A 72089-nucleotide genomic window follows, 5' to 3' on the forward strand; every position below is an offset into this window, starting at 1 on the left:
CTTATAATGGAAAATTGGACACCAATGCTGTGTTGGATTGGATCTTTGATATGGAGAAGTTCTTTGAGTATGAAAACACTACTAATAATAGAAAGGTGAAGAGTGCAGTCACTAGGTTGAAAGGTTATACATTTCTATGGTGGGAGCACTTGCAAACTAATAGACAAAGGAGAGGAAATGAGAAGATAAGAACTTGGCCAAAGATGGTGAACAAGGTAAAAAAAAATTCCTTCCTACTGATTACCAAGTTAGCTTGTTGAGAAAGATGCAAAATTTAAAGCAAAAAGACATGATTGTGAAAGAGTATACTGAAGAATTCTATAGACTGGACATCAAATCTGGACATGTGGATGATGATGTTGAGAAAATTGCAAGGTACATTAATGGATTGAGATCTAGAATACAAGATGAAATAATTTTTGTGAAGCTAGAAAGTGTAGAAGAAGCATATCAATATGCCTTGAAAGCTGAGGAGATCTTGATAAAGAAGCATGAACAAAGATAGAGAGGTAGAGGTGGTAGATTCTAGAGAGGCAGAGATAGATCTTATGGAGAAAGTGGTAGATCTGATAGTTCTATGCAGGATAAAGGAAAATCTGAATGGAAGAATGATGAAAAAGGCAAGACTAAATGGAAAAGTGGTAATTCTTAGCAAGGAGGCACTAATTCTTACCGAGGAAGAGGTAATTCTTATTGTAGAGGTGGATTTCATGGTAATTGTTTTAGATGTGGCAAAGAAGGGCATATATCCTTTGAATGTAGATCTTCTGAAGGTGGGAAGAATAATAGAAACACTATGATTCAAGAAGATGATGAGGGTTCACCAAGTGAACCTGAGGCTAGAGAAAATTTGATGGTGAGAAGAACCTTATGTAATAACGGAGGTGATGAAGAACCTATTTTAAGGAGAAGTCTTTTCAAGACAAGATGTAAGATGGCTAAAAAATGCTGTAAAGTGATCATTAATAGTGGAAGTTCTACAAATCTAGCATCAGAAGAGTTGGTTACAAAGTTGTAGTTGCAGAGGCTAAAACATCCCAAACCTTATCATGTTTCATGGATCAAAGATGAGCATAAGATATTGGTAAGTGAGCAATGCCTTGTGCAATTCAAAATTGGACATTACTTTGATGAAGTTTTGTGTGATATTATGCCCATGGATTGTTGTCATATTTTGTTGGGTAGACCTTGGCAATATGATAGATATGTTGTACATGATGGAAGATTGAATCAATATACTCTTTGGGTAAATGGGAAGAAACAAACATTGTTGCCTTCGATTGAAAGTCCAGATGAGGTTAATTGCACAGCTATAAAATTTTGCATGGTTAATGGGAAAAAATTTGAAAAGGAAGTGAAGAAGAATCAAGTTTTTTTTGCTATAATCCCAAGAAAATTGAGTTTTGTCAATGAAGACCGAGTGCTAGAAAACAATGTTAACTGAGTGCCAGTCAGTAGTGACTGAGTGACAAATGATAGTATTGACCAAGTGCTAGGAGAAATTGCAAAGTTGCTAAATGAGTATAAAGGCATTATTGTTGAAGATATTCCTGATGGTCTACCTCCTATAAGAAGTAAAAGTCATTGTATGGATCTAATCCCTGGAGCTAGTTTTCCAAACAAAGCACCATATAGATTCACACCTGCAAAGAATGAAGAACTTAACAGACAAGTGCATGAATTGTTGTAGAAAGGTTTGATCAAAGAAATCTTGCATCCATGGGTTGTACCTACTATATTAGCACCTAAAAAAATGAAGAATGGAGAATGTGTACTGATTCTAGAGCCATTAACAAGATAGCAGTGAAATATAGGTTTCCTATGCCAAGGATGGATGACATAATGGATTGTTTGAGTGGAGCAAAGTATTTTATCAAGATTGATTTGAAGAGTGGCTATCATTAGATTAGAATTAGAGAAGGTGATGAATGGAAGACTTCTTGCAAGACAAAAGATGGTTTTTATGAATGGTTGGTTATGCCTTTTGGTTTGACTAATGCACCTAGTACTTTCATGAGGTTGATGTATGAAGTTCTGAAAAGATTCTTGGGTAAATTTGTGGTTGTTTATTTGGATGATATTTTGATATTCAGCAAGACTATGGAAGAACATCTTGAGCATATTAGACAAGTATTGTAGAGGTTGAAAGAGGAAAAATTGTTGATTAATCTAAAAAAATGTTCTTTTATGCAAGAGGAGATTGTGTATCTAGGATTTGTGATTTCAGCTGATGGATTGAGGATGGATCCTGAGAAGGTTAAAGCAATTTTGGAATGGCCTACACCTAAGAATTTGAGTGTGGTAAGATCATTTCATGGTTTGGCTAGTTTTTACAAAAAGTTTATAAAGAATTTCAGTGCTATTTTTAATGCTATGATTGAAACAATGAGGGGAGATAAAAAGGAATTCAAGTGGACACATGGAGCTGATAAGAGTTTTGAGACTTTGAAACAAAAGGTTGTTGAATTACCTGTATTGGCTTTACCTAATTTCAACAAGGTAAGCCAATTTCTTTCTTTATTGAAAATTTGAATGATGCTAAAAGGAAATATTCTATGTATGATCAAGAATTTTATGCCATTGTTCAAGCATTGAAGAAGTGGAGACATTATTTGATGCCTAAGGAGCTTGTGTTGTATACTAATCATAAAGCTTTACAATACTTGGGAAGTTAACATAAATTGAATCAAAGACATATGAAGTGGGTTGAGTACTTGCAAAGTTTTACATTTGTGATCAAGAATAAGAATGGAGTTACTAACAAAGTTGCTGATGTATTGAGTAGAAGATGTTCTTTGTTGACTGAAATGAAGGTTGAAGTTTTTGGTTTTGATGAAATGAAAGAATTGTGTGATGTTGATCCTAATTTTTCTGAGGCATGGAGAGAGTGTAGAGCACCAAATTTGACAGATCACATAAGCAAGTATGATGAGTATTTCATTCAAGAAGGTATGTTTTTCAAAGGTATTCAATCATGTATTCCTAGAAGTCCTATGAGGTTGAATTTTATTAAGAAAAAGCATAGTGGTGGATTAGCTAGACATTTTGGAATTGATAAGACATTGAGTTTGCTGAAAGAGAAATATTAGTGGCTACAAATGTATAAGGATTTTCAGAAATTTGTAAAGAGTTTTGGAGTTTGTCAAATTGAAAAAGGAGTGAGTCAAAATACTGGTTTGTATACACCTATTACTATTCCTGAGAAATATTGGACTGACATTAGTATGGATTTTGTTCTTGAATTTCCTAAAACAGTGAAAGGGTATGATTCTGTATTTGTTGTAGTGGATAGATTTTCTAAGATGGCTCATTTCATACCATATAAGAAGACATTAGATGCTGAGCATGTTGCTGAACTTTTATTTAAAGAGGTTGTGAGATTGCATGGATTACCAAGAAGCATTATTTCAGATAGAGACAGTAAGTTTGTTGGTTATTTTTGAAAGACTTTGTGGAAGAAGATGGGTACTGAATTGAAGTTTAGTTCTACATTCCATCCACAAACAGATGGATAGATAGAGGTTGTGAATAGAAGCTTGGGTAATTTGTTGAGATGTTTAGTTGAGAATAAGCCGAGTAATTGGGAGATGGTATTGGCACAAGCTGAATTTGCATATAACAATTCTGTGAATAGGAGTACAGGGGAGACACCTTTTGAGATTATTATTGGAATGCATCCTAGAGGTATGTCAGATTTGAGAGATGTTGCTAGTGAAGAAAAGAGAAGTGCTACAGGAGAAGAATTTGCTGATTTTATGGAGTCTTTGCATAAAGAAGTGAAGTTGAGGTTGGAACAAAGCAATCAGAAGTATAAGGAGAATGCTGATCAGTCTAGAAGACACCATGATTTTCAAGTTGGTGATGAGGTGATGGTTCATCTAAAGAAAGGAAGATTCTCAGTTGGAACATATAGCAAGCTGAAGATGAAGAAATTTGGACCTTGTAAGATCCTAAAGAAGTTTGATAGTGGTAATCCTTCTGAAGTTGAGTTGCTTGATGACATGGATATATCTCCTATATTCACTATTGCTGATTTGTATAAGTATCACGAGTCAGATGATGAAGTTGTTGTACCTGATGATTATCCTAAGAAATAGATTGAGGAAGTTGAACAGATATTGGATCAGAGAGTTGGCAAGAGTACAAGAGGAAAATATTACTATGAATATTTAGTGAAGTAGAAGAACATACCTATTGAAGATGCTTCATGGATTTCTAAATTTGAGTTAGATTCAGCTCAGGTTGGGACATCTCAATGATTCTTATGAATCATTTCTTTCTACCCCAGTTGTTTGATGTAGGAGCATCCTGGGTTTCCTTGGAAGCCTGCACTTTTGTTCATTCTGCCAATTGTTGCCGAGTAACTAGTTTCCAGTTGATACCGAGTGACTAGTTTCTAGTTGATGCCGAGTGACCAGTTTCTAGTTGATGCTGAGTGACCAGTTTCCAATTGATGCCGAGTGACCAATTTCTAGTTGATTTTGAGTGACCAATTTTTAGTTGATGCCGAGTGCTAGTTTCCAGTGGATGTCAAGTGATGCTGAGTGCCAGTTTCTAGTTGATGTTGAGTCATCTAGTGGGTGCCGAGTTGTCTGTGTTTTGTTCTTGTTTGGGCTGACTTTGCTCGCATTTAATTTTCTTATAGGTAGTTATATTTTCTTAGAGCTGACGTGTGGCTTCTCTAAGTTCTAGAAAGTTATGTAAGCCATTTTGGAAAGTATAAATAGAGTTCTTAGGCTTTGATTAAAGGGAGATTGGTAGGAGAGTTTTAAAAAAGAGTAGGATATAAGTCTGGAAATGTGAATTTAAAGCTAGATCGTGGATCTAGAAGTTGTATTCTATATCTATCCATAACCTAGAAGGCCTTATAGCTGGGCATGTATGCTGTTTACTTGATGAATTAAATAAAGATAACATGTTCTCTCTCCTTGGTGTTGTGTTTTTTGCTATGTTAACTCTTTTAGGGTGGTTTTGATAGTTGGGTGAGCCTTTGGCCCTAGTTATTCATCCTCTTGCTTACATCAGATAGATCTAATGATCTCCCTATGACCATCCACATTTGTAATGGACAGAAGACCCCATGGTGCAACTATAAGCCTTGGCCATCAATTGGTCCAGTAAAGTGGATTTTTGGTAAATTCCATATTTTTAAGGTAAGTCTAGATGTTTAGAACATTATTAGGGTTGTTAGGAGTTTTTAGAGTCCATTTGGAATCAAATTTTCAATAAAACTTGTCTTAGCGCAAAAATTGCAAAAATTGCAAAAAGTTGCTTAGCAACTTTTGCAATTTTCTTGACAACTTTTCAAAATCTAACTCCTAATGGCTAGAACTATTCAAATAATTAGTGCCATTAGCTCTAGGTGGTGGGTGAACCCTTGTGACACCCTTGTTCTGGCCACAGAGACCATCCATCATCCGCGGCCACCCTGTACCGAGGAGTCCCCAAGGTTCTCTAAGTGCGTTTCGAGGTTGATCTTCTGAGGGTCATAACTCAGAGCTTGTGAGGGCTATTGATGAACTATTGAATGCTACAAGATGGTGATGCTAAGGCCTAAAATAACCTATCTCATTTTTGAGAGATCGCATTTTGTTTAGATTCGGCACAGCGATCTCGCTCGATGCCAAAACTTAGTGTGCCTCAGTTCATAGGTGGACCACAACGTAGATTTGAAACCGCTGATCTTGGCATCGAATCATCAGTTCCATTAGCTTTGGGTGGGTGGGTGAACCCTAGTCTCACCATTTCTCCAACCGTGGAGACCATCCATCATTCGCGGCCACCTCATATCGAGGAGTCTCCAAGGTGCTCTAAGTGCATTTTGAGGTCGATCTTCTGAGGGTCATAACTTGGAGCTTGTGAGGACTATTGATGAACTGTTGAATGCTACAGGATAGTGATGCTAAGATCTAAAATAACCTATCTCATTTTTGATATATCACATTCTATTTGGATTCTGTACAATGATCTCGCTCGATGCCAAAACTCATAGTGTGCCTCAATTCATAGGTGCACCACAGCGCAACTTTGAAACTGTTGATCTTGGCATCAAATCATCAATTCCATTAGCTCTAGGTGGCTAGGTGAAACCTAGTGACACCCTTGTTCTGACCACAAAGACTATCCATTGTCCATAGCCACCTCGTACCAAGAAGTCCCCAAGGTTCTCTAATTGTGTTTTGAGTTCGATCTTTCAAGGGTCATAAATCGTAGCTCGTGAGGGCTATCGATGAACTATTGAATGTTATAGGATGGTGATGTTGAGGCCTAAAATAACCTATCTCATTTTTGAGAGATCACATTTTTTTGGATTTGACACAGTGATCTTGCTCGATGCCAAAACTCGTAGTGTGCCTTAGTTCATAGGTGCACCACAACGTGACTTTGAAATTGCTAATCTTGGCATCGAATCATTAGTACTATTAGCTCCAAGTGGGTGGTTGAACCATAGTGACACCCTTGTTTTAGCCACAGAGACCATCCATCATCTGCAGCCACCCCGTACTGAGGAGACCCCAAGGTTCTCTAAGTGCGTTTCAAGGTCAATCTTCTGACGGTCATAACTCGGAGCTTGTGAGGGCTATCGATGAACTATCAAATGCTACAAGATGGTAATGTCGAGGCCTAAAATAAACTATCTCATTTTTGAGAGATCACATTCCATTTGGATTTGACACAATGATCTTGCTTGATGCCAAAACTTGCAGTATGCCTCAGTTCATAGGTGCACCATAGTGTAACTTTGAAACCGTTGATCTTGGCATCAAATCGTCAATACCATTAGCTCCAAGTGGGTGGGTGAACCCTAGTAACACCCTTTTTCTAGTGATAAAGACCATCCATCATCCACGGCCACCCTGTACTGAGGAGTCTCCAAGGTGCTCTAAGTGTATTTCGAGGTTGATCTTTCGAGGGTCATAACTTGGAGCTTGTGAGGACTATTGATGAACTATTGAATGCTACAGGATAGTGATGCTAAGATCTAAAATAACCTATCTCATATTTGAGAGATCACATTCCATTTGGATTCGGCACAATGATCTCGCTTGATGCCAAAACTCATAGTGTGCCTCAGTTCATAGATGCACCACAGTGCAACTTTGAAACCGTTGATCTTGGCATCAAATTATTAGTTCCATTAGCTTTAGGTGAGCAGGCGAACCCTAGTGACACCCTTGTTCCATCCACAGATACCATCCATCATCCCCAGCCAGCCTATATTGAGGAGTCCCCAAGGTTCTCTAAATCTGTTTCAAGGTCGATCTTCCAAGGGTCATAACTCAGAGCTTGTGAGGGCTGTCGATGAACTATCAAATGATATAGGATGGTGATGTTGAGGCCTAAAATAACCTATCTCATTTTTGAGAGATCACATTCCATTTGGATTCAGCACAGTGATCTAGAACATTGAAGGAGGAGGCATACTCAATTGACAAATATGAGCTATTTGTTTTGCCAGACGTAAAGAAATCTTCTCGATTCCATATGAATAATAGCAGTTGATACCATCTGTATAGATGTAACTATTAGGAATAAGGGAAACTTCATGATCTCAAACATTTAATGTTTACCTTGAAGAGTTAAATGGTTGCCCCATTTTTGTGGCATGTATGGCTGAATCATTTGTACAGTGGAAATCTCCCATCCATTTTTTGATGGACTCAATAGTAACTTTGTCATTTGAAGCAAACATCCAAAGTGAATTTTCCCTCAATTGACTGGCCAAGAATCCAAGGAGTTCAATATTTTTTTGCCTGTTGCAATGCCTTCCTTTAAAATTGACAATATTATATCATATACTTGTGATCTTTGTGGTCTTGCATGAAAACCAGATTTAGTTTTTGCAATCAAAGCAATTGAATGAAGCTTATTAAAGTCCTCCTCCACAAAAGAGACTTTGAGGAAATCATCAACATACTTTGAAAAATGCACTCGACTTGAAATATTCAAGTTGGGGCCCAAAAAGTAGACCCTAGTCAAAGTAACTAAGGCCTAATGGAATTTCAATGTGTCATTATGTCCAGAAATTATCAAAGACTTCAACTGATTTTGACTAGTTTACAACTTCTTTACGTTATTTTGAAGCCATTTTTTTGGGTCGAAACATGTTGACTTCAATTTATGCAATTCTACTAAGGCAAGACATATGTACAAAACTAATTTCTTCTCATTATTTAGAAAATCAAAAAAATGACAAATTAGTGTTGGGCCACTGAGTATCCCATGATGAATAAGAGAGTTTATTTGAAACAGTATCTCATAAGGTAGATTAACACCCTTTGGAACATTAACAGTTGGAACCATGCATGGAAAGGGAGAAAATGAGTTACCATTTTCTAGAATAAGTTGCTCTGTCATTGCTCTATGCAAAGGCAAGCTTTTAATGATTTTAGTAAGCTTGATACCATCATGAAGTTTTAGACAAAATGCATTTGACTATCCAATGCTACAGAATGCTGAGAAATTGATTGTCCTACCCTAGATAATCTCACTGTCCTCTTTGCAAAATTTGTAAGGATCTTGGTCAACTATCAAACATGATCTTTGCACTGCAACCTTCTTAAAAATTCTTGGACCAAACTACCACTGTGAAAAAAAAAAAACATCACATGTTAACTTTATTAGCATTCTACTCAAAGTCTACAAGCACCATAATATTTGTAATAAAAAGACAATTGCGTGTGAAATAACAGGTGAATTCAAAACCTTGCTTGAGCAAAAAAATTTAATATCCCTAAGAAATTGTATACCTTTTTAACAATTTTTGATAACAACTACCTTTTCCTCATTTAAAAAATGCTTAGTAATCAAAGGTGGGTGTGATAGAAAGTCAGCATGTAAGTGTGCTTAGAAAAGGGTTAAGAAACAAATAATAAGTAAGAAGGCTGAGGTGCTTCTTTGAGAATCTAGCATCATGTGTTAGTATTTAATGTTACAAAAATTACTTTTATGTCTTTTGTTCCTATTATTATCTGTATAAGTCACACATCTTTTTTATGTTATTACAATTTATGTTTAAAAGACAAAATATATGTTAAAAGCATTTGGTTAGTTTAACCACTCAGAATAAGACTTTTCCAGTGCCAGGGACATTGAGAATAAATATTGAATCCATATGATATTAATTTTTAAATTTGCCAGTGAATTGACTGATTTTGATCTTGAAAATTTTATGGTTAAATAGGTTTTGAGTTAGACTAGTGCAAGGATGGAGATTTTAAAGAAGTTTTGTCATCTATATCAGCATTGCTAGAATGCAATAAGTGCTAAATAGACCATACATTCTTATAAGTCATAAATCTGTACAAAACACTACTCATATAACATGAATCAATAATAAAAATTTGAACTGTAATATACCATTTATTAATAATGAACATGTTAAAAGCAGAATTTAAAATTGATGATTAAAAAACTAAATGGATGTCTGCTTTTCTGTATTTTGCATTCATTCATCAATTAGACCAACGTATCCATGGAAAAAGTACTCAAATACATATCAAAATACATTGATCCATATACAAAATGTGGTTGATCATGCCATTAGAATGTGTATAATATCAATGTTTCTATATACAATGTGGCATATGCCATCTCAAAATGTCTCATGATGCATCCTACGACAACTGTACTATCCTAGGGTGTTGGTGGATGATCAAAATGTAGCCTCTTCGCCACACTAGGTGGATTGGATGCCTCCTACATAAACAAAAATGAAAAATCCAAAGTTAGACTACTAAATTTATATGATTCTTTGTATCTAACATTGAATTACTCAAATCCATAATGATATTCTTTGTAATGAAGATTTATACTATCAAAATTTAATAATAAATACCTCTCTCATCGACCTCCTATGCTGGTCAGGAGTCCTCTCATATGCCCTTGGCAATGCTTCTACCTCTCTGATTGTGGGTTGTATATGTTCAAATAAGTTTGTTAGATGAATCTACAATTTAAACTATAAAATTATAATTCATAGCATGCTAAATTTATAACATATTTAATCATGAATTCAAACTACAACTTACTATTGTAGGCTCCTCCTCCTCCTCGAGAGTGGCTGCATCATCAAATCTACGTAACTCTCTAGTCAGACCTCATGTGCACTAGGAGTCTCCTATGAGATACAAATAGTAGTTGTTAATATCATGGAAATTAGTTTTGAATTTATTTATGAAGATAAGGATAATAAAAAATAAATGATACTTATACATACAATGGGGCTCTTAGTACAAATGGAAATCCTTGATGGTCTACGATGCAAAATCTATACATGCTCATCACTAGTAGCTAGGCCCTATATACAATAAAGAATGTAATTAAATGGGATTACCACAAACATGTTACAAGAATGCATTGATAATTAATCAAATAGAAAGCACCTCATTACCTTTCCTTTGTCAATGTGTGATGGCTCACCCCTCGCACTTTGTCCCCTCGGGACAGATGGTACCTGCAAGATAAAAAAAAGTTTAGCAACCATATATGCTACAATATCAAATAGAAAAAAAAATGTGAACACAACATAATGTACCGTAGATGTCTCAAGGCTAAATGAAATGGCTAAGAGCATGGCATCATCAATTTTTCTGAGCTCCTCCTCGGTCATCAACTAAACATGAATAAAGATCACATACATATAAAAGTCAATATGGATTAAAAATTAAAATTACTTTATTATAAAAATTAACTTTAAATCACATATGTCATAAAAAAAAAAAGTATACACGCACTGACACCGAAGGAGTCCATGCCTTTGCATTCCCCTCCTCTCTCGCATTAGGGTCTGTAGCCTTTGTGCATGTGTCCGGTGTATCCTTGTCTAATACAAAATGATGCTCAAGAAGATCACCTCTGAGACCCAAGAAAATATTCTTGCATGTAATGCAAGTGTGAGGCACACAAATGTGTGATGAGCTAGTCGATGATGAATTGGAACCAGCATCATCAACACGAGGAGGCAGGATTGACCTAGCTTGAGATATCATTATGCTACTCAGCCTATGAATGCCTCTGATGGTCTAAGAGCTAGCCTCTGTCATAATATCTAAATGTTGCACTTGAGGAGGAGGGGAGATATTAGTGGGGGGGACAAAAGTGCTAGCTTTCTTCTGCTAGGAAGAGGGTCTATCCTGAGGAGCTCCTAGTCCTAAGCCCATGTTGTGCTTCATGCTCCAATAGTTCACTTTAAGTTTCAACACAAATTCTGCATATAATTTTCTAAGGCAAAAAAATGGTATGTCTAAATTGCCATGTGGAGGGATATCAAAGACCATCCACCAATGATCCCAAAAGTTTGCACGCATGGTGTCATTTGTGCACCATTTAATGGATAGTTTGGATTTTTTTGGGTCGACTAGTAAAGCCATTTTTGGGTTCACAAAAAGGCTAGCCAAATCGTCTTTGGTTATGTTGAGGGTCACAACCTCATCATAGTCCAAACCATCATCAAACATCTCGTGCATTTCATCATGCCCATGAAGAGTGGCATTTTGTTGGTTTGTAAGGGTTTCAATGTTATCCACTATGGTGTTTAACGTGGATAACATAGGAGCCAATGTGAGTACATTATTCTATGTTCTATGCAAACCTCTCAACTCGGTGAGATTTTCATTTATCAAATCCTTGATTCAAGGAGAGTTTTGAGGGGGTAGAGGATCATTTGGTGGATGGTTTTGTGGGGGTATTGGATCATTTGGTGGGGGGTTATGAGGAATATTATTCCCTACCTCAGTGTCATCATTCTAATTAGCCATTCCTATTGAATTGCAAAACGTAATATATATTTTTTAAAAAACCTTAATTTTAACCATTTTTTTTCAAAAAAATCCTAGATTCAACTAAAACAAACAAATTCATGCTAAAATCTATTGAATTTAGGTTAAAAATGAGTTGGGAAAAAAAAAAAACATACCTTAATATCTGATATCCGATATTCAATCGTATATCTAATCGCCCTAGCAAAAAACTGGCCCCAAATAACGTAATAATGGGCTCGCGGGTCTCTGTTTTTGTTTTATGTTGTGCACAAATATTAGATATCTAATATATTATATATTAATTATAGCATATAATATCTTACATTTTTATTATTATATGATATTTTATATATAATATATTACATTACATTATATTTTATATTATATTATATTATATTATATATTTTTATATATTATATTTTATATATATTATATTACATTACTATATATTATAATATAAAATATTATATTATATTATTATAATATAATATTATTATTATATTATATTATTATAATCTATAATATATTATAATTTTTTTTTGTTATAGATTATATTATAATATAAAATAGTATATTATATTATTATAATGTATTAAATTATATTATTACAATTTATAATATATTATACTTTTTATTATATATTATATTATAATATTATATGATTATAATATAATAATAATATTATTATATCATATAATATTAAATAATATATTATACTATTATAATATAATATTTTTATATTATTATAATATAATAATAATATTATTATATTATATTATAATAATTATAATTATGGGATTGTAATTATCAGATATCCAATCACATATTGGATATTCAATATTGAATTGGATATTCAATATTGAATTGGATATCCGATGTCGAATCGAATATCCGATGTCAAATCAGATATCCGATAAGGCTCGGCCTTACATTCCACGTTTGGTACCTGGATAGGTGGAAAAAAGTCAGAGCAGATTTTGAAGCACTTTTGGACGTCTTCAAACTCTATTTTTTTCACATCACCACTTTTTGGCACACCATGATCCTGCACATACCCTATACTTTCCCAATCCAAGCAATAAATGCGTGGTTATGTATTGAAAAATGTTGAAAATTAAAGAGAAGAAGAATTTAGAACTGATACAGAGGAATTTTAACCAATTACATAAAATTAATTATTGCTTTTACAGAAGAAAACTAACGTAATTGAAAATGCAGTAAAGAAAAATGCAAAGCAAGCTAATAGAAAGTAAAATGAGAGATAAGAGGCACAACACAATTTGATCTCAGAGTTTACACTATTAGGACTACATCTTTAGGTCCTACTCCAACTAGTGGACTGATCTGATTAACATCCAAAAAAAAATTCAATTATAATGTGTTACAATGTCTATCCCTTCTAGAACATCAGCATTACACTGCTCCGATGTTTAGGACTTAAAATATGTCCTCCATAATTTTCTCTTTCCTTCTCAGCAATAAGTCATTCTTTTGATTCCTTTCAATAATTTTTCACCAATTTCTATCCTTCTATTGGAGGTTGCTGGTCATGGGTTCAACCCCCATCGACTCCATTTTTTTACCAAACTTTTCCAGGCTTCCACATTACTAACGTGGAATTCTATGTGCCACATGGACACCTGCCATGTCAGTGCTCAGACGTCTTCACTACCACGTGTCTCCATGTCAGCTGCCATGTGGGCTTCCTTGCCACACACGTTATACCACATTTTTTGCCACGTAGTGCTGTGTCACTACACATGTCATTGCTATGAACTTCCACGTCACTTGCTGACATCATGCTAACATCATCTATATGGACATGCCACATCATTGATCATTTTCGTCAACCAACTTTGACCGAGCATAACTTTTGCATCTGAGCTCTGATTTTCACGAAATGAATGTTGTCAAAAAGCTCTCAATGAGACTTTCAATTTGGTGCTAACTTTGAGTAGTTTTGGAGAGTTCCAAATTTCACCTTTCTAATAACCTCTAGTCTAGGGTTTGACCCAACTTTGACTAGCCATAACTGAAGCATACATACTCCTTTTTTTCCTATTTGAGTTGCATTGGACTCAAAATTTTGAGGACTTCAACTTGGTATTTATTATTGAAGTTTTGGAGATACTTCAAATTTTAGTGAAAATATTCTCTGGATCACCCTAGGGGTCCTAGGATCCCTAGGGACACATGTCACAATGCAATGGGTCTAGTGGGTTCATGGGCTAGCCCATGACCACATTTAACCCATAACATTGATGATCGTATGTCTCTAGGGGTTCTAGAACCCCTAGGGACACATATATTATGATGTAATGGGTCCAATGGGGTTGTGAGCTAGCCCATGACCCCATTGGAGCATCATTTACCCTATGTCCCTAGGGGTCCTAGGACCCCTAGGGATACATGTTGCAATGCAATGGGTCCATTCAATCCATTGCATCAATTACATCGATTACCCTATGTCCCTAGGGATCCTATTAATTATTCTATGTCCCTAGGGGTCCTAGGACCCCTAGGGACACATGTCATGATGTAATGGGTCTAATGCCCATGACCCCATTCATCTCATTGCATTTATTATCCTATGTCCCTAGGGGTCCTAGGACCTCTAGGGACACATGTCGCATTACAATGGGTCCAATGGCGTCTTGGGCTAGCCTATAACCCCATTAAACCCATTGCATCGATAACCCTATGTCCTATGTCCCTAGGGGTCCTAGGGACATAAGGTAATCGATCATATTGTAATTTAATAAACTATATAATACTATGTGATAATTTCTAATACTATGTATTAATATATATTATAGTAATATATATTTAATATAATAATAATAGTAATAATAATAATATAGATAATATATGATAATATATAATAATATATAGTAGTAAGATACTAATATACTATCTAATCATATTTAATATCATTTATAATATTATAACAATAAAATTTATTATATAATAAAAAAAATAATAGTATTCAAATATACCATTACATTTTAAATGTGAAAACATATTTAAATATGTTTGTTAACTAAATGTGAAAACAAATTTAAATATGTTTATTTCCCACCTTCTGAATTTTTGAAAAAAAAATTGTCATCAAATTTTGGGTACCCGATTTGAAATTGGTTACCTGATCTAAGAATGGGTACCCAATCTAGGCACCGATATGGGTACCTAATCTCGGCATGGGTATAGGTACCCAATCTAGGAATGGGTACCTAATGTTGGATGGGGTATCCAAGTAGGCATGGTATTTACCAAACCTCTTTGGTCAACTTAAAAAAAATGTTTGAGACATGTTTTAGTGACATTCAAACTTTGAGTAGCCATTTGACAATATTTTTTTCATCGAAATTCAATGAAATGAAAAGGGTTTTTTGATAACACTCTCAAGATTCCATCAATATAATTTTTGTCATTTTCTAAGTTTGATAGGTATTTATTAGTTAATTTTTAATGAAGATGTCTATAAATTGTTGATTAACATATGTATTTATTAGTTAATTTTTAATGAAGATTTCTGTAAACTGTTGATTGACATACTAATTAAAAAATAGCTATAACTTTCAAATGGTATAACATTTTTTAAATCTAAAAGTTGCATCACATTCTATGCTTTCCCTAGTATAAGAGAAAAAAAAAATTTAATTTTGTAAAGTTTTCAATTAGTTAAGGTGGCTAGACATAGGAGTTTTTTATTCTAAAAAAGTTATAATAGAAAATTCATATTTAATTATTTATTTGGAATAAAAATACTAAAAAAATATGTGTCACATTCAAGCATGAGTCTAATTTTTATATCTAAAATTATATTAAAAAATATTATCATTTTATTTTGATTAAGGTGGTTAGACATACACCTACTTTTTTATTTTCGCCTTGAAATTTTTTTAGTACTGTATTAAATCCAAAATTTTGAAAAATCAAATATTTTTTCTCCAAATAAGGCCTAGTATTTTAGAAACTACATTCAATTTCTTACACATTCTTTTCTTACAACTTTTTGAAATAAAAGCCCATAACTACTTTAAAATTATGTGTCAACATAACCCTAATTTGTTGGTTTTTCATTGCCACTTGAGGCCATAGTTTGGTTGACCATGATCTTGCACATACCCATTAACTTTTGTGAAATCTTCATAAGATTTAAATTTATAAGTGCTAAACTAATTTATAACTAGGACAACATAATTTCTAGAAGTTTTTCGATTGCCATTTTTTATTTTCGAAGGAAAACCACATGGAGGTGTAAATTCAAATGAACATTATGTGGCATACTATTTTGATAGTATATTTGGTAGGTGATCTAACACTAGTATAGATATCTTAAATAAATTTATCTAAAGAATTTTAATAGATATCCAGTACAAAATGATTGAAATTTAATTTAATACACACAAGCCTATTTATATTTCTAAAAAAATTGATGATTTATTTCTCAAAATATTATAATTTTAACAAATATTTTATGTGGTGTTTATTAAATTATTTTTAAAAGTGTATTATGTTTATAGTGAAATTAAATTTTTTGACATGTAGATGGTTGTCAAATTTAACCTAGAAAGATAAATGTTAACGTTAACCCACTCACACCATCCCACTCCACCCTTTCTACCATTGTAGAATGCCTATCAATATTAATTAGGGACCTGGAAGCTTTTTACATATGGAAAGAAGATATGAACGAGACATTTTGCAGGTTATTATATATATGGCAAGAAGATAGAAATGAAGCACATGGCCAATACAATTTTATTGTAAGAAATAGTGTTCCTAGAAAATGATACCATCTTTTATAGTTTTGCATGTTTTGAACACAGTACCCAAAAATGCAAGCATGACAAAGCATGGTAACCCATAATAAGCATCTACTGAGATTGCATTGAAGAATGAAATGATGATAATTAAAAAATATATTATTACCACAATAGAGTTTTCCCTATTTAAATGATTGTCAAGAATAAGAACTATAAAGTTTACTGAAACCACGCAGTGTTGATTTTTTAAGTCAATTTTGTATGTAGCATTCTAAGGAAAAAAATTTCCAACAAGACAAGAGTAATTTTAAATCACTTAGATCACTTGCAAAGATCTTACTTGAAATTTGATAGGCATTTATTTCTAGCTTGGAGTGAAGTGTCATAATGATGCAAATGCTCTAACACTAATGATTTCAAAATAGAAACCTCTTTGAATGAGAGTCAGGTGATGATTAGTGGGTGTGTAAATAGATTGTTGAAAGAATGGCAATGATTGATTGAAACTTTAGACGTTCATAGGCATTCTTAGAAAGTTTTAATGCCATCTTTTTAAACATTGTTACAAATTGCAAATTGCATAATTTTCTTCTACGAAATTGTCTCTTAATGTCTATTTTACTCATAAATAATTTTGTCCTAAAGAATCAAATCCAAAATTAGATTTTACACCTTTATAAACTAACACCATCTAGACTTACAATGATTTATTTTAAATGTGCTCTAGCCAATGCCAAATATAATTAAATTCAGGTTATCAATATAATTGGATTGTCATTGACATAGGAGGTGTGTTTACCTGACATCATTATAAACTCTATTTTCACAAATATGAATGGAATATTCAACAATAAACATGACCCTTGGACCTACAAGGTGAAAGTGTCGGTATAATTGAACATGAATTTCTAAAAAAAAAAATAGCATAATCATTGTACACAATATAACTTTTCACGGACAACATTTATATACATACAAATTTAATCTAAATACATTAGAATTGTCTTTTTATGAGTATTTTACTCATCAATAATTGTGTCCTAAAGATTCAAATCTAAAATTAGATTTTACACCTTCATAAAGTAACACCATCTAATATTACAATGATTTACTTCAAATGTGCTCTAGCCAGTGCCATATATGATAGAATTTAGGTTTTTAATATAGTTGGATTGTCTTCGACATGTGAGGTGTTCATAAGAAACTCTATTCTTACAAATATGAAAGAAATGTTCATTGTCTTTGATGTATGAATTGTCTTTAAGTGACATCATTAGAAACTCTATTTTTACAAATATAAATGGAATTTTCAACAATCGGTATAACCCTTAGACCTACAAATTACAAGTACTAGCATAATTCAACACAAATTCCAAAAATTGAGACCCACCAAATTAAAAAATATCGACATAATCATGGTGTTGGTGCTCAAAATTTCGTTCTCATTTTGAGCGACCATTTAAAATTTTGAATCAAGTCAAGCCTATGAAAGTCCCATAAATGCAAATGTACCCAGCTGTACCCTTAAGGCCTATGAGGTGTTTATTGTTTCTAACACCTTTCATTCAGTCCACCTAAGTGTTCCATGAAGTTCAATTGTCATTTCGAGTCATTTGGAAAAGTTCTGTTTTGAGCTAGTATCAATTTTGCATTTTCACTTAAGTGTCAAACAGCGATAGGAGGCTATGTTTTCCAATGAATATCTTGCACCCAGAAATGTATCATGACTTTCCATTTTGAGATTATCTAGTGTCCACACCCGAGAACCTATGTTTTAGGTTTCAAGTCGTTTTGAGTCTGTTTGACTAGGTTTTGAATCCCTCAAAGTTGGTCAATTACTGTTTTCACACATTTGCAAAATGTTCATAATTCTGGGAAGCCCTGTTTGACGAGTTATAATTGTTGACTAGTTGATCGAAATGCTAAAATTCCTTTTGCATTGCATTTTAGACATCAAAGATTTGTCATGTTTCAAGTTCCAATTCTTGACGAATCCATTTGATCAGTTTTCAAACGCGATTCCAAATGGAATTTCTAAAGTTTTATTGATGTCAGTATTCGCAGATTTGTCAATACCCCTGTTCGTGGCGTTATAACTCCTAATCCATGATTGGTAGGACTAAATGGTCTATTTCCCTGTGTTCTATACTGAAAATACTACAAGTGTGCTAGTTTTCAAATCTTGATGAATCCGTTTGCAGATTTTTCCAAGGTCATTCCATTTGCAAAAGAATCGCTTTTCAGACATCATTTCCAGTCAGTAATTATGAGTAGCTCACTTTGAACGCTCGCCATTTGCACCCTGTTATTCATCGTGAGCCCAAATCGCAGATTCATATTCTCCTCATGACAGAGATTCAATGCCCTAGTTTTTGTCTTCCCAAGTGTTCATTTGTCCATTTTTCCAAGCCAATTCCAGAGCCAATTTGTTGTTTTCTGATGTGTTTGTTTGCAGATAAACCTGAGAAGGCGACTTTGATGGTCAATATCTTTTGACCCCAAATTTTTCATAAGACAAGATCTGACAGGGTGAAAGTATTTGGAGCAAAGAATCAGTGGGTTAGGTTTCAGAGCCTAGGCAGTTGTCCGGGTCAGTTTTTAAAACCAGGCAATAGGCCTTTGGACACAAGTTTCACAGTGTTGCGGAACTGATTTAAAATGAGTTTTAATGGTCAAACAGTGATTGAATTTGATTCCAGTTAGTTCAAGATGATCAATGGATCAGTTTAGAGAATCAGTTGTTCGAAAATGAATTTTTTTTAACCGGACCCACTGTGGGGTCCGGCTAATTTTGACTGATTGTTGCAGACTGATAAGATACTGAGATTTTAAAGTTTCCCTTGAGAAGGTTATAATGCTTGTCATCACTTATAGTTCTATAATTGATGCCTTTGGGAGGAATAGTTGGATCTGTCCTAGAAGTTGTAGCGACATTTCCAGTACACTGGTTATAGAGAATAATGTGGCCAGTAGATCATAAAAGGTTATCCTTGATCTTAAGAGAAGTTTTGAAGCAGTGGGTTTTAAAATTTGCAAGAGGTATGTGAAATCATTGGAAGTAAAAAAAAAAAAGGGAAATGAAGAGGTATTTCAAGTTGTATCGCAAATGTCAAGTTTTGAGAAGCTTCAAGATGTTGCTTATGTCATTACGAGCAATGCATAAACAATGGTCAGATGCTATAAATAGTGGATAAGCTGCAGGCATTAGAAGTAAGCAGCCAAATGAACATTTTCCTGATAAGAAATGGATGAGAAACTAATGAAAAATTGCAAGATGGGCACCCGCTCATGTGGAGGAGGCAATAAACAACAACATTTTAAAATCATGTTGCTCAAAGATCCCACGCAGCACTAGAAAGCACAATGTCAAAGGGTCTTAGAATGACACAATCATCTCTTGCCAATACACAGGAGAGGTCATCAGATCGATCTTCTCCTCTGTCTCTGTTGATCAGCCTCAATCTATAATGGTTAAATGGCTTGAAGCTATGCATTCCTCTGCTTTTCTTCCTCCTGAAAATCAATCTTACACCTTCAACCGCACTCTACTTCTCCATCATTTGACAGTGGATCGTGTGTAGCCTGGCATTGTCATTTCGACACTCAAAGTCAAGTCATCCATCGTGAATGTATATCAAATGTTGCATGGAGGAGCGGTGGCAATGATTGCAAGTATTATGGGATTGGCGGCTGAGAAGTTCAAACACTAGCAGAGATAATAAAGTTTTAAAGGTTTTAAAAAATCGTGCTCAGAGGCATGATTAAAGAAAGAAACCCCCACGCATTCCTAATACTAGAAGCTCGTGCCTTTAAAAGGAAAATAGAGCACACATTCACGCATTAAGAATCATGCCAATTAAAGGAAGAAGGCGCCTATAAAAAATGATGTGCAATTTTGCAAGCCGCAATCAGAGTTTAAGAAGCCTGCATGAGTTGATAAAGAAGCCATTTAGCAAGGCAGTGGCATCATGGTAGTAATTTAGATCTGGAGAAGGCATGGCTCATATACAGATAGAGAAGAATTCGCAGTAGATCCCATGCCAGTTAACAGGGGCATTTCAAGCCAGAGAGCTTGCGCAGAATGTTCGAGCAGCAACGGTCTTGGAAGCGACATCAAAAAAGGGAGTCATTGGCAGCAAAGAATTCAGTCAAACCTCAGCCACTACAGATAAGAAAATACCAATGAAAGAATTTATCCACACGCAAGGAGCCGAGGCATAGAAGCATAAACCCACATGCTTTGGCAGTATGTTTCATTTGGTCTTTAAATACTTTTCCTTGCAATAGGTTGAATGCCTATTAGACAATGCTTTTGAGAGCGCCAATCTTAGCGTGCGGGGCCCGTTGGTGGCCAATTGGAACATGAAGATAGTTGGCGGGATCACGTACCACAAAGTTTTAAACAAACATGCTGGCACACTGATGTGGTGCCAAAACCAGAGATCGCAACAGATGAAGACACGTGTTGAAGATCGACGAACGTTGCTTCCCCGCAAAAAAGAGTTGAGCGGACGTTAAAAAATGCAGGGATGCGCCTAGGTGCCACATGGCATGGTGGGTCTCGAGAATGATGACATGGCGAGAACGAGCAGCTCAAATGGAGGCACAAGATTTTTCCACGTGGCAAGATCCGATGGTCCTCGCATCCCCGCAATATGGAGTTGTAGGGATTTAAGTAATGCAGGGAAGCGCATTCTCGACACGTGGCACTAGGTCCCTACGGCGATGACATGGCAGATGAAGTAGAGGTGGATGAATAAGTGAGAGACACATGTCACTCGGTCAACGAGGGTTTGACCCCAAAATTCAAGGGTGCTAAAAAATAAAAGTTTTTAAAAAAAATGATTTTTAATCATTTTAAATGCACGTAGGGTTTTTGAATTTCAAAAGGGATTTTATTCTAAAGTTTTAACTTTAGATAAATTTAAAAAATTTCAACATTTTAAAATCAAAGATGTGCAGACCTGATTTTTCTAGATAGAGGATCATTTTTCAAATCGACTTTTTGGGCATTTTCGGGAGGCTAGATATGCACTCCAATATACCGCCGAAACTAGAACGAGAAAAACTTTCCTATTCTGGAGTCAGTTTTTGCACAGGTATCAATCTGTTTGAGCTACATGAGGTTTTCTATTAGATACATGAATTGCAACCTTTTTTAGATCAAGAAGTTCAGATTTGAATATTTGTCAAGGAAATGAGCTGAATATTAGTGAAAGGCAATGGAAATGCAGTTAGGGTCAAATTGGTTCAGATTTACTCAGTAAAAATTCATTTTCACTGGCATTTTCATGGGGCTTTCAGATATTTTAGTGAATCAAAAGGCTTTCATCATTCAATTGGGGATATTTTGCAAATCAGTTGCAATGTAATGATGAAAACAAAAAATCAAATCAGATGGAAGAAAGAGGTTAGAGAGAGTCTTTATAGTTGTAGGAGATGGATTTCTAAGTCGACAGATGGCAGTCACAGGTTCAATCTGAGATTTCATCTTCATCCTATATTATTCTTTCTTTCTTCCATTTGAAGGGTTCCAGTTTCTGGGAAGAAGAAGTTCATTTGCTGTGATACCGTTAGGGATTCTAGTTTTTGCACTGTGAGACCATTGGTTCTAGTATTTTGACATGTTTCCATGACTGTGACACCATTTTTCTTCAGCAGAACTCTCATGTGAATAGCATTGTAGAGATAATATAAATATTTTTGAGATATTAGGTTGTTTCATGTTTTAATTTTATGCATCTGAATGTATAGTTTCAAGGAAATGAATACATATGAGCAACAATTTCACTAGTTTTGTTCTGGTTCTTGTCTCCTGTCTCAGCAATCTGTAAGTATTAAGTGGTTTTGGAACAAAGATTTGAGACCCATTTGCATCCCTTTCAGGTTGTATGTTTGATGTATTTTGTTGTTGGACCAAAGGGCCAAGTAAATGCTCGATATGTTTAAACAAGGTTACTAGTTGTTTGAGAAGGATATTTCATGAGAATGAGACCTGAATGAACACTGATATCTAAATCACAAGGTGGTTGGATAGATCTGATGTCTGGGTATATGAGATACATCCTGATGTCACAGATGTATGTTTTGAATTCATGGAATTGTCCAATGGATTAGGCACTGCTCAGTTATAGGATCACTGGTTATACTGTTGCATATTTGAGGTTTTTTTGAATCAACATCTTTAATCAAATGAATTTCCCTTTCATGTTGAAGAGCTATAAATAGAATGCCCTCACTCAGCTTATGAATTTCATTGTTTTGCATCTAGCTACTGCAGATATATGTTATTTCATAAGTTATTAGGAGAAATAAGGGTTTCTATCTGCTTTGTATTAGATTCAGTGTATGCTTTGATAGCTAGTACCATATAAGGAATCTACAGGTTCACCCGCCTAGGTTTTGCAGAGCCTGAAGAAGAAGAAGGGTCATGCCTTATAGTTGGCCTGGTGTTTGAATGGGCATGTTGAAAATAGGAGTTATCTGCCCCTAGATATGTCTTGTTCTCATCAGGGTAATTGGAAATGGATAACGTTTTCAAACACCAACACATGGTACCCACCTTAACTTTACACTAACAACATTAATATCCACACAAATTTAATTTGAACACATTAAAATCATAGTTGGAGAATTTTTTTTTCCACAAAGTGGCCCATGATAAAAATTATTGATCCAAAGTGCCCCCATTGAATAAAATGATGTACAACACGTGATTAACAAAATGGGACAAAATAAAAGGGTGATTGAAACAATAATCATAGAGGAAAAGATAACTGCCCAATAGAAGTGTGCCACTGAATATGGACCCTGACAAAATGAATGTCCTTGTAACCTGTAAGTTCACAAGCAATGAGGTGCACATGCTTATTGCAATAGGGCCAAACAATGAAGTGGCTCTGTTTATTCCTAAATAACAGTTAGATCATTATAAATTCAAGTAGAATTTGTCGAGTTGATTATAGATTAATCATGGGTGTAGTGAGCATTTTCAAGTCCGTAGTCATAATTGTAATCATCCTCTCCATGAATTATTGCGATGGAGGGAACTACTACAGAGTAGACCTGATTTGCAGAGAGTCTGCCCATTCTCCGCTGATGAGATCCCTCAACCTGATGAAGTCTGAAAGAATGTGGCTTTCTATGGAGTGGACCAAAAGGCAGGTGGAAAGGCTACATGAGATGGCAAGAGGAGGAGTGAGCAGCTATTACAGCCCACTAATTGCAGGTGACGACAGATTCATAATGCAGTTGGGTGTAGGGAGTCCATCTCCATTGTTGCAGCACCTCATCCTAGAAATGGGCAGCGATCTCGTTTGGCTGCAATGCGGACCCAAGTGCACAATCTACTATAAATAGAGTGATCCCCTTTACAACCCTCACGCATCTCCCACCTACAAGGCTCTCTCTTGGAATACCAAATTTTGCACTACCTTGCCCCACTAGTGCAACCCTCGCCACACGTGTAGGTGTAATACTCCAAAATTGGCTCATTGCCATGATACCAATTCTAGTCTATCTAAATCAATTATAAAGTCCTATTTCACTAGGCAAATTCTTATTCCGAGTTTCACAACTTGACTTAATTGTCAAATGCTTAAAACCCTAATCTGCATTAATCATACTCTTTATTTAATTCCTATACTATTGACTCATATTAGTCATATTAAACCTATTGATTAAGATTTAATTTAATTATTAAGTATTTATACTTTAATTAAATTAAATCGTCACCTAAGGCTAATGTACTATGGAATTAAATTTATTTAATTTAATAAATATGCCTATTTTAATTAATTAAACAAAATTATTTAATTAAATAGAAAAGCTATTTCTAATTAATTAAGCAAAGTTATTTAATTAAATAGGAAGTCGTTCCTAATTAATTAAAATGAAGTTATTTAATTAAATAAGAAAAGTGTCTCTAATTAATTAAATAAAATTATTTATTTAAATGGAAAAGGTATTTATGAGAGCATATCTTATTTTATTAAATTAAATATTATTTCTAATTCTTCTCTTCAGTTCAAAAATGGAAATTCCTAGTTCACTGCTGATCAAATTAGAAGTGACCCAGATCACTTGCTTTCACACTAAAGTCTATCTGAGCTGACTGACTCTTACACTCAGATCTGAGTTAGTTAACTCCCTTTAATTTGGGAATTTTCCACCTTAACCGAACCTCATCTTCAATCTTGACTGTTGATTGAAATTGATCTCAACTGTTGATGGATTCCAGGAAAATCTATTTAAGAGACCCTCATTTCTTCATTTTGGGAGGATGAATTGAATTGCTATCAAAGTGTTGTTGAAATTCATACTCACATTTGTTCACATTTGCTCATATTTTGCATACATTTGCATCCTTAGTTTAATTTCATTTAGTATAATATGCATATGATTAATCTAGTTCCCTTTAATTGTTCTTAGATTAAATGCATATCTCATCATAGATTATTTTGCATTCTCACATAGATTAGTTGCATATCAAATCCTTCGTTCTTAGAGGGTTTGGTTTCCTACACCTTGATTCTGAGGTTATTAATAGGAAAAATCCCTTTAGATAGAAGGCAACATGTCACTTTGTAGGGAAAATCTTGAGTGAACAATCTCATGTTCATTCTAGGATGAATCCACAAATAAGGACTGTGTTGAAGTGTCTGTGTTAAACAGAGGCCACATTCCACGCATACATTTCTGCCGCCCACCATGGAGCCGAGAAAATCAATTTCTTATTCCTTTTCTACACTTTTTAAATCATTTTTCAAGCTCTTTATCCATACAGTTTCATGCAGGTTCAAGAATCTTCACGCAAGATAATCCATTTTCGTGCGAGGATTTTGAATACTTGTGCGAAGATTCTTTTTGGTCCATGCGAGAAAGTGCTCGAGCACATGAACTTTCATGTGGCACCTTGTTTCTTTGCACGGGCCATAAAAAGATTTCACACGGCTCTGCAAGAAATTTTGTGCGAGATCTTGTAACAGCAAATTTTGTTTCAAGCATTTTTATTTCTCAATTTAGTCAATCTTCTTAATGTACTTTTCTTGGAATTTGTGTTGCTCTATTTCTCTAATTTTCTACAGCTTAATTGTTTTCTACAGGACAATTTTTCAAAGATTCCTCATACAACCCACTCAAACATGGACTGACGATTTGCTTGCAGGACACTGTCAAAGATATGTTTGTCGAAGACCAATTTTCAAACCCACAAAATAGTGTGTCTTATTTTCTTGTTTTTCAAACTAGATTAATTAGGGCTTGTGAACTTCTTAGGGTGCAAGATAGAACAAAAGGGGATTATGCTCTTCACCATTTGGAGGTCATGACCAAGTGTGAATCAAAAACCTAGATGCTTCTGAAAGATGACATTCCGACGGAGGTAAGAAACTTAGTGGTTCTCCCAAATGAAGCCTTTAATGAAGGGATGATGATTTCCTTTTAGGGAATCAAAGTCTTGGAATAGGCCAAGGTGGGATTGATTAAGCTAAGTTGGTAATTCACTTGTTTTGCATGTTTGGGTGAGAAAGTAAGGGAGAGCAGTATGCTCTTTCCCCTTGAGGGAAATAAAAAACTTTGACCCTTATGATCAAGCCACTAGTTTGAGTTAATCCTTTAGAGGGCCTGTCAGAGTGATCCAACCTCCAGAAATGACCCAAGTGAGCACATTCCTTTCACCAAAGATTCCAACTCACTATAATCAAGATGCTTTGTAGAGAGAAAGACTCCAAAGTCGGATTAATTTCTTCCCTTTAATTCTTGATATTGTATATCAAGGGGAAGCCATGTCTGTGCACTGGTCAACATTAGCCCCTGGCTTGCTAAGCAAGTAGTGTGCACTTTCAGATGCTGGTGTGGGCTGTTGGCCTCAACTCCACATGCGGAGCCATCAGGAATTAATACAAATGGAAGCCAAGTAAAAACCTCTTAGTTAGAAGCCACCCGGTTCACCTTCGAAAGGAGGTATAATCTTTGTGCAAGGAGGGGGAAGAATCTCTCCTGTAGAACTCACCATAGGCATGTTATTGGATGTTTTAAGGTGGTATATGCACTTGTCTCCTACCACAAGGGTGCTCATTCAATGTATATTATTGAGTCCTTTGAATATACCGAAAACATAGGTGCCCTTTAGGGGGTGACACGGCTGTGTGAGGTACACGCATGCACATAAGATGTGGGAAAAAGGTTTTGCCTTCTCTACCCATTTTTTTTTAGGGATAAAAGCATGTTTGTTCTTGAGTCATAAAAAAGTCCAAAATTGTTTATAACAAACAAAGGTCAAGACTCCCCTATCCTGTCGAGTCGCTTTGCCCTCGGCAAGACTATTTTAGACTAATGCTTGCCTCCCACTGTCTTGTTTAAACACATTGCCTGAATTGAATCCTAAAAATTGTCCAAATGTCCTACCAAGTTAACTTCACTATCTTTCCAATCAAATTATTTTGGTAAATCTGCCCAATCTATCCAAACAATCTAAAAATCTCTTTGAAATCCAATGTTGTTGTTAATCTGGTCTAGATTTTTGCGCGAACTTGTGTTGGATACAATTGTTAATTGTGTATTGTCTTTGATGTTACACAAATGTCATATCAGTCATCAAATAGAGTCTACTGAGCTCAAATGATCTGCAAAGCAATTTACAGTGTCTATTGAACATTCCTAAACTTAACAAAGAAAAGTTAATGTTTGCCGAAGTCACTCAGGCATCAAAGGATTTTGTAGCAAAAGTTAATATCTACCGAGCTCCCAAGGTTAATGAAGGAAATTTAATGTTTACCGAGCTCCCAAGGTTAACGAAGGAAAATTAATGTCTATCGAGCTCCCAAGGTTAATGAAGGAAAGTTAATGTCTACTGAGCTCCCAAGGTTAACGAAGGAAAGTCAATGTTTACCGAGCTCCCAAGGTTAACGAAGGAAAGTCAATGTCTACCGAGCTCACATGGTCAACAAAGGAAGGTCAGTGCTAACCAAGCTCACTCGGTCTCCAAAGGATTTTTGTAGGGTTTGCAGTATTTACCAAGCTTCACTTGGTTAACACTAGAAAACCATTCTGAGCAGTGGTTATTGAGCTTGGTTTGCTAGCAAAGGATTTTACTGTTTTGGTATTAAGTTTAAATTACTTCATGTGGTTGATTGATGTAATGATTCTTTTGTTATTAGAACCTATATTTAAGCTAACTTGATAATCTGAAAGTTATATATATAGATGTTCAAGTTGTGAATTAGTGTGTGAATGAGCATATGGATAAGGATGAAATAGGTGAACTAAGTGAAATCTGATGAAGGATTAAATATCCTAAAGGAAATGCAAAGTTGTATTCGATCAGCTAGGATCTAGTAAAAATAGAATAGAGATCTATAATCAGCAAAAGATAAGTTTTATATCATTCAGGTCACCTCATTGTTGCTTTCTAATAATTGTAACATTGAATCTAGAATCTCTTAATAGAGTTGGTTTAATAGCCATTTTATAAATCCTCTAACAAGGTGAAAATTCAATTGAATTGTTCTCAAGACCTCTAACCAGGCCACTCTTAACAGGGTGATTAAATTTTCTAACAAGGTCACACCTAACAGTGTGTTTTGTAACCTTTAACAGGTTTGGCTCCTAACAAGGCTCACTTCAAAAGAGTGAAAATTGGTAGCTAGTTACTTGGTGGTTTTTCCCATATTGGGTTTCCACCTTAAGTCCGGTGTCTCTTGTGTTCATTTATTTTAATCATTGCAAGCATATTAATGACTATGAATGATAGATAAATAGTAGTTAATTAATCTACAGAGTTATAGTTTTCCTACACTGTTTAACAGTATATAAAGACATCTAAGGGATTTTGGAATTCATTTTTTTAAGTAACTGATTCACCCCTCCCCTCTCAGTTACTTCATCTATATTTCCAACAATAGGTATCAGAGCTTTTGGTGCTTGTCGGACAAGATTTCAAGGATCTAAGCCAAAGATCAAGATTTCTTATAAGAGGGAAATTCCAAGACTTAATAGGGACAACTTCTCAGCATGGCAAGGGTTGACGAGACTTCATCTAGCTTCTATTGGAGATACAAGACTAAAATACCTTGATGAAAAATATGCAGAACCATCTGGTACATTATCTGTCAATGATATTGCTAAAAGAAGACCCACAACATTATGATGATAGATATAGCATCTGCTCTGAGTTATGAAGAATTTGATGACATTAAAGACTGCAAATCTGCCTTTGAAATGTGGGAAAAGCTAAAAGAAATCTATGGAGGAGATGATAATGTAAGAAGAGCCAAAGGAGAAAGTTTGAGAGGACAATTTGATCAAATGAGGATGAGAGAGGATGAAAACATTGCAAAATATATTGAAAGAGTCAAAGCATGTGTCAGTTTAATCAAAGCATCTAGAGGAGATATCAAGGAGGAGACAGTAATAAGTAAAGTTCTTAGAACTCTACTTCCCATTTATGCAATCAGAGTTTCTTCAATTCAAGAAAGAAGATGTGAAGCAAATCACAAGATAAATCTAGAGGCCATAGTTGGAAGATTGACTGCATTTGAACTAGACAACTTTGACAACTATGTTCCAGCTTCCAAGAACATTGAATCAACATTTGAAGCCAAGCTTTCACTTAAGGAGAAAATCAAAAAGAAAAAGGAATCTCAATTAGGAAGTGAATATGAATCTGACCAAATTTTAGATAGTGATCTTGAAGTGATTGAAGCTCTACTAGCAAGGAAATATTCTAGAGGTAGAGGTAAATTTAAAGGTAAAGTTCCTCTAATCTGCTTTTCATGTGAAGAAGTTGGTCATATTGCTGCTAGGTTCCCAAACAAGTAGAACAAAGATGACAAGAAAGGTTACAAGTACAATGGCAAGAAAGACTTCAAATCATTCAAAGATAAAGGTAAGAAAACATGTTTTATGGCTAAAGATTGTAATGATTCTAATGATGAAGAAGAAGAAGAAATTTTCTACATTGCTGTGAAAGATGAATCTGACAATGATGAGAAAATGGAACTCATTTCTCATATGAGAAAAAATGATACATGGATCATAGATAGTGGTTGTTCTCATCACGTGACTAGTGATAAAACTAAGTTTGAATACTTTGAAAACTATGATGGTGCTAGTGTAAGATTTGGTAACAATGAACCTTGTTGTATAAAAGGAAGAGGAAGAATCTCTCTAACCAAAGAACTTATATGTGATAATGCCTATTGGGTAGAAGGACTAAAGCATAACTTGTTGAGTGTGGCATAGCTACTCAATAATGGATTCAAATTAGAATTCATGCATGGAAAAGCAAGACTACTGGATGGCAAAGGAAAATTGATTGGATCGGGCACTCAAACAAAAGGTAACTTATTTTATCTTGAACTTGGTGAATGCTCATGTTTTATTGCTCAATTTTAATAAATTTGGTTATGGCATAAAAGGTTGTGTCATGTCAATTTTGATAACTTGGTAAAGATAAGAAAATTTAAGAAAGTAAGAGGCATTCCTAACATAAAGAAACCTGAGGTCGATCTATGCAAGAATTGTCAAATTGGTAAAATGGGAAAGACTAGTTTTAAAAGTAAAAACTATTAGTCTAAAGATATATTAGAAATTGTGCATACTAATTTATGTGGACCAATTGGAATTGAAAGCTATACTGGAGAAAATTTCTTCATTCTTTTTGTTGATGATTACTCAAGAATGATGACCGTTATGTATCTAAGGAACAAATCAGAAGCATTTGAGAAATTCAAATGGTACTTGGCTAGAGTACAAAAAGAAACAAGAAAAAGATTGAAATTCTTGAGGTTAGACAGAGGAGGAGAATTCATTTCATATGAGTTAAATAACTTTTGCATTGAAAGAGGAATCAAAAGATAGGTATCAGCCCCTGGAACTCCTGAACAAAATGGAATAGCTGAAAGGAGGAATAGATCCATCATGGATTGTGCAAAAACCCTAATAATTGAAAAGTACATTGCTATCAAATACTAGAAGGAAGCTATCAGCACTGCATTTCATACCTTGAATCGGGTATAGCTTAATAAATACTCATTCAAAACTCCCTATGAGCTATGGTATGGCTACAAACCTAATGTAAGTTATCTAAAAGTATTTGGAAGTAAATATTACATTTTGAAAGAATCTAGAAAAAGAAAATTTGATGTAAAAGGTGATGAAGGAATATTTTTGGGATACTCTTGCAAAAGTAAAGCATATAGATGTTTGAACCTATCTACCTACAAAGTCATAGAAAGTGCACATGTGAAAATTGATGAGTTTGTAGAAAGGACTAAAGAAGAAAGAAAAAGGGAACCAAAGGACTATAGAAGGTTTTTTTTCATTGAACCTGATACAGTACTAGTCAATCAGGAATCCTCTACTCTCGAGTCATCAGCAACTAAGTTATAGGTAGTTACAACTGAGCTACAGCAACTTGAGTTACATTCAGATACTATCAAGCAAGTGTCTACTGAGTCTGAAGGACCCGAGCCGATATCTATCAAGCCAGAACCTGAAGTTGAAATGCAAGAAGATAACAATGAAATTCTTTTAAAAGGCAAGGAACTTGTATTAGCAAAATATGTCGGGAGACATCATTCAACAGATCGGATCATTAGAAACAAATATGAAGGAACCATAACAAGAAGTAAGTTGTGTTGGCACTCAAAATTGCATTCCCATTTTGAGCATCCATTTGAAATTTTGAGAAAGTCAAGGCCTATGAATGCCCATAATTGAATGTACACTTGGCTATCCTTTTGAGATCCTTAAGGTGTTCAATGTCTTTGACACTTTTCATTCAGTTTGCCTAAGCCTTCTATGATGGTAATTTATCATTTTGAGTTATATAACAAAGTCTTATTTTGAACAAATCCTAAATCTTCTTTCTACCCCATTTAATATGCAGAATCTAGTCAAGAACCTATTACTTTATACAAATCCACCACATCCTTTGAAATCCTTTAGCTCCTTCTCATTTTCTTGCTCAAGGCATGCCTCTTTAAACCTTAGGAAAACTTGAAATAATGTTTTGATTAAATCAGTTTTAAGTTTAAGGTAATCAGGGTTTACACATTTTTTAAATCCAAAAATTTGCTTTTCAAACTTACAATGCAAGTCTTGGGGATTGAAGATCTTGTTTAGATCGACGGAGGGCGCTGGCCCGCATTTTCAAAATGCGAGGAAGTTACAAAATGTGGGCAAGTGCATGAGTGACATCTGTCCCTTATGAAGACACAAGGAGATGTTCGTACAAGCGAAGAGGACAATTTATGAACATCGTCGATCTATGTGAGATCGATGAATGAGGCATACCCGCATTTTCAAGATGAGAGGCAGATAAATATTGTGGGTGTGCCACTTTGCAATGCGTGGCATAGTGGGACCAAAATGCAAGGAAGTAAAGATGTCATGGGCGCCGAAGTTTTGAATGTCGCGGTCAAGTTTGTTAGAACATGTGCAATAAAAGGTATTTTCTCATTGGTCAGGATCATTGTGATGGGCCGCCTATTATTGAAATTTTGAATCACATCCATCTAAGCCAGCATCAAGGGCTAGAGTTTGCCCACATTGTTTTATCTCCGTATGATTTTATAATGCAGATAAAAGGATTGTGGACCCGTATCGCAATTAACCAAATCATGCCATTTTGAAGTGTCATGTGTTTTGTGATAAAGGAACAGTGCAATGGTTATTCAGGATTTTCTTCATCAACCGTTGATCTTCTTTAGATCAACAGAGGGCGTTGGCCCATTATATCAACATGCTCGCAAGATAAGAAGTACAGGAATGCGCAAGCCTGACATGTGGGGCAGACTCAGATCATTGATTCAATTCAGATATGCGGTTCTGGCATGTTTGCATTTCTTAGAAGCAAGAAGCGCCCACTAAAAGATAAATTGCACACATGGCTAATTATGATTGGGTTATTCCAGACCAGCTTGCCTAGTGGATTTGAAGCCGTCATGCTCACATTTTCAACTTATAAGATCTTCAAGATCGACGGTGCATATTTTATTATTGAAGGTGGTATCATTATGCATATTAATGAGACATGAAAACCTTCATGTGTGAAAGTAAAGAACAAGGTGTAACAAGTGAGTTTTTCCCAATATCAACTTGTCCAAGTACAAATTCGTGAGACATCTTTGAACGAAAAAAATTACTGCTAGGATTGAGATAAATTTGGCATGAGTGTCAAGTAGTTGGCTCAAGGATAAAATGCAAAAGTTACAGAGATAAAACAAAAGGCTTCAGGTAAGTTTGTATACCATAGCCTCTGCATTTTTTAGTCCTGGTGATTTATTCAAAAGATGTTTCTAAAGATTTCACTAAGTCTAAGGGTATGGATAGCGGAAGGATTGTTCGTTAAGAGTAGTTGGTTCTGGGACACTGATACTTTGAAAAATGATTTATTTATTTTCAGAGGATGGTTCAGAAAAGGAAAATGGTTAGCTTTGTATGCCTGTGTATTGTTTTTTGAGAGAGGAAAGCTAGTAATCAGGTGTCTTAGTCAAGTCACCAAGGTGGTAAGAAGAACAAGGAATATACTTTGTAAGCTAACAACCTTTTTAGCAAAAATATCATCCTTTAAACAAATTTTCAAAGTATCTTAGTTTGATGCTAGGGTAGCAGAAATATTTGAGACCCTGTGCATAGTTTTGGAAGAGAGTGAGGAAGATTTTATACCCTTGGGTATAGTCTTCTTCACTTTTTGTGCATGTCCCCCCTTTTTGTGTTAGTAGATGGAAAATTTTGGCAAGAAGTTGGTTAAGGAAGCAGACATGGCTGGGGATTAGAGCATCCCTATTTTGTTATTTTTAATAACCACATTATTTTTCGGCTTCTGTACTGCATGATAAATAATGATTCTATTATTTTTGAAGCCTGGCATGATCAGTAAAGAGTGGGAAGTAAAGATGATTCTCATTCAGTAGTCATCTTGACAAAACCCACGAGCCTAGGTTGGTGCGTATTTTTCAAAGTTGATTTTGCCATTGATAGGGCGGTCTTAGCAATTGCACACACAACAAATCAATGGTGGAATTGAATCAGAAAACAATGGTAACAGAAAAGGAGCTTATAGGAGAATATTTGATCTACATGATGTTCTATTAATCATTTTTCTTCTTTCTTCTATTACAAACTTGTGATATCTTGTAAGGGACACTTGTCAGTTCTCTATGCCTGAAGCTTGCTGCATCTCATAGTATTTAAGTGAGATTCCAAGGCTAAAAAAAGGGGTTGGTCAGTTTTCTATTTTTCCAGTTCCTAGAGCTCTGCTCAGGCTGTGAAAGCCACATACTCAGCATGTCTTGTATGAACAGCATATGGATTTCATAGATTGTTCTAATATAGTAGTGTAATCTTGTATCTTGTTTTATGCATTCCTAATGTACTTATTTCAAGGAGATAAATACAGTGTGCAGAAGGTTTTGAATTTCAATATAATTATGTCTCCTTTCTTGTTGAGTTTGTAATGTTATATGTTCAAGAACAAAGATCTTGAACCTATTTGCAATTGCCCGGTTGTATGTTTGAAGTTTTCTTGCTTTTAGCTCAAGGAGTCATATAATTTTGTGTGGTTTTAGACAAGGTTGTAGATTCAACTAAGAAGGATGTGAGAAAGTATGGGGTTATATTGGATATTGTTGTCTAATTCATAAGGTGAAGTGATTGAACATGAATGTATTAACGTATGCCATATGTTGATTGATGTTCAAGGATGCATAATTCTGGAGTGTAGGACTGCACTAATGGATAAGGCACTGGTCATTTGTAGGATCATTAAAGTTTTTTCTGCATATTGAACATGCTGTCTTTTCTCAATATAAATCAATCTTTTTCCCTTCATGTTGAAGTGGACATAAAAGTTTTAAACCCTCACTCAATTTATGAGTAATATCAGTTTGCACTTGGCTATTGTAGAATCTATGTTGTTTCATAAACCATTAGGAGAAATAAGGGTTTTATCTACTTCTTAATAGATTCAATGTATGCTTTGACAACTGATACCATATAAAGAATCTGTAGGTCCACCCACCTAGGTTTTGTAGAGCCTAAAGAAGAAGAAGGGTCATGCCTTATAGTTGGTCTGGTGTCTGAATGGATGTGTTGATAATGGGAGTTAGCTACCCCTAGATGTGTCATATTCTCACGAGGATAATTGGAAATGGGTAACATTTTCAAACACCAACAAAATGGCAACTCTGCTGGGGACTGTATTGAATCAAATTTAAGACAAACTTTGAAAATTTGAAAAGAAGAGATTCAATACAACAGGAGAAGTGCATTAAAAAGTTTCAGTAGTAAGTTCTCTGATGTTCTTTTCAATTTTCTTACTCCAAATCATGCACCCCAGTAAGTTTTATCCACTTACAACAGTATTTTTTCAAGGTTGAATAAAAATTGTGTTGCTAAGAGTGTTCATCTTCAATCATGTCAACCGGTTGTTATTTTCAGAATACTGTTGTAATTCAGAGTCAGAATTAGTGAAAGATGTTTTCTCTCTTTTAAATGTTTTTAAAAGTTTTGCAAAGTTTTCAAGTTGAATTTTTAGTTCAGATCTGTAGTGTTATGAATCATGTTTAAAATATTTCTCACCTATGTGGGTGGCGACTCTATCTAAAGGATCTCTGAATCATTGTAGATCAGTGATGTATAAATTGTTTTTGAGAGTTTTCAGTGGAATCAAGAAAATTTGAAAGTTAGATGAACTTGCAAGCAAGAAGAGAGATCTATTATAAGTTTTTGACAAATAAGTCTAGAAGTGTTGTTTGATCTGTTGTCGCAAGAATTTGTAATGATAAAGATGAATCACAGCTGTGATTTCATTTCTCTCTTCAATGAGATGGTGACTCTGTAAGGTTATGATTAGTGGTGTGAGGAATCCATGTTAGCACCAGGCTAATCAACAGATCAGTGGTTTCATACAGCAACACTTGAGGTATTTTATACTTTCATGCAATTTTCTTTCCCATGAAAGTTAGTTCTACATATGTATTCTCCATCAAGTGAAGTTTAAGCACTAAGAAGAGGAGAATAGTTTTATGTTTTATACATTTCGCTGGATTTGGTTTCAATTGTTATTTTAAAGTTGTGAAGTGTATTTGAAGCATTCATTTGGTAGAGGGTTGTGAAGATCTACTGCAAATGATGAATTCTGAAAGTATTTAATGATGAATGAGTCTTGAGTTAAAGAATGTTGAGTTTCATCTCATCTAGTATGCAACTTGTTAGTGAAATTCCTAGATCCATCTCTACCAGGAGGTATATGCCATTGAATTTTAATAGTATTCATAGTTTTCCAAATATTATGCCTTATGATCTCAGAAAGTATTTACCTAAGTTTAGTGGAAACCATGAAATTTCAGCAAGTCATCATGTTCAGTTGTTTAGTGACTTGGTTGGTGATTTTGAAATTGCTCATGAAGACATTCAGATGAAATTGTTTGTTCAGACTTTAGAAGATGATTCTAGGGACTAGTTTTCATTCTTACCAACATGTTCAATTTCATCTTGTGATGAATTAATGTCAGCCTTCATGATACAATTCGAGGAGAGAGTAAGCATCTCTGACTATTTTGATAAGTTTTTGAAAATTCAAATCAGGAATGGTGAGTTAGTTCCTGAATTTAATATCAGATTTGCAAAGATTTTAAATGAAATTCTTGAAATTTACAAGCCGAATGATCAAATGTGTTTAGTGGTTTATCTCGATGCATTTGATAAAAAAATGAACTATCTGTTGAGAAATAAGGAACCTAGAACTTTGTATCAGGCATTCATGATAGCAATAGAGATTGAGAATAACATAAAATATGGTTTAACTTGGAGTCACTTCTCTAGAAATGTTTGCCGGCAAGATGAGGTGCAAAGAACAAATCAATGTCATATAGAATGTTTAATTCTAGATCAGCAAATAAGCACTCCTATTGTTGTAAATAGTTTTGTTGAAGATTCAGAAATAAAAACATGTGAGCATGAAATCTCTTTGTTGCAAAGAAGAAATGATTCCATTTGTGCTGAATTGAATGCACATGTTTATGGTATTACAATAGCGAATGATAGAATTGATTCATTTGATGAGTTATCCAGGCAAGATATAAATCCAGTCATTCATTTTCCTATTGATGATTCGCATTGTGTTGAAAACATAATGAATCAGGAAGAGGAAAGGTATTTATCTCAGTATGAGGATGAAGAACTTGGAAGTGATGCATCAAGTGATAAAGATGAAATTGCTGATCCAACATATTGTGAAGAGGCATCATGTGAAGACAATGGCGACACTTTTTGCTCAACTCAAGAAGAGGATTGTGATAGTACATATGCGTCTTCATGTGAATTAGATGCTGATTGGGAAGAAGAGAGCAATGACAGAAGTGGGTGTTCTCTTGCTAGTAAGGGTATGAGTACTATTTCTAAATCTGAAAGTGAGTTTCCATTTCAAAATTGTGTAAATCAGTTTGAGATTAAAAGTTATGAAGAAAATGTGTCTACAAAATATGAAGACAAAGAGGTTATATATAAGGACATATTACCTAATTGTGTAGAAAAATGTCTTGAAGATGCATATAGTGATGATCACTATGTGATTGATCCTAAGATTAATGCATCAGCACCTATAGGTAAGATAAATGATGATTTTCTTGCAAGACATTTGAATCACCTATATGGAGACAATGAAAGTAACTTTGATTTGTATTCTACATGCTTCATTGACAGAGTGGATGTTGAGTCTTCATATGATTCTGATTTTTTTTCTTCATATGCTGAAAGTGTCCATGACAATGACATTAGAAATGGTTTTAAAGTTTTCACTAATGCGTTATATGGTGAGGAGTTTGATGTTGATTAGCACATCATTTGTCCTAATGTCTACAAAGGCGCTTTGCATGGAGTTATCAATCCTCTTTTTGAAGAACACATGGACAATTCAAATTTAGTTGAGAATGAGTTTAATGATGATATTTTATCCTACTGCTGTAAGAGATCAGAACGTTCTTCCGAGTTTGATAGTGAATATGATCATGATGTTGCATATGGATTTCATTGATTGTTTTGATATAGTAATGTGATCTTGTATCTTGTTTTATGCATTCCTAATGTACTTATTTCAAGGAGATAAATACAGTGTGTAGAAGGTTTTGAATTTCAATATAATTCGGTCTCCTTTCTTGTTGAGTTTGTAATGTTATATGTTCAAGAACAAAGATCTTGAACCTATTTGCAAATGCCCGGTTGTATGTTTGAAGTTTGCTTGCTTTTAACTCAAGGAGTCATATAATTGTGTGTGGTTTTAGACAAGGTTGCAAATTCAACTAAGAAGGATGTGAGAAAGTATGGGGTTATATTGGATATTGTTGTCTAATTCATAAGGTGAATAGATTGAACATGAATGTATTAACATATGCCATATGTTGATTGATGTTCAAGGATGCATAATTCTGGAGTGCAGGACTGCCCTAATGGATAAGGCACTGGTCGTTCGTAGGATCATTAAATTTTTTGCTGCATATTGAACATGTTGTCTTTTCTCAATATAAATCAATCTTTTTCCCTTCATGTTGAAGTGGACATAAAAGTTTTAAACCCTCACTCAGTTTATGAATAATATCGGTTTGCACCTGGCTATTGTAGAATCTATGTTGTTTCATAAACCATTAGGAGAAATAAGGGTTTTATCTGCTTCTTAATAGATTCAATGTGTGCTTTGACAACTGATACCATATAAAGAATCTATAGGTCCACCTGCCTAGGTTTTGCAGAGCCTGAAGAAGAAGAAGGGTCATGCCTTATAGTTGGCCTGGTGTCTGAATGGATGTGTTGATAATGGGAGTTAGCTACCCATAGATGTGTCATATTCTCACAGGGATAATTGGAAACGGGTAACATTTTCAAACACCAACACATTGAAAGGTACTTGTTTACTTGCTGATTTTGAACCTAGAAATATCAATGATGCATTGGAAAATGATTATATAAATTTTTGAGTGTTTTGATTAGTTATAATATGTTATAATCTCAAAGTATTATAAGTTGATATTTCAACATTTCAGAAGATGCTCCCTCAAAAAAGGAAAAAAAATAGTAAATCATATCAAAAAAAAATTAAAAATTATATTTATTTCTAGAGGAGAGAATCCTCTTCATGAATATGTAATTTTTTTTCAAAAAGGTATAGATTTGATAGGAAAGTTTTGACGGGAGGAAAAAAATGTTGGATTCTGATAAGGTTGAACTTGAGTACTTATAACAAAGAAAATATACATAAAAGATAATTATTTCTTTTTTTCTACACTAGCTATCCATGTCATCTATAAGATATTTTAGAATTAGAACAAAAAAAGATGATTTGTATATACTTGTTTGATGGGAACTACACCCTATATTTTTTATAATGAAAAAAGGGACTTCAAAATAAAATAAAATGAATAAATTCCTACTCAAAAGAATTATAAAAATTATAGGCATAAAATTTATCCAATTCTACACATTTCATTAGTTTACATCATCTTCATATTTTAAACACAAATACCAATTTTTTTGTCACTAATGTTGAACTATCACATTTTGATATCACGTTTGTTTATAAAAGGTGACACAGCTTTGTGCTCTTACCCCCTCATCTATGACTGTAGCGACAAGGAGTGGAAACATGTTTTATCCCCATAACCTTAGACGTGGTTGTGCTAGGGGTAATGATCATGGCAGAGGTCACTTACCTTTCATTACACAATTTATATCTAGTTTGGCTAGTGAGGAATCTTCACGATCTCCCTCACCTGCCAAGTCACCTCGAGTTCGGCAAACATTTTTCATAAACTTGCAAAAAATTAGGAATCCTTTGTATCAAGAGGACACTGATATAGGTAGAGGTCTTGCATCACCAAACATGATGTCTAATTCCTTTTTCAGAGGACCTTTTGAAACACAACACATTGAAACTGAACATGTTCCTACAAATCATGAACCTGAACATGGTGGTCATAGTAGACATCAAGAACCACCTCGGAATGACAAAGAGAAAGAGAAAGAATATGACACCGATGAGGAATAGGAAGAGGTGGAAATACTCCCTGAACTCAAAAAAATGTTGAAGAGACAAAAACTTTCAAAAGGGCATGGGAATCCTACTCAACGAAGAAGAAAAAAAGTACTTTCTCAAACTTGCCCAAGAGGGAGCTAAGCTACCCTCTCATTTCGATGTGGAAACCATTATCACACCTAAAGAAGAAATTGAGATTTCTAAACACCAAAAAAAATTGAAAATTATGCAAGATCAACTAGCTAAGATGATGCATGAGAAGGAGAAACCCACAAAGACATACACATTGGATGCTCTTTGTTCATTTCCATTTGACAAAAGCATAAACATGTTGCCTTTCGCATGAGGCATAGAGCTACCCAAGTATGACAAGTACTATGGTACTACAGATCCCCAAGATCACTTGTGGGAATTTGGTGCTTTGTCTATGGAGTTTATACACAACCAAACATACCTCATGCGTTTATTTCCTAGAAGCCTATGTGGTCAGGCTTTGGAGTGGTTCTCACATTTACCTCCTGGTATCAAGACGTTTGATGAAATTGCCAATCTATTTGTTCAGTAGTATTCTCATAGCGTACAAAACCTTGTCAATATTTGAGATCTATGCAACCTCAAACAAAAAGTTGGAGAACATTTTCTCACATTCCTCCAACTGTGGAGACAACTATACACTAAGTATTCCCGCAAAATTCTAGAAATAGAGAAGCTTGACATTTTCACTGATAACCTCCTACCTAATTTTAGATATAAAGTCCAACGTCAAGGTCCACATACCTTTGAAGAAATGATCATGTAGGCTATCTGTATTGAGGAACTTATGGTCAAGAAAGGTGAACTTACTCTTCAGAGGGACATAAAACAAGGTTCCACTTTCAATAGGGATAAAACCAAACATGTCAACAAGAACTGAGAAATTGTACATGATGGAGTCATTGAAAATGTCACACTCAAACTTGTTAAAGTGGCATTTAATCTTATAGATGGCCTCAAAGTGGCCAAAAATGTTGAAAAACCTACTCTTGACAATAAAACATCTGAGAACAAATCGAGAAATTCCTAGGCCACATGCCCTAAGCGAGAGTATACACCATTGGGTGAACCTCTAGATGTGGTTTACAAAACATTGCTATAACATAAGCTTATTTCACCAATGGATAATCCTCGTCCCTATGATCTGCAACCACGTCCACCATGGTGGAATGAAACCTCATTCTATGAGTATCACCAAAATAAGGGACACAAAACTAGCAATTGCATAAACTTGCACCATAAAGTCTAGGATATGATTGATGCTAGTGATCTTATGGTAGATGGACATAACAAAAACTTGAATCATAAGGTGTTCAAAGAACCTTTCCCAGCTTATGAAAAAGGAGAGACTTTGAAACCACAACCCTACAACAAGGTCAATTATACATATTCCAATGATGACAATGTCATTCACATGGTTGAACTTGTGGATTCTGAATACTACAACATTATTACCATTAAGGGAAAAAAAGATGATGACTAACCCAAGACACCATTTTTCTTAAGAGGCCCTACTCTCAATGCAATGGATAATACACCCTCGCAACACTATGCTAATGTTGTCACGCGTTCTCGCACCAAGTTGGTACTCAAAGGCCCTGTGCCTCCTACTTCTGATCCTGAACAACACAAAGACAAAGCCCTTGCTGGTCCATCTAGCAAAGGTGCAAGGCCCACAAAAAACTTGATAGCAACTAGTTATAGTATCCTCGATCAATTGAAACAAACTAATGCTCAAATTTCCATCTTTGAGCTACTTAAAATCTCACCTACTCATAGGAAAATACTGGACAAAGCCCTTGCTAAGGAAAATGTTCCTCAACATCTTGATCTTGAGTGATTTCAATCCATGGTAGGTCACTTGACCTCACCTTATCTCATAACTTTCTCCAAGGAGGATGATAACTCGCTAAGTCACCCACACAATCAACCCTTACATATCGAGGATATGTTCCATTAGACACATGTTCATCGAGTACTCATCGATAATGACACTGGTCTAAATATTGTCTCTGCTACACTGCTTAGACAATTGAATTATTCTGAGGATTCTATTGATCCTCAACATAAGATCACAATCAAAGTGTATGATGAAGTGGAATGAAAGTCTCTAGGTCTTATGGTTTTTCCCATTCGCATCCGTCTTGTAGAAAGGAATGTCACCTATCAGGTGCTTAACATTCCCTTGGCTTACAACATTATGTTAGGATGACCATGGATACATGAGATGCGCACTATGCCATCCACATTCCAGCAATGCATCAAGTTCCCATTTCATGGCTCTAAAATTACTATTCCTGCCACTACTAGCTATACCTGCAATATGCTCAAGGCTGTTGAAAATTTTGTCCTTGCTAACCATGAGTCCACTGATTATCATGACAATAAGCTGAAACAAATTGAGTAGTCATTCAAATTGAAAGAAACTAGCATGGGAGAGTATCACATTGAACCAGTGCTATCATTAACATCTCTCCTAGAGTCTCCTTGACATTATGGGAGATCCTCAAAGGAAAAGAAGCCATTCGTGCTAATGCCCCAGACCAAGTACAATAACACTTTTGTCAAGGCTACAATTCCCTTAGAAGATGAAATAAAAAATAGAGCCATTGCTGCATGGCTTTATAGAGAAGAGGCTCCAGTGGACCTAATAGAGCAAGTTCAAGAAATCACTCCTAAGAAATATGGGCCTGGTCTTAGGCTTATGAAGCATTTTGGTTACAAAGGAACTAGCCCTATTGGGTGCAATAACAATGGTCTAATTGATCCTATCAAAGCAAGAGCTCGAAGCAACTATGACACAACTGCCCTAGGGTTTAAGAAGGTTCCTTTTTATTTGGGACCAAATAAATTCATACCAACACCTGAGAGTTCATCTGAAAATGAGTCACAAGCTGAGTCAGATACTCAAGAGGAAGAATTTGATGATGAGGATTCCTATCCTCATCCTATCCCTTATGATCTTGCTAAATTCTTTACTAAGCCAGATGACTTTGTGCCATGTGTTAGCACATTGGATGATACTAGTGACTCTTTTGAGGAAAATACTGAGCAACTCAAATATCATTTAGAAAAGGGAGAATCTAGTTAGTCATGTCGTGTTGAGTATTTGTGTAAGAACCTAGAGGATGAAGGTGACTATGTCCCTATAAATATTGGAGAGTTCTATAATCTCTCGCCATGTAGCACTGATTCTAAGGAATATGAGTTTGACACTCTTTCAAAAGTTACTGGTGATAAAGACATTGACCAAGTGCATTTCTATGAAAACCAAATCGAAGTGGGTGAAATGTCTAGGGTTAGGTCACATGGGTCAGATCCAACTAGTGTCCTAGAGTCATCAATTATTGATGTTCGCACATTAGGGAATTTGAACACACTTGTGGATGAGGTCACTATGGGTCTCAAATTTTTGGTCCAAGCACTTAATGACTATACTATGAACGCAATTGAACCAGCCACTACTCTCTCACTCACACATCCCAAGCTTATAGACTGGAATCCCAATACATCTAGCGAAGTCCCCATGTTCTAGAATGACTATGCTCCTGCTTATCACCTAAACATTATCGAACCTATAACATCTTCCACCAATGAGTAGAGTATCAAGATGACTAAAGTTGACATCAAATATCTCAGTCATACAATTAAAATGAAAAATACAAAAGGTCCGATGGTGAAAACCACATTGTGGCAGTGTCGGAACCCAAAAAAGTAAAAACAAAAAACGTGTCCAAGGGTGAAAACCTCTCTGAGGTGCCCACAAATGAGATATTTGATGCACTTCCCAGTCACTTTCAGGAGAGATCATCAGTGTTGATAGAGTTGATGCAGCTAATTAACCTGGGCACAAAAGAACTTCCTCATATGATACATCTGGCATAGTCACTGTCACCTAAAGGAAACGAAGAATTCATTTCCTTTTTCAAAGAAAAGAAAAGAAATTTTTCTTGGACATACTTTGACATGCTAGGATTGGATCCTGATCTTATCATGCATCACTTGTCCATAGCATCAGGCATCAAACCAATTAAATAGAAGCTTCAGAAAATGCATCCTCATGTTGCATTGCTCGTCAAAGTAGAATTGGAGAAACTTCTAAAAGCTGGTTTCATCCGTGCAATTGATTATGTTCAATGGATATCCAATATTGTTCTAGTTTCCAAGCATGATAGGTCTATCAAGGTTTGTATAGACTTCTGTGATCTTAAATTGGCATGTCCTAAAGATGACTTTCCACTCCCTAATATTGATATGATCATGGACATGACAGTTGGCTATGAGATGTACTCACTTATGGATGGTTTTTCTGAATACAATCAGATAAAAATTGCACTAGATGACGAGGAGAAAATGGCTTTCACATGTGCATGGGGAACCTTTTGTTGGAATGTGATGCCATTTGGGTTGAAGAATGCTGGTGCTATGTATCAGTGGGCTATTACTACAATTTTCCATGACATGATGCATAGAACCATGGAGGACTACATTGATGATACCTTGGTCAAAAGTGCTAAATGCAATACTCATCTGCAAAATTTGGGGCCCATCCTAGATCATATGGAAAAATTCAATCTTCGACTCAATCCTAAGAAATGCACATTTGGTGTCACATCAAGAAAGTTGTTGGGGTACATTATTTTTGCAAAAGAAATTGAGGTAGATCTAGAGAAAGTACAAGCAATAATGGACATGCCACCACCTCAGAACATCAGTCAGGTGAGAGGACTACAAGGAAGGCTTCAATCTATTCATAGGTTTATTTCACAATTGGTAAATAGATCACAACCCTTCACAAAGACCTTACATAAGGGTGTGAAATTCAATTGGAGCTAGGATTGTGAGAAAAGCTTAACACAGATCAAACAATATCTTGTCAATCCGCCAATCCTAATGCCTCACATCCATGGGAAGCCTTTTCTTTTATACATCTCAGTAACTGAAACATCTATGGGAATCCTTTTGGCTCAGGAAGATGATGACAACAAAGAAAGAGCTATTTACTACTTGAGCCAAACACTAGTCTCTTATGAGAAGAACTACAACATTATTGAGAAAGCTTGCTTGATAGTTGTCTTTGCTTCCTAGAAGTTGAAACACTACATGCTTGCCCACACTACGAGGCTCATGGCTAAGATAGACCCACTAAATTACTTGCTTAGTAAGGCTGCTCTAACAGGAAGATTGGCTAAATGGGTTATGATACTCAGTGAGTTTGACATCCAATACATTGAACGCAAGGCTATTAAGGGACAGGTAATTGCAGATCAGCTGGCCAATGCACCCATACAAAGTATTCTACCAATGAACATTGATTTCCTAGATGAGTCGATTCTAACACTCACGTACCACACATGGGTTATATTCTTTGATGGGTCCTTCACACAACAAGGATCAAGTGCTAGATTACTCTTTATTACACCACAGAGATACTCACTGCCCAAAGTGTACAAGATTCTATTTTCTTGTAGAAACAATATTGTTGAATACGAGGCTTTGATCAATGGCATGAAAATTGCAGCTGAATGGAGAGTGGATCAATTAGATATCTTTGGTGACTCTCAGCTTGTCATCAACTAGGTTAATGATGTGTACCAAAAAAAGGATGAGAAACTAATTCCTTACAAGCACATGGTTGATGAATTAAAGAAGTATTTTGCACACATCACCTTCCAGCAAGTTCCACAAGTAGATAATAAAGTGACTGATGCCATGGCCACTCTAGCCTCCTTGCTACAAATGCCTAAAAATGATCTCCGACATGAGTTCTTGGTGGAAGCATTACACTACCCAACCTATGACACCCCTGATTCTAAGATGATATATTCTATTATAGGACAAGAATCATCTCACTACCATCACATTTATTCCTACCTTCGCAATCAAACCATTCTAGAATGTCTAACCTAGAATGAGAAATGTTACCTAATTCGTAATGCTTCACATTATGTCATTATTGTTGATGATCCATATAGGAGAGGTCTTAATGGAATGCTCCTTAGGTGTTTAGAAATTGAAGAGTCCAAATGCACACTAATTGATGTTTAGGAGGGCATTTTCTGATGTCATTCCAATGGCCTAACACTAGCTCGCAAAATCCTTCGCCCTTGTTACTACTGGCCCATAATGGAGCAAGAAGCTATCAAGTATGCTAGATCCTGCAAGCAATGTCAACTACATGGGAATCTCATCCACACTCCTGCTAGACAGTTGATTTCCTCTACTATAACATGGCCATTCCAACAATAGGACTTTGACTTGGTGGGACATATTCACCCAACCTCCTCTAATTGACATAAGTTCATTATCATGGCTATATATTATTTCACAAAGTGGGTAGAGGCAGTACCTCTCACAGTTGCTGATGGCAAAACTATAGTTCTTTTCATCACAAACTACATCATTTGTAGATATGGTGTGCCACCCTCAATCATTACTGACAATGGAGGACAATTCAAGAATAAAGACCTGAAGGAATTATACAAGAAATTAAAAATCACACAAAATTGGTCTTCCATTTATTACCCCCAAGGTAATGCCTAGGCCGAGGCATCCAATAAGGCGGTCCTCAAAATTCTTCATCACATAGTTAGCAAATTAGGGAGAGACTGGCATCTCCAGATCAATCCAGCCTTGTGGGAGTATAGGAGAAGCATCAGAACTCCAATGGACACAACTCTCTTTGCGTTGGTGTATGGCATGGATGTTGTGCTTCCAATAGAGGTCAAGATTCCTACCTTGAGAATCTCTATGAAGGGCCTTATCATTGATGATGAGTACAAGATAGCTTGGCTTCAAGAGCTTGTGTTACTGGATGGGCGTCAACAAGTGGCATGTGATCATCTATGAGCATATCAAAAATGAATGGCAAGAAGCTACAATCAGAAGGTCAAGCCACATGACTTCCAACTGGGTGACCTCGTCTTGAGAGAGAACCCTAAGAATCAAAAATAGCGAGTCCAAAAAGGAAAGTTTGAACCAAACTGGCTCGATCCTTACATCATTACTGAAGTATATGGATCTAGCACCTATCAACTTTCCACAACCAAAGGAGAAGTTCCTAAAGAACCTATCAGCACTCTCCACCTGAAGCAATTTTACAGTTGATCTTATATCAGTAAGCTCTTTTTACATATCTATATGTCTTGGAAAAATTCTAAAAATTAGAAAAAGTCTTGAAAAAAATTGTTACCCTAGTGAAAACCTAGCAATAGGCGCCTTGGTAATACAATTTTTTTTTTTTTTTTGAAAAAATCAAAAATACAGAAAAGAAAAAAAAATACAAAAAATTGAAAAACAGGAAAGTGCCATTGGTGAAAACCTGAAAATAGGCATCATGCTAGCAAAAAAAAAGGAAAATCCTATCAAGAAGGTGAAAACCTAGTAAATAGGGGCCTCTTGTTCCCAATGCTCCATCTTGCAGCACATCTTCTAGCTATTCTGTGCAGTTGCTTTCATGCTTTCACTTTCCTGATTTTTCCACTTTCCACTCGTGTATCCATGGATTGAGTCTTCTCACAGCTCGAGGGCATTCCCCTTCAGTGTCACTACTTTTGAGATTCTCCTCATAGAATCTCCTCCATGACAGTCACTAGTGGTCCTCACTGCATCTGCCTACTATTGCCAGTGTCACTTTTTCAAGATTCTCCTCATAGAATCTCTTTTGTGATAGTCACCAGTGGTCCTCACTGCATCTACCTACTATCACCACTATACCTCATTTTCAAGATTCTCCTCATAGAATCTCTTTCACAACAGTCACTGGTTGTTTTAGCTGTGTCTACCTACTATTGCTTGGGTCATGTCTCTAGATTCATTTATGGAAGATCTCTCTTGTGTCAATCACTAGTCACCCTGGCTATGTCCATCTACTGTCACTTAGTCCTCTTTAGGTTCTTCATCATGAAGTTTCCTCTTTGACCTCAGTCACTAGTCATTTTGACTACATCTACCTACTGTTGTCACCCTACTAAAGAGATTTCTTTCAAACATGTTCTGGACACTGATACTTGACATCAATCATGTAACATAGAAATGAACTCAAAATGACATACTTGTTTGGATATGATGAGCATTTTCTTTGTTTTCTTTATTTTTTCTTTATCATGTCCCTTCGAGCAACTCAATGATGTCATCTTCAACTAGGGAAGTAATGACTGGGGGCATGATATTTTCTTTGCTTTTTGTCTGTGGTTTAGTTTAAATAAGTTGATCTATGCTTATAAAAGGGGTGTCCACTATAAGAGCCTCCATCTCGTATTGGATGGCCATACGTACCTAGACTCCTTTTATTAGAATACATCAATAACATTGGTTCTTTTCCTTGTTTGTTGGAGTGAACTCTTCATACTACAGTAAATATTGATACTCGTCCTGCTAAGTGAACGTATGGATCACTGCGAGTATATCTAGCACACTTCTATCTTAGGTTACGAACACAAGGGCCATTACAGATAGAATAAATACTGATTACTTAGCATAAGATGGATCTCCCATATGTTTGGTGTTTCTATCATGCAAGTAACATTATGGTCATCCTAGCATTTATGCTTTGATGCTTATGTTAACTTGCTATATTAAAAGGGACAAATGTTCTGGTCATTCTGGCTTCTTGTGCCTCAAATGCTTATATTTAATTCCAAAAAACCTATAACGTATGTACTATTCATTTTTCCATGATTGCAATGTCAATGGGAATTGTAGAGTATATGAGCTTTGTTCTATATTCAGTGATGATAAATTGTCAAGGCTTGGTAACTAGACCTAGGGTTGCATTTAATATAGTCTTGCATTACATACTTCACATGCATAAGCACACAATTTGATTGTGATTCCATTTCTCTTCTATGTGATGAAGGATTTGGGAGCATCTTCAAACATATCAAGTTTCTCCATAGCTGCACAAGCATTTGATTCATTGATTTGCGCTCCTCAATGGACTACCTATCACTGTCAAGAAAAAACACACAACACTACATGAGATGTCAGTCCATTTCCGTATGCATTGCATCCATATACTCATAATATCTACTCTACATGCTCATAATCACATCACATCAATATACATTTTCATTCATATCAAAGTATAACATACATCTCATAATCATCATATTGACATCTCATGTACATCAAAGTGAAATAGACATAGACAATGACATGTACATACTGATACTTGGATCAAAAATCTTGTATATATATCTATAAAAGCAAATGGGTCAATACAAAAATGGGCACTACTTGAGTTCTATCAGCCAAAATGATACAAAATGGTGCTAGCACACCAATCAATGCATAGCCAGAGATCAAAATCAAGAGCCAGATGCATAGCATCTAACTCTATCCTATGCTCTCATCTCTAGGAGGTGCAGGAGTAGGAGTCATAGGTGAAGGAGGAGGTGGTTGCATGTCAGGTCTACCAAGAGGTCATGCACCTCCTGACTCTCGTGCATACTGTGAAAAGTATGAAACTTGGAGAGCCTCATCAGGTATCACTACCAAATATGTAGCAAAGTAGTAAGCTACCTGAGATTACTATAATTGCACCTTATCCTGTAGCATCCTAACCTCTGCTTAGTAATCTCAGTGCACTCTCTCCACCGATCAATCTCTTGCTGTCGCTCCACTAGCTATGAGTCTCAGATAGCTACCTATATTTGCAAATCCCCCAATTTTCAAGAGGCCTAAAAAATCCACTCTTGGTAGCATCGTACTGTGTCCTGCACCCCAGCTGTAGGCTGATCTAGAAAGTCCTCATCAAGCATCTCAGGTGCCTGCCCCTGTGGTGGTGCCTGCTATTGTGGTGGTGCCTACTACTATGGTGGCACATATTGTTGTGGAACCTCCTACTATAGGGCCTACTCCTCTATCCTCTACCTCTGCCATCGACCATGTCTTGTCCCACTACCCCTAGCACCTGTGTCTAATCCCATCTAACATGGAGGAATCTACATCTGCTATACTCGATGTCAGACCTATAGCTACACTTGTGGTTGCACCTATGGCTGTGGCTTTGCCTATTGCTTTTTAGGCACCTGTCTCTATGCTTGACCTACCATCCCTAGTGGATCTATGAATCACAAGAATGGATGGCTAATCAAATGAGCCTGATAGGTAGGCATCATCCCTGCATTTGCTACCTCCAAAAGGTAGTCCCGCTAAATCGTAGCTAGGCTGCGCATGTCTATCATGGATTAGCCTGGATCCATACATGGAGGCCATCCCTACCCTACATCTCTAGCCAGTCTGGCATAGGCACAATAATCTTGAGAAATATCCTATGGTCAGCCATACTATTGCCACACCTGTCCTCCAGATGTGTCCTCCAGTGCTCTATCTTACCTAGGAAAACCTAGGTAATGTGCCCCTGATATCTATAGATATATGGCTCCATCAGCTCTCAGACATCCTCATGAATGGGCCTACATATGGGAAGATGCTCCCATGCCTAGATCTATAACACATAAACACCAATGGCCGTAGTCTCCTTCTCATGGAAGACTATCTCATGCATCTCATGGAATAGGTGGGCTAGCATACACTGACCCCACCCAAAAATCTCTAGTGCCTCCATTATTCGGTGAAGCATAACCCCCCACCCACACTCTAGCCCATGTTGTCCTCTGTCAGGCATTAGAAAACAACTTAGAAAGATAGCTAGCACAGATGCCAGCCTGTGTGTCTATCCATATGTATGCATCAGCTCGTCCCAACTGATGGCTCGACCTCTCTGCAACTCTCTCCCAAACACAACAGAAAGTGCCTCTATAGCTGCTCGGGGAACTGTATCATAAACCACTCGAGCTCCATGGAATGGGATCTGCAATATCCTCCAAATATCCTCTAGGGTGATCGTCATCTCCCCCATTGGCAAATGAAAGGTGTTCATCTTCGAATGGAAATGCTTGACCAAAGCTATGAGTAAGTCGTGATTTACCATCATGGTTGGGATCTGGCATAGAGAGGACAAACCCAATTGAGCAATGTGTTCTTGATCAGCATCATCAAGACTGCATAACAACTCTCCATATGGTGGATAGTGTGATATGAATGTGATGTCGTCGAAGACCTCCTACACACACACAAGCAACAATGACAAGAAAACAATCAATACCAGAATGAAATGGAAAAAAAAAGCTAATAAAATGAAAATTTCACATACAAAACTAAACATTTTAACCTCTGCTGTCCTAGGCCTTCATGCGAAGATCTCCAAATCTCGCACGAAGTTTACCTCTTTCACGTGAAGAATCTCCTTGTCATACGAGAAATGAAGTTATCGAGCATGAAGAATCTTTTTCTTCGCGCGAGAGGTGGGTATCTTCCACGTGAGAAACCTCACTAACATGCATGAAGAAACAACACACCCTATTTCTTCGCGCGAGGAAAGAACATCTTCATGTTAGAAAGGATAGTCTTACGTGAAGACCATTTGGACAACCCTAAAATAGTCTAAAACATGCAATAAATAACTTTGAACTACATAAATGTGAAAGTACAAAGGAGGGAAATCGATGACTCACTGGTGGTCTGAAGTCTGCTGGTCGGTTGTGTCATTTAGAGTGCTCAAAATAATGATATCTCACGTTCACTGCCATGTCTCTCTCAGAGCTCAATTCACTAAAAGATAAAAAAGCACAAATGAATTGAAAATGACCCCTTGGGACCTTATATAGCTGCTGACCTAATTTTTCAAAGTGCTCCGATTTGCATGAAAATCACCCTTGGCTAAATTGACTATTCTGAATCCATTTCCAGGATCGAATTTTAAATCTGACACACCTAAGTGCCTCAAAAATGTGTTTTAAAATTTTGGGGACCGACGCAATTGAACGCTTGTGCAGCTCAAATCTTTTTGATACTTTGTGATTCTTTGAATTCTTTCTACTCTACATTCTTCATGTTTTCAAAACTCATTTTGAAAATAGTCAACTAAAGTCCACTATGCTCAATTCTAGTCAACTCCTTGGTAAAACTAGTTCTTTTGGACCTTGAAATCACTTTGGATTAACTTCCAATTTTCTTCAAATCATTCTGATTTCTTCATATTTCTTAAGATCATTTTGATCTCTTCATATTTTCTTTTGATCATTCTGATCCTTTCTACACTCTACTACATCTCAAATTTTTTCTGTATCTTTCATCATTCTCCTTACATCATACTTTTGGTCTGTCATCTTTTGATTTCGCTCCTAAGGGGGTAGGATGATTACATCATTGAACTTACATTTCAAATCAATCTGAATCTTCATCACTTGGGACATCTTGTTCCTATCTTATTTCCTCGTCACTTGGGGCATCTCATCACTTGAGGCATCTTGCTCCCTCCTATCTGGCATCTTTGTTATGTATCTTATCTTTTCATCAAATGATTAATGTTATAACAACTCATCTCAGAGTTCAATGGATAGGTATTGGGATAGTCTAAATCCTGACTCTTGAGGATCAAGCCTCATTCTAGGGATGTTTCTATGACTCATGATTCAATCTTTATATCTTTTATCAATCTCAGGTATCTAGACATTCTATTTGGATCCTTAAAGGTTAAGCTCCATTTTGGAGACAATCTTTTAAATGCTATAAATCTTAGGTATCTATGTGTTCTATCTGGATCCTTAAAGGTTAAGCTCTATTTTGGAGATAATCTTTTAAATGCTTATCAATTTCAGGTATCTAGGTGTTCTATCTAGATCCTTAAAGGTTAAGCTCTATTCTGGAGATAATCTTTTTAATGCTATCAATCTCAGGTATCTAGGTATTCTATCTAGATCCTTAAAGGTCAAATTTCATTCTAAAGAAACCTTTTAAATGCTTATCAATTTTAGGTATCTAGGTATTCTACTTGCATTCCTTGGGATTAAGCTCTATTCTAGAGATGGTCCATAAAATCTTATCAATTGGTCTCTGTATCATCAACTTCTGAACCAATCTCATCTTCGCATCATGCTTTCTAATTTTTTTTGAATTGAACATGATGCTCGCACATTCATTCAAAGAGGGAGAAAATGTAATACCCCAAAATTGGCTCATTGCCATGATACCAATTTTGGTCTATCTAAATCAATTCTAAAGTCCTATTTCACTAGGAAAATTCTTACTCCAAGTTTCGCTACTTGACTTAATTGTCAAATGCTTAAAACCCTAATCTGCATTAATCATACTCTTTATTTAATTCCTATACTAGTGACTCATATTAGTCACATTAAACCTATTGATTAAGATTTAATTTAATTATTAAGTATTTATACTTTAATTAAATTAAATCGTCACCTAAGGCTAATGTACTATGGAATTAAATTTATTTAATTTAAGAAATATGCCTATTTTAATTAATTAAACAAAATTATTTAATTAAATAGAAAAGCTATTTCTAATTAATTAAGCAAAGTTATTTAATTAAATAGGAAGCCATTCCTAATTAATTAAATGAAGTTATTTAATTAAATAAGAAAAGTGTCTCTAATTAACTAAATAAAACTATTTATTTAAATGGAAAAGGTATTCATGAGAGCATATCTCATTTTATTAAATTGAATATTATTTCTAATTCATCTCTTTAGTTCAAAAATGGAAATTCCTAGTACACTGCTGATCAAATTAGAAGTGACCCAGATCACTTGTTTTCACACTAAAGTCTATCTGAGCTGATTGACTCTTACACTCAGATTTGAGTGAGTTAACTCCCTTTAATTTGGGAATTTTCCACCTTAACTGAACCTCATCTTCAATCCTAACCGTTGATTGAAATTGATCTCAATCATTGATAGATTCTAGGAAAATCTATTTAAGAGACCCTCATTTCTTCATTTTGGGAGGATGAATTGAATTGCTATCGAAGTACTGTTGAAATTCATACTCACGTTTGTTCACATTTTCTCATATTTTGCATACTTTTGCATTATTAGTTTAATTTCATTTAGTATAATATGCATATGATTAATCTAGTTTCCTTTACTTGTTCTTAGATTAAATGCATATCTCATCATAGATTATTTGCATTCTCTCATTGATTAGTTGCATATCAAATCCTTCATTCTTAAAGGGTTTGGTTGTCTGCACCTTGATTTTGAGATTATTAATAGGCAAAATACCTTTATATAGAAGGCAATAGGTCACTTTGCCAGGATAATCTTGGGTGAACAATCTCATGTTCATTCCAAGATGAATCCGCAAATAAAGACCATGTTGAACTGTGTGTGTTAAATAGAGGCCACATTTCATGCATATAGTGAGTACTATTACTCGTACGGGGATGGGTCAAACATGATTGGAGACACAGCCACAAAAATATTTAGTCTCAAAGGATCATCTAGTTGGAAAGCTCTTCCTCCACTCGTATTTGGGTGGGATCACCAGTAGGAAGGACCCACGGAGCTTGGCACTGTCGGTCTAGTTGGGCTGGGAAGAGGCATGTTTTCTCTCCCCTCTCAGCTAGAAAAAACCATAAACAATAAGTTCTCCTACTATTTGGGACTTGTTGATGACGATGTAGGCATTAGTGCTCTATTTCTCAAGGATGCTCATCTTCCCAGCCACTTCCAATTGACTCCTCTTGTTTGGTCGGAGGGACCCAACTACTTCTCGAGTCTCTACTACATGGAGTTGCAGGGGATTAGTGTTGGCAAGAAGATGATTAAATATCTGGCTTCCACATTTCAAAGTGGCAGGGTGATAGTTGATTCAGGAACTAGGAGAACTCAGCTAGTGGAGCCCACATACAATGCCTTTTTTGCCACTGTGAGGTCTATAGTCAAGGCTCACATTGCCTACAATGACCCTCTTTGCTACAACTCTTCTAATGTGGCACTATCGAAGCTTTGATGAATTGCCTTTCATTTTGCAAGAAACGCAAAGCTTGTTGCACCTCTACGGAACTCATTTACAAGGCTTGAGGATAAGAAAGAGGGAGTCAATATGTTTTTCTTAGAGTATGAAATTGTTGGGTGTGTAGGTGAAACATCTATACTTGGAAATATTCTACAACATAATTTCAATGCCATTTTTGATACAGCCAACAACAAACTCTCCTTTGCTCCCATCATCTGTTACAATCTCTGATGTAACTAGGTAAATGTTCTTTAAATGTAGTCCCTATCTAAGAAGTCCATGTGTAGTATTAAGATCAATATGCTATTATTATTATCATAATAAGGTGATCTGTACACATCTTATTTCAATTATTTAATGAGTGGACTTGTATGGTCTTGTAGTCTCTACTTCTTTATCTAATTAGTCAATATGTAATAATGTGATGTTGTGATACATCTTTATTTCGATGTATGATATTTATATTTTCCAAAAAGTCAATATGTAGTATTGAGGTCATCTATAATGCATTAATGTATACACATCTCTTTATATATATGTAATAAGGTGATGCAATGTGTTGGTAAATAGATTGTTCTTTTCCTTTACTCTTTTGGATGCCCAATGTTTGTGAACAACAACTGATTACAATAGTTGGAAAGTTGTTACTAAGTGACTAACTTCCCTCTGAATTCTTAGGTACAACTCCCTTTTGTGTTTTTAATTTGCAATGAATTATGTTTTACCTTTAAGTCTAAAATGGGGTATGTTCTTAACTCAAGAACAAGAAAGGTGAACCAAGTTAGGCCTAGATAAGAACTAACTTAGGCAAGGGTTTGAATTTTAAGATAGTCAAGTTTATAGATTCACACATCATTTGAACCCATAAAGATTAACAATTTAGAGATGTATACTATCTACAACTAAACTGATATCGGCAAGATCTTAGTTCTAAGAATGGAAAATACTTAACTTCTAAGAAAGCATGGAAAGGGATTTCTCTTGAACTTCCAATAACAATACTATTATCTTCAGTTCATAGTTTAGAAATAAGGGAACAAAACTTTGTTCATTCCTTGATTCAATATAGACAAAAAGAGAAAACATAAAACTAATATATAAACAAATGGAACAGAAAATGATTGACACAAAATACCCTCAAATCGTCTCTGCAACATCAAGTATTTCGCACCAAAAATTAGCCAAACTTTTTTTAATCTTTAAAATCAGTACATATAGGATTCCAAGATGACTATTACAAAATGAGACTCAAATCAGTTTATCTCCTTAAAATTGAGAAATGGCAAGGAGCCAATTTGTCAGTTACAATCATTACATCAAAATGTGAAAGGGAAAGATATGAATCACTTTGCCTTCTTTCCTTTTTTTGACTTTTCCTTATAGGCCTTGGTGGCAATAATGATTGGAATCAACTCCTTGTGCCTATAAACATAGATGTTAGTGTGTCTCAAAAGCCACTTGAAATGATCTCTAGCTAAATCTTTGATGACATTCAACCTCTCCTATATTTCCTCCATAACCATATGCACACACCTACCAAGTCTCTAGAGCTAGAACACTCTATTCTGGTAATCAGAGGATATCTCCATCAAGCCATCTAGATAATTAGAGAAGTTCTTTTGCATGACGGCCACTCCAATGATCCATTTTCCTTATCCACTAGCCTAGGAATATGTAAGCAGACCTCTTAATGGTTCATAGTCTCTATCTTGATCCTTTTTCACTTTAGCTTTCGTTTCCTTTGGTCCTTCCTCTACCACTAGGATTATTTCAGATCTAAGTTGCATGCTTTGTAGCCATTCAAATAGAGGCTCATGTCCCCTAGGTATAATCTTTACTTCCACAGCTTCCTTAGACTTCATATGGATAATCATCCTCAGCAAAGAGATACAATATTCACTCTTGACTTTCTCTATTACTTTGGTGGCTCGATTGGGTGAGATATTATCCTTCTCTATTTTGAGCCTTAGTGTTGTATTGCCTATTTTCTCTATAATTGCAAGTCCTTTTGACTTGAGTTTTCCTCTCCACTCTCTACCAATATGTCTGAAGTGCTTGTCTTCTTGTAGCAGAGAGATGAGAGCTTGAATGTTAGTAGTAATAGGATCATTGGTGATTGACATTCTTGAGATGCTTGCTAATGGGGTGAGTAACTGCCTGATGAAATCATTAAGCTCATGAATCTCCACCTTCATTTTGACTTTTTCTAGCTTAAGGCTTTTGAGTTGTCCCTCTATCACATCATTCATTGACTTCTATAGGCGCACTTTAGTATCATGTCTTGCTTCTCTAAGATCCAAAAAATGGAAGGCAAAATCATCTACCAAAATGTCTTCGATTCTCCCTTCTTTAGTGGGCTTGGAGATTTCCATAGTCAGATGCCTTGTGTCAAGATCTTGTCCAAGAATTAATAGGGTCTTCTGCTTCTTGACTTCACTCAATCTTGATCCAGAGTGGATAGCTAGAGATAAAGTATCTTTATCATGAATTCTCTCTTCTTTTCTCATCCTTTTATTATCCAAGGTGGCCTCTAGCCATGATTCTATGCCAATAACCTTGGATATAGTCTTGAGTGTGTATATACTGAACATCTTTCTTTTCACTGGGGTTAATGTCTTCATAGTTGAAGAGAAAGGATTCTTTAGGACCTATGAAATGAGCTTTGAAGATTCAAGACCTTTCTCCACTTTTGTCATCTTATGTACTACTTCATTAGACTTAGTAGAATCACTTTCACTACTTCCACCATCTCCAAGATCCACCACTTGTACTTGGGGACTACTTGGTAGGAGTAGTGCAGCATGCACAGATGACATTAGATTGTTATGGGGTGAGAGGGAAACTATGACTGCACCATCTTTTAGGTCTTACACCTTCTTCTTCTCAACTTTTGTTGCAGTCCTGATTACTAGCAGAGAATTGTCCTAACAAGTTTTGGCAAGAGGAATGCTCTTGTTGGGAGGTTGATCACCTCCACTTGATGGTTGTATTGGCCCTTGAGTAATGTCTTGTGCACCTAATGTACCACCTTGGGAAGAAGAAGTCACTGCAACTTTTGGGGAAGCTTGAGCAGATGTGCCTTTGCTTTGAATTCTCCGAGTTGTGGTCCATTTGATCCATTTTTCATTCCTCTTGTAGATTTTAGAAATCATAATATCCAACTCTTCCACAGTGTCTTCATAAGGCTCCAAGATGATTGGAGTGCCTCTGAGATTGGTCAGGTAAGTGTTTCTATACACATTCTAGCGATCGTACCCCACCCCCTTCTACATCAATGTTAACTTTATACATCTTCACTTAATCAACTATTAATCTAGTGAAGGCTCAATCATGGCTCTCGAACACATCCTTGCAATTGGCACAATAATCTTCAATGGTGGTGATATGCTTAATTACACTTCCTATTTGCAGAACATCTCTGGCATACCCATTAAGGTCTAGCATGGGCCTCAAGACTTTGTACATGTCTAGCTTGTACTTCATATTTCAACATGTTCTTGGCATGGGAGTGGGTATTGCAACTGAAAGCCCCCACCTTCATGGGGAATTCATATCCCTTCTTCTTCAAGCTCCCACTCAATATGTTCACTTGAATGGCTTGCTACACAATCTTGATGAGCACAAGCATGTCACTAGGATATCTTGGTAGCTTCAAGGGGAATCCATCAAAAGCTACAAGATGAAAATAAGAAAAGGATGTGAATTGAATGAAATAACTCCCAAAATGGCTGATGGGGGTCATCTTCTTTCTGGACATCCTTGTAGCTCCCTAAAAATCTTCATAGTGAATGCATCATTTACTTTCACATATTCTGCATAACTATTCTGTAACTATAAGCATGGATAAAACTCATAGGTTTTCACATCATTAGGGAAATTCTCTATTCTTGGGAGACCTGGCCATAATTATAATGAAGCCAACGCGTAGATGAGGAAAGAGGACATATAGAATGTATTATAAAATTTGGCTACATGGAGAGCATTGGACAAAATTTCACTTACATCATGAGCTCAATAAATCTATTGAATGTTAGAGCAAATGACTTGTACTAAAAAGAAATACTCCTCAATACAATTTAAAGCTTCTACCTCACCTTTCAAACTATGTAGGAGAACCAAAATATCAATAATCCTTGGTTTTAGGTTGGTCCCAAACAAGGTTTTAGGGACTTTACTCTTAACACTTTGTGGTTTCTAGAACCATGTCTGCATGATTTCTTTCCTCCAAATTATCTTTTTTGTGCAAAAATTAGAGACAACTCCCCCAAAGGTCAATTTTGATAATTCTTCCCATTCCATCACATAGAGGCAATTGACCATAATTTTCCTATCAATTGAAATCAACACTTTGTCATCAGGAAACACAATCTGCCTTGTCTCTGGGTTGTAATGATGTATGCACTTGTAGATTAGCTCTACGGCTTGAACTACAACTAGAAAACTAGTGGCTTTGACCAAAATCCATCCTTAGAGTTTCTTAGTGATGGGATGAATCTACTCAGACTTTACTCTCTTTTGAAAATTCTCCATGTTGTAGAAACAAAGAAAGGTGTCCTTGAAATTTTGCAATTGAGATTTGATCCCAGTCAATCTATCAAAACTCGCAAACTAGGTTGTCCTGACTTTGAGAACAAGATTTGAAATGAGAAAATGAAAGGAATGGCTAATGGAACAACTAATAGCTTTTCAAAAAGCTATGAACATTAACAAAATATTATTTCAAAGAAAGAGTGGTAGTTTGTTCAACTATTTATGTTTCTATATATTGGAGCCTCAATTCATTCATTAATTTTTAGAATTTGCTCCACATGAATGAATTTAAGGAGATGCCTATTGAATAGAAAATGTGAGATTTTAATGGAAATCTAGAGGTATTTTCAATGATCCATTAAGCTCAATGATAACTTTCTATGTCTCCATAACTTACTTTCCCATTTTCCTTTAAGTTTTAGGAAGTTACCATTAGGGTACTCCATGGGGGAATGCCAAAAAAGTTAGATCCTAATTATTATTTTATTTTTGTAATGTTATTTTTCTTTATTATCATTCTAAGACATTCTAAACATGACTTGTGAATCCAATTTGATCATTAACTTGATTTTCTCTGAAATTCGAGAAACTTCTCCATTAATGTTTCCTTTCTTAGTTGGGCTTTGAAACAATCACCCCTCTTGAAGTTGGAAATATCTAAACAATATGAGAATACCTTTTCAAGGACCACTTAATTTTCCTTTTCATTCCAAACTACCCTTTCGAAAAATTTACTTCATGGGTTGAAGACCTGTCAAGGAGAAGTCAGTTTGCAATTTTTCGTCAAGGATGATTTTGAGGGCCACAATGAATCTAAATCAGTTTTTGAAGTCATAATTGTAGATAAAACATTGGTTCACTATGGGATGCCTTATTATTTTCATGTTTTTGATGTACATGCATCATTTAGTGTTCTTCACAAGAAATCATCTTCATGGGTAGTAAACCTACCGAGCAAAAGACGATTTCCAAATCTCTGCTAGCATTAGTTTTTTAAATAATGATAAGTCATAAATGGATATAGCTTGTAGTTGATCTTTGAATGAGTAACATGAATCTCCATCAGACCAGGTACTAACCTACTCATAAGATTACTTGACAAAATGAAAACCACCTAGCTCGGAATGAGGAGAGGGAGAAAAGGGAAAGTTTGATAAAGACTCGCCTAACCTAAAAGGACTTGGACCTAGACTCAAACAAAACCAAGACTTTTCTCTTTTCATTTAAATACAAGTACTCATTTTTGCTAATCAGTTAGAGAACAAAAAGTGGGGCAACATGGTGATACATCTTTATTTCTATATATGGTAATTATATTCTCCAAAAGGTCAATATGTAAAATTGAGGTCATGTGTGATGCATTGATGTGTACACACATATTTTCATAGATATGTAATACTTGTAGGATTATTGTTAAAGATCTTATTTAAGATTAGAGTTTTGATTTGCTCATCAAGTTTGAAATCACCAAGCCCCAAATGAGAGAATATTAATAGATTTCAATATCTCCCTTAGCTTTGAGAAATTGGTATAAGTATGTTCTCAAGGAAACATTTCATGAAATGAAATGTCTCCACAATGTGGAGCCATGTCTATTCATAGCATGTCTTTACTATTAACTAATCAAATCATAAAAATGGCTTAGATCAAATTAGTTAACATTAACCAATATATTATAAGCTTGGGTCGTTGATATGCATAGAAGTGGAATGGATAATATACCCAATCCAATTCATGTATCAACATAGTTGTATATGATCCAATGTACTTGACTGATTCTATGCATGAATATCAATTCATTACTCGATTTGTTACCAAGAGAAAATGAATTTGCACATTTAGATTTCAATCACACCCATACACATAAGAAATTATCAAGGTGTTGTATCTTACTGAAGCTACTATATATCAACACTTATATTCTCTAATAAGTCAATATGTAGTATTAAGGTCTAATACAGTGATTTGTACAAAATGTAGTATTCAAGCCAATGTGTAAACACATATGTACTTTAATATGTAATAATTGAGCCTATATTCCCCATTAAGTCAATGTGCAATATTCAAGTCAATATGTAATATGGTGATGTATAGATGCATCCTTGGTCTGGTATGTAATAAGTGGGCTTGTATTGTCCATTAAGTCAATGTGTAATATTTAGGTCAATATGTAATAATGTGATGTATAGATGCATCCTTGCTTTGATATGTAACAAGTGGGCTTGTATTCTCTAATAAGTCAACATGTATTAAGTTGATGTGTAGACACATCTCTACTTCAATATGTAATATTTGAAAACCTATATTCTCCAATAAGTCAATATGTATATTTTTTAGGTCAATGTTTATTAAGTTGATGTGTAGACACATCTCTACTTCAATATGTAATAGCTTGACTTGTATTCTCTAATTCAAAAAGGAAGGTATTATGAATACAACCCCTACAATGAAACCATCTACATGTGATTTCATCGACATCCCCATCATACTAATTCCATTTTTCTATTAATTATATAAATAAGATCTGTTCTTCAAGATCCTCTCACCCTTAGTTTGTAGGCTAATTTTTTTACTACTACTCAATTAATTGTTCTTTAACTTTGCTTGACAATTGTCCAAATTAATATTATTTTATGTATAATTCTCTATAATTTTAAAGTATTGTTCAAAATTTTTAAGCATTGTGGTATTTTTATCATGATTAGATTATGTAATAATTTGAGCTAACTCATTGATCTTTATAAAATTATAATTACTGGATTCTTCTGAACCACTGTTAATTAGATATTGATCAAAGATTTTTAATCAAATTATTACACAATTGAATCCTCATACTAATATCACAACTTGACTTGTTGTCACAAATCTCTTACATTAGGCAAGAGCCTACAACACACTGGTAAATTGTGAGCCTCTTACCAGAGAGGTCTAGGGTTCGACTCTACACAAAGCTTAATAAATAATAATAAATAACATAATAAGAATGAATCTTGGCTTTGGCCTCTTAACGATAAAAAAAAAGAATCTCTTAATTATCCATGTTTAAGCATGTTCCAAATAAAGAAATTAAATATAATTTGAATTGTTTTACTTATATATTTGAAAATAATAAATGTATATTACAAGCTTTATTTAAAATATATATGAAAGTCCAATTTAATTTAAAAACTTAAAATAAATTTAAAATATAATATTATAAAATATTATTTAATATTACATATAGATAATTGAATTAAATTTTAAATCTAAGATAGATTTTAATTGAGAAAAATATGATATATTTTTTAATGTAAAATTGAAAACTCAATAAAAATATAATTGAGTATTTATATTGATATTTATAGTTCAAAATTTAACTATTTTGTTATAGGTTCAATGTTGTATAGCTATTGATTGTAATAAGCAATATATAATGTATAATATAATTAAGAGCTCAAAATATTAATAATGTTAATATATTTAGTGATGATCTTTTCTAATGTGAACTTTACAAGCTATACAAATTTTGAGAATCCTGTACAACATTTAGCTCTCACGGGGATCGACCCATAAATCATAGGAAATGCACTCACTTCTGATGAACTAGGTATGTGTTTCCCTTCATCCAATACCTAAATCTACACCCTGAAAGGAATGATTTGGAAGAAGGATGGATCCAGGTTCGCTCTTGCCAATCCAAAATAAGAGTTACTAAGAAGTCGGGTGGTCAATATCATATATCCTAGGCTAGGTTTCCTATAGGAAATGGTAGCAAGTGAAATGATAGAAAGGAAAACCCTTGCACCACCCTCTGGAATGAAAATTTTGTGAAGGACAATGCTAAGTCAAGATCGGTTTTCCCAGATCAAAGAAACATGGTATCCCTAACTCAAGGTCTTGTGTTGTTTGCAAATATTATGCAAAAAAATCATAGTTGAGATAAGTCATTCCTGAATCTATTAAGGTGCCAATGCCAAAACAATAGTCTATTTTCCTGATTGAAAGGTCTAGGTATGATGTATCTTCAATGGTGTTCTAGCTTAAAGACTACTCGGGTAAGCATGAAAACCTAACAATTATGGAAAATGATTTTATATATCTAGCTTGTGATAGTATAAAATTAAAATAAGCTTCTTTATAGGGATGCCCTAGTATTGAAAGACTACCCTTTTAAGTTTTTAGACTTGAAATGATATTTTGATCCAAACAAATCTACAATCTTTGATGTTGAAAAAGTTATTTTTCTTCCAAATCTATCAATCAAGTTCTTGGTTAAAGATACACTTAAAATCATAGGTGACAAATTAGGGTCTTTTGTGGGTATTATCGAACTGATTTTGATTGTTCTAATATGATAATCATAGTTAAAATAGATGTTATCCTCTTGAATCTCAAACCTATATATATATAAATATTAATGAAAAAATAATCTCTGTTGAGCCAAGATTTGTAGAGGGTTTCTTTAGAGAAGAACCCAACCTTGTTAGTTCTTTGTACCAAAATTTGTGTAACCAAGTCAATCCCTTGGCTAGTCCAAATTACACTTAATGATTTTGTAAGAGGATTTTTAGTTCATCTACAAGATGAGTTGGAGGAAGGAGAGATTAGATAATGTCCTTCCTATCTAAAATTAGTTTTTTTTATGCCTGATCACTTTGAGGATTATCCCTCACCTCTTTTGACATTGCAAGCTCCCCCCCTTAAGGAAACAAGTCCTTCTAAGCCAGTTTTAAAGAAGGACATTGAATTGAACAATAATTTGAGTCCCCCTAAGGAGGACCTATGCAAGTCTCTAGATAGAAAAGAAGTAGAAGTAAACATGTTGATTGAAGACTTTAATAATATGGTGGTGGAGGACCTTGTGAATCAATTTATCGATGAGATTTGTGATGAGGAGGAGGTAAAGTTATAGAAATCTATTCTAATTTCCAAAATTTACAAAGAAGAAAAGGAAGAAGAAGAAATGCTCCACTCCATCAGTAATGAAGTCTTATAATTTTAAAACTAGGATGTATTACAAAGTATAATTTAGGTCCCTTGGGCCTTAATGCTTGCCTCCCAAGTAGGGGGAACCCAGACTATGCAAAAAAATTGAAAAAGCAAGGGCATAAATCCTTACAAGAACTTAGAACTAAAGATAGGGTAGCTAAAGGTCACATTAAACTCATCGATATTCTTGATGCAGGTGAGGGGAAGATCTTAAGTTTGTTATTATATTTTCAATATTTATGGTCCTATAAGAAATCTTGATAAATTTAGTTTATGGAGGGAACTTGAGGGCATGATTAATATGGAAAGAGAAGGAATATCCATTATGGGTGAGGACTTTAATGCAATCATGTGCCCCTCTAAAAAGTGAGGGGGAAGTAGTTCCCTTTCCTTTGCATCCAAGTTTTTTGTGATTGGGTTAATAGATTGAGCATTATGGAAATAGAACATTCCCCTAATGCATTTACCTAGAACAATATATGGCAGGGTTTTAACAATATTATAGAAAAATTGGATAGGTTCCTTATACATAGGGATCTATCCACTTTATCGAGCTCTTTTCAATTTTTAGGAAGATCGCTCTCAAGTTTGGATCATTACCCCATTAGACTTCATATTCTAGAAGATAATCATCTTAGTAATTAGCATTTCAAATTTGAACAGATGTGCCTCAAAGATGATAATTATCTCAAGATGATTAAATAATGGTGGGAGGAGACATAGGCTTTAGGATCCAAAATCTTCTAGCTTTGTAGTAAGTTGAAAATCATTAAACACAAATTGAAGGAGTGGAATTTAAACTTCTTTTGGAATATCTTTGAGGATAACTTTACTTTTGAAGACAAATTGGAATCTCCCAACAATGATGTTATGGAGCATGGGATGAGAGAATTCTAGTACCTAAAACAAAGAAATCTTATGCAACAATATGAAGAAGTTCTTTCCAAGAAAGAATTTTTTTAAGGCAAAAATTGAGGGAGGTTTGGTTGGTGGTAGGGGAGAAGAATACAACATTCATTCATAAAGGTTCTAAACAAAGAAGAATGATTAATCATATTACATCAATTAAAGAGATTTAAAAGAGTATTAAGGAATCCTTGGATGTGATTAGCTTGGAAGAAATTCAATTCTTTGACAACATTTACAATAACTTGAATAGTTCAAACTTAAAAGCTTAGTAGGAAGTTCTTAAAAATATGCCCAAAATTGTTGCCAAGGAACAATCCAAGGTTTTATTGTAGAAAATCTCAAAACAAGAGATAGAAAGGGATCTTAACCATATGTATTCAGACTAATCTCTTGGTCTGAATTCTTTTTTAAGAAATGCTAGGACCTTGTTGGAGATAATATCACTTCAGCATTGGAAGGAGTTCCAAACACTGGTTTTGAGAGAAGTCAACAACACTTTCATATATCTCATGCCAAAGAAAAAAAAAAATGGAAACCTTTAATGGCTTCAGACCTATTGCTCATTGCAACACTCTTTAAAATATTTTTACCAATATCTTGGCATCTAGACTTTAGGGGATTTTATCTAACCTCATTAGTAAGGAACACATGGTTTTTTTTTTTTCCAAAGGTGAACTATATATGATGGCATCATTATAGTGTTGATATTGTGGTGACTGATTATGTAGTAAGTGTTGATGTTGTAGTGACTATTGGAAGCATGAATGCTAATGATATTCATATGGGAGAGTACTGTAGAAACATGATTATAAAACTATTTTGATGATATGTTACATTCATGACTATGTTTTTCATTGATGTCAAGATAGAAGTTTTCTATGGTATATGATAGAAGAACAACAACAAAGATCAAGTTGGTACAAATAGATTGTTGAGCATTTTCACTAGTGAGGTTAATGGGAGATACTAATAAGTGTCTAGCATATGTGGCTTACCCAATGAGAAAATGATAGTAAGTCTAGAAGAAGTTATGTAAGCTTTGGTGAAGACTGTTTTTAGATAGAGTTTACAAAAGCATGTTCTGGTAAACTTGTTATATCTCTTAGAAGAGTTGTTATTTTGAGAAGGAAGGTTAAAGGCATCTAGAAGACATGTTGGAGATGATGTGGTTAAGCTCTCTCATCATAATATTACATGTATGGAAAGTTGTTCAAGTTACAAGGCGGCAGATTAATGTTATCGCTAAACATTTTCTCAATGAGGTCCTATAATAATTAATTGAGAAGGTTGAATAGTTGACTTAGGTAATTTTTTATGGATTTGATATAAAGGAAGGACATTTTCCTTTGTTATGTATGAACGATTGCATGAAGCACAAAGAGCAGAATAGAAAAGAAACAAGTTAATATGCAAGGATAAGAAGAGTAGAGAAAAGTTGGAGAAAACTTCATTGTCGAGGCTTTATTTTGAGATTCGGGGTTTGACATTTTGATCTAAGGTTCTTGATCTAATCTAAAAGTTTTGATAGTGATTAGTCTGGTTGATAGGATAGAAGAAAGAGGTTAAAACACATCACAAACAATTATTCTATAAGGAATAGTTGAGAGATCAGTTGGATAGTGAAGTTTAATGGTCTTGTCCTAGAAGCTGTTTGGACAATGGGTCCTTCTACCTTCTACAACTCCTAACAAGGTTGGAATCTCTTAACATGACTTCAAAGTCTCCTAACTAGGACTCTTATGTACTAAATGTTTTTATAGACTCCTAACAGGGTCCATCCTCTAACAAAGACTATATATATCAGTATATCTTTGTGGGAAAAATTCCCACCAAGGTTTTCCCTCTGATCAAGGGTTTCCCTAGTTAACAAATCTAGTGTAATTATGTATGTGCATATTTTTATGGTTGTTGTTTACTTCAATTGAATGGTAAAGATTAATTAAGGTTAATAAATGTTTTAATTGGATAATTGATTCATCCCCCCTTGCCCCCCCGTTATCTTGGTGGACTATTATTTCTAACAATTGGTATCAGAGCATCAGGTCCTTGAAGAATAAGCCTAACAACTTTGGGACATCAGTGGTGAGTTACTTTAGTAAAGATAGTCCTAAATTTGATGGACAAAATTTTGACACCCAAAAGATGGAGCTACTTGGTGAGAGATTAGAATTCTATACAAAATTGAGCATTGAGTTTCTATATAGAGGCACAAGTAAACATAGATCCAGATCTGAAGAAGACATGGGGATCAAGGGAGGTATTAATCTGCTTATGAAAAGAGAGAAAGAAGGTATGAATTTTTTTTCTTGTTGGACCTGTAATGATTTTAGTCATTTTTATTCTATATGCCCTAAGGGAATAAGGAAATATAGAAAGAGTTCACTTTCTAGTGAAGATGAAGAATTTAAAGCAAGTATGGAAAGATTCTTGAATGATTGTGATGATAAGAGTGAATTGAAAGAGGAAGTATTAGAAGAGATAGCTTTGGTAACTATCGTTAATCCAAAGGCTAACCATGAAAATGTGGAATTTATCATTAGCAATGATTTTTAGAATGGGAATTAGATTGAAGATCAAAGATTTGATCCTAGAGTAGAAGAAAGAGTTGAGTTGACGACCCCAGAACAAAATGGCATTGCAAAAAGAAGAAACAAGTCAATAATAGAAGCAACAAGAGCTATGTTAGATGAGAATTATGTATCCAAGATGTTTTGGAGAGAGTTTGTGAATACAACAATTTACACTATGAACAGAGTGTGGGTTAGGAAAGACACAAATAACACCCCTTATGAACTATGGTTTGGTCACTCACCTACAGTTAAGTATATTAGAAATTTTGGAAGCAAATGTTATATCAAAAGAGATGATGGTGTTGGTAAATTTGATGCTAGAAGTGTTGAAAGTATGTTTCTTGGCTATTCATTGAAAAGGATATCTTATAGATTTTATAATTTGAGAACTAAGACTATTATTGAAAGTGAAAGTGTAAGAGTTGATGAGAAATTTAGGATTCAGGAAAGGGTAGTTGGCTGCAATTCTAATGATGAGAATTTTGTTGTTACTAAACCAATGAATGAAAAAGTATTCTTTGAGACTAAAAATAATTTGTAGAATGGAGAGAAAAGGCAAGAAAAAAAGGAGGAACCTAGAACTGAGCTAAGAGTTGAGATAAAAACTCCTACTTCTGGTAAGAATATGACAAAGAATCATCTACCAGAGCATATCATTGGAAGTAGAGATTAAGGTGTGATGACAAGAAGTACAATCAATGAATAAATATGTGTAATATCTCAAGTAGAACCAAAGAATGTAGATGAGGTATCTACATAAGACTATTAGAAGCAAGCTATGAAAGAAGAATTAGATGAGATAGTGAAGAATGAGACATGGGAATTGTTCCCTAGACCAGTAGACACGAATGTGATAGGAAAAAAATGGGTATTCAGGAACAAGATGAATGAAAAAGGTGAAATTGTAAGGAACAAAGCAAGATTAGTATGTAAAGGTTACTCACAATAAGAAGGAATAGACTATGATGAAACCTATGCTCCTGTGGCAAGAATTGAAGTAGTAAGGTTATTCTTATCCTATGCAGCACATAAGAAATTAGAAGTGTATCAAATGGATGTCAAGTTAGCATTTCTAAATGGAGAACTTGAAGAAGAGGTATACATAGAACAACCTAAAGGTTTTCCTTCAATAGATGACAAGGACATGGTATGTAGATTGAAGAAAACATTGTAGCATATTGATACATTATTATTTTGATACTCAAGAATCAATATGTTGAGACACTATTAGATGCACTAAACATATTATGTTATTTCATGCTGAGTGATGTTTTACTTTCAGATATTTGTTTTCGTCATTTATTGCTTTATGAATATGTATACTAATGAAGTAATTGAATGCAAAATTAACACTTTGATTATGCAATTTTAATGATTGAGAATAGAAGTAGAACGAGATAAAACAATTGATTATTTGAAGGATGGATGTTTTAATTTATATGATTTCCTTGATACATTATATACATATATGCATGTGATTTTCTTGAGCTACTGATGTGTGCAATGAGTGTGCAGGATATTTTAGTTGAGAAATCTAATAGAGAAATGAAACTGAACCCTATGTACCATTTGTGGAAACCAGGGTTAAATCTGATGAAAGATGCAAACCCCATTGTTTGTATTTTATTTGTATTGTGATTTGAATGAATGTATCATTTTGTAATCAATAAATGTTAATGTTTTATAACAGTGATTTTTTAGTGTCACTTGACACTCTTGAATTGTATATGCATTCCAACATGATAGTTAGGATTAACCAAGTAATCTGAAGACCTAAGTTGAACTAGGTTAGTGACCTTTTTGCTAATTAGTTAGTAATCGAGGTTAATTATCCCTAATCAGGATTAGTGAGTAATCTACTTTTTGAAGGTTATAAGAAGGTCCTAAAAATTCCTAGCTTTTGATAGGTCTCTAATTAATCCTTAAGGCCTAAAAACATGAAACCTAAGTACCCACGGGGTATGGGTATGGGTTGGGGGCATTTTCCACCCCCCTAGCCCCTTTTGTTGACTTTTATGGTCACTCAAAAACCCCATTTTTGCTTTATTGCAAAAATTGAGTATTTCATCATGAGTTGGATAACTTTAACTTCACCTTGAGGTCAGCCTTATGTCTAGTTGAGTTAGAAGGATCTAGAAATTTTGGGCAAGTGGGGAATTTATTGCATTTTAGAGGTGGTTGAGTTTAGGATCTTATTTAGAGGAAATTTTGAGAGGGTTTTGAGTGTTCACCCAACCTCTCGTTTTAGATGGATTTTTTTTTTCAGAATTGAAGGAGAAGGAGAGGAAAGCTAGCTCTTCTCAAACTTGTTCGTTGCCATAACCTTTTTTCTTGAAGGTAGGAATACTTTACCTCATTTTGTTTCCTTGTAGTGCTTCATGTTTCGGTTTTATTACTTATGTATGTTTGTATGTGTGTTGAGTATATTTGGAGGGATTGGAAACAATTTTTCTTCAATGTTTTTTCCTTTTTGTTTCTTTGAATTTCAAAGTTTTCTTTGTATGGGTGTTTTGGCATTACTCACCCTCGGATAGGGAAAAAGTGGTCATTTCAAAGAAGGTCTTCAGTTGGACTCCAACAATGTAGAGTCTCTTCTCAGGATGAGAAGAGGGAGAGAGAGTAGGGTGTTATGGGACCCTACCTATTAGCACAATCCATGTATGAATTTTTTCCATGTAAGAATGGAAGAACGAAAGTTCTTGAGTTATAGCCCCGATAGGGCACTTGTTTTGGTGTTGTAGCTGACATCTCCTATTGGAAAAATCCACCTTCCCCCTAGTTTTGGTTCGATGTTGAACCCGTTGTGAAAACCTAGTATGGAAACGAATGTCTGATTTTGTCTCCTTGTTATGTTGTTTTTCACCTGGTCAGTTTTCATTCTCTCCACAATCTCAATGATGTATTGTAGAAATGAAATGGATCCCTTGTTAAGGGCAATGAAAGAAATTTGTTGGTGTGTTTTTGCCCTATATTTTAGGCATGACAATAGGGCATTATTGTTTTTCTAAAATGTATGATGATGTTTCCTATATTGGGGAGTATTTGTGATGGATGAATTCATCTAGGACTCTTGATAGATGTTTTTTTAAATAGTGTCTTTGGAAACTTGAGTAGTTTAGAGACAATTCTTGTTGTGATAGATGGTTGCTAAAACCTTTGACATTGATGTCAATGGCGGAGAGATTACAGCATGAAAAACCTTTTGTTACATGGAGAAGTTATAGAACACATTGAGGTATATCAATGGGGAGAATGATTGATGAAGAGGATTTGAAAAGAAATGATAATAGTCTTTTACAATTGGTATTCTTGGAACTAGATGTTTTTCATCTATGTTGCCATCAATGCCAAAGGGGGAGATTAATGGAAGTATGAATGTTGATATTTAGGTATGGGGGAGTATTGTAGAAACATAATTAGAACACTATTTTGATGATATGTTACATTCATGGTTGTGTTTTTCATTGATGTCAACATAGCAATTTTTTATGGTATCTAATTGAAGAGCAATGGTAAAGATCAATTTGGTATGGATAGATCATTGAATATTTTCACTAGTGAGGTTAATGAGAGATACTACTAAGTGTCTAGCATACACAACTAACCTTGGGAGCAAAAGATATTAAGTTTGGAAGAAGTTATGTAAGTTTTGTTGAAGACTATTCTGAGATAAGGTTTATAGAAGCATGTTCTGGTAAACTTGTTATATATCTTAGCAAGGTTTTTATTCTAAAAAGTAAGGTTAAAGGCATGTAGAAGACATGTTGGATATGACATGGTTAAGCTCACTCATCATAATATTACATGTACAAAAATTTATTCAAGTTACAAGGTGACAAATTAATGTTATTGCTAAGTATAACATGTTCTTAATGAGGTCCTATAATAATTAATTAAGAAGGTGTAATAGCCAACTCAAGGAATTGTTTTACGGATTCGGTATAAAGGAAGGACAGTTTCATTTATTATGTATGAATTATTACATGAAACATGAAGAGTGGAATAGAAGAGAAACAAGTTGATATGCAAGAATAAGTAAAACAGAGCAAAACTCAACAAAACTTCATTGCCGAGGCTTTATTTTGAGATCTGAGGTTGGAAATTTGGATCCAAGGTTCATGACCTGGTCTACAAGGTTTGAAAGTGATTAGGTTGGTTGACAGGATAAAGAAAACAATTTAAAGCATAGCATGAGCAATTATTCTACAAGGACTAATTGAGAGATTAGTTGGATAGTGAGGTTCAATGGTTGTTCCCCAGAAGCTATTTGGACACTACGCCCTTCTACCTTCTATGATTCCTATCAGAGTTGGCACAACTCCTAACAAGGTTAGAATCTCCTAACAAGAATTCAGAGTCTCCTAATAGGGACTCTTATGTACTGAATGTGTTTATAGACTCCTAATAGGGTTTATCCTCTAACAAGGAATACATATATCAATATATCTTTGTGGGCATCATTCCCATCAAGATTTTCCCTCTGATCAAGGGTTTCTCTAGTTAATAAATCTAGTGTAATTATGTATGTGCATCTTGTTATGGTTGTTGTTTACTTTGATTGAATGGTTAAGATTAATTAACATTGATAAATGTTTTAATTGGATAATTGATTCACCCCCCCAGTTATCTTGGTGGACTATTATTTTTATCAAAAAAGGTTTTATTGCAAAAATTCTCAAAATAAGAGGTACAA

The sequence above is a fragment of the Cupressus sempervirens genome, chromosome 8 (assembly GCF_028749045.1).
Source record: "Cupressus sempervirens isolate cs-2001-9-10 chromosome 8, ASM2874904v1, whole genome shotgun sequence".
NCBI lineage: Eukaryota > Viridiplantae > Streptophyta > Pinopsida > Cupressales > Cupressaceae > Cupressus > Cupressus sempervirens.